Here is a 72,089-nt window from a genome sequence, read left to right on the forward strand (position 1 = left end):
GATCACACACACATAGCTCCCTTATTTGTTAAATATGGCAATTCCCCAAACATCAGCTTAGACTTGATGAAGGGTAGAAATGAATGTGTTTAATCATGGCCAAATGGCACGCTTATATAGAAAGCAAGGCTGCGGTAAAACACGCCCAGAACAATCCCACAAAATTCCATGGCAGAGTGACTCTGCATAAAAACAAAATATCGAAAAGAAAAAAAAAAAAGGAACCCCCCACAAATGATATATTGTTAACTAGCCCTGATCTGAGCACTTCAAATTGCGCTCTGATCCATTCAGTGTAGGGGGAAACACCACCGTGTAGAAGTTCTGACCGGCTGCACACATGGTCCTATGCCCAAAACAGTTCCAGGGCGTTTGGTGCTTTTGAAGGTCAACTTCAAGGAGCTCCTGCAGCCGCAATACAGGGTGCTTCAGCTGGCTCCTAGTCTCAGGCACCTAGTGAAAGCTGGTAATGGAGGCTGGGGAGATTTAACTCCCAAACAGGGTCTTTGTATGTTGCCCATAGTCTTTGGGCAGGAGGCTAGCTAGCAGGCTCCTCCAGGAGTTTGTGACAAACGCCCAGGGAAAGGAGCATTTGTCACAATCGTCACTTGAACATCTGTCCATAGAGAAGATTAAACATTCAACGTAAATACGTGGGGCTGGGGGAGGAGATGTAATGTTCTGTATAATGAACACTTTGATCACACTCAGTGAGTTAGCCAAGCTTGTGATACAGATTAACAACTTATTACCCAATCATAGCCTCTGCTCCCAGTGTATTGGGCTGAGGAGCAATATTTTCACATAGAGACAGAACCACCACCTTCTCAGCGTCTGTCAGAGTCATACTGCACTTTGAGGGATCCTGACCCAGTCAGAAGGAGATGGAAAAGAGAGTCCTTTCCAATGAAACCATTATCACTTTTTGTTCTTGGATGTTTAAAATGGTCTTCTTACAAATATTTGTTAGTTTGCTCACCCAATGTGTAAAGCCATGGACTGTGTTTGAACTTTAAAAATGATAGTTAAGCATGGGTTAAAAAAACCTCTGTCACCTAACTGAATCTAGCACTGATGTCCCTCAGCACTGGTTCAGGCTTTGCTTCCGCTTCTCCCCTGCCGATGTTAGGCAGCAGGGGGAACCTTACGTGTGGTGAGCTCAGGGCCGGCGCCACCTGTAAGGCGACCTAGGCAGCCGCCTAGGGCGCAATTACCAGGGGGCGCCGGATCCCTGCACCCGGTGTCGCTCCTCATGCTGCGCCGCCTGAGCGCTCTTGCAAGCCTCAGGCGGCGCAGCACTGCAGCATGGAGGGCGGCCGGGTTTGAGTGACCGGCAGGAGGGAAGCGCAGAGCGCTCCCTCCTGCCGGTCTCTCCATGTAGCGTGGCCGGGCGCCGCGGAACGCGGGACAGGAACCTTTGTTTCCTGTACCCGGCCGCCGGCGGAATGACAGGAAGTGCTCACTCAGTGAGCGCTTCCCTTCAGTCCGCCGGCGGCCGGGTACAGGAAACAAAGGTTCCTTTCCCGCGTTCCGCGCCGCCCGGCCACGCTACAAAGGCAGGAGGGGAGGGTAAGGACCACTAGGGGTGGGAGGGAGGGGGGGAAAAGGACCACTAGGGGTGGGAGGGAGGGGGGGGAAAGGACCACTAGGGGTGGGAGGGGGGGAAAAGGACCACTAGGGGTGGGAGGGGGGGAAAAGGACCACTAGGGGTGGGAGGGGGGGGGGAAAGGACCACTAGGGGTGGGAGGGGGGGGAAGGACCACTAGGGGTGGGAGGGAGGGGGGGGGGGAAGGACCACTAGGGGTGGGGAGATAAGGACCACTAGGGGTTGGGGGGAGGGGGGGAAAAGGACCACTAGGGGTGGGAGGGAGGGGGGGGAAAGGACCACTAGGGGTGGGAGGGAGGGGGGGGAAAGGACCACCAGGGGTGGGGGGGGGGAGATAAGGGCCACTAGGGGTGGGGGGGCTATAAGGACCACTAAGGGTGGGGGGAGGGGGGGAAAGGGCCACTAGGGGTGGGATGGAGGGGGATAAGGGCCACTAGGGGTGGGAGGGAGGGGAATAAGGACCACTAGGGGTGGGAGGGAGGGGGGGATAAGGACCACTAGGGGTGGGAGGGAGGGGGGGATAAGGACCACTAGGGGTGGGAGGGAGGGGGGGATAAGGACCACTAGGGGTGGGAGGGAGGGGGGGATAAGGACCACTAGGGGTGGGAGGGAGGGGGGGATAAGGACCACTAGGGGGGAGAGAGGGGGTATAAGGACCACTAGGGGGGAGAGAGGGGGTATAAGGACCACTAGGGGAGGAGGGGAGATAAGGACCACTAGGGGGGAGAGAGGGGGTATAAGGACCACTAGGGGGGAGAGAGGGGGTATAAGGACCACTAGGGGAGGAGGGGAGATAAGGACCACTAGGGGGGAGAGAGGGGGTATAAGGACCACTAGGGGAGGAGGGGGATAAGGACCACTAAGGGGGGGGGGATAAGGACCACTAAGGGGGGGGGATAAGGACCACTAGGGGTGGGAGGGAAGGGGATAAGGACCACTAGGAGTGGGAGTGAGGGGGGATAAGGACCACTAGGGGTGGGAGTGAGGGGGGGATAAGGACCACTAGGGGTGGGAGGGAGGGTGGTATAAGGACAACTAGGGGGGAGAGAGGGGGTATAAGGACCACTAGGGGAGGAGGGGAGATAAGGACCACTAGGGGGGAGAGAGGGGGTATTAGGACCACTAGGGGAGGAGGGGAGATAAGGACCACTAGGGGGGAGAGAGGGGGTATAAGGACCACTAGGGGAGGAGGGGGGATAAGGACCACTAAGGGGGGGGGGGGGGGTAAGGACCACTAGGGGAGGAAGGTAAGGACCACTAGGGAGGGGAAGGTAAGGACCACTAGGGGAGGGGGGTGAGGAAGGACCACTAGGGGAGGGGGGTGAGGAAGGACCACTAGGGGAGGGGAAGGTAAGGACCACTAGGGGAGGGAAAGGTAAGGACCACAAGGGGAGCGGAGGGGGGAGTAAGGACCACTAGGGGAGGGGGTGAAGGAACACAGGGGGAACGGGGGTGGGGAGGTAAGGACCACTGAGGGAGGAGGAGGGGAGGTCCACTAGGGGTTTGGGAGAGGGAGGACCACTAAGGGGGGAAAGACCACCAAAGGAGGGTAAGGAGGGAGGACCACTAAGGAGAGGGGAGGAGGGTAAGGACCACTAAGGGGGAGAGGGAGAGGATAATGACCACTGAGGGGGGGGGAGATTACCACTAAGGGGGTGGGGTGGAGTAGGGGAAGGTCTACTAAGGGGTTTGGGAGAGGGAGGATTACTAAGGGGTTTGGGAGAGGGAGGACCACTAAGGGGGGGGGGGAGCTGGGAGTGAGAAGACCACCAAGGGGGAACTGCAGAGAGACAGGGGGCCAAGGGAGAGCACTAAGGGACAGAAGGGGAGAACATGGAGGGACAGAAGGGAAGGGGAAATCAATAATTGACCGGAGGGGAGAGCACTATGAATTTTAAAAATAAATAAATAAAGCGCTGCTCCCCTCTCAGTCCTTATCCTACCCCACAAACCCTCTCTTTTACACTACACACATACACAATGCATCCCCCCCACATACACACACACACAGAAACATACAATGCATTCCTACTCACACACAGACACACCCGAAACACACAATGCATCCCTTACGTTCACACAAACACTCATTCTCTTAGACACAGAAACTACATTACATACACAGGAACAAACTTTGCACCCCTTACACACACACACACAGAAACATACAATGCATTCCTTATACGCAAACACACACTGCATCCTCTATAAACACACTACATCCCTTACACAAATTGCACACATAAAACATCCCCAACTCATGGATGGGCCATGTAGGTGGATTTATGGGTGGGCATTGTAGGCATACTCACGGTCAAGCTCTGGGGGCCCAGACCTTGAGCTGTGTAAGGGGCCCTAAAAAATGTTGCTGCTTCCTGTTCGTTAATTGTTGTGAGCACTGTTAAAAAGAGTCTCCAGAGAGCCTCTTCTACACCAGACCTGTGGAGCCAGACTGAGCCCATCATCAGCCTCTTGTCCTCATCTGGTGGTAAGTAGGCAATCCAATATATTATTAGTGGCACTAATTTCTAATTTACCTCACATTAAATGGATACTATAGTTACCAGAAGCACTACAGCATAATGTAGTGGTTCTGGTGTCTATAACCTGTACCTGTAGGCTTTTTAATGTAAACACACTGTCTTTTCAGATAAAAGACACTTTGTGAAGACTGCCGTTGGCCCATATGGCATAGCATATGGGCGGGGCATTGTGATGTCACATGGGGGGTGAGGGGGGGGCGGCCAAATTTTTTTTGCCTAGGGCGGCAAAAATCCTTGCACCGGCCCTGGGTGAGCTTTGCGATTGCATTAGGACTTCCATACAATGCTTTTCTACCGTGCTTTGGGTGATGCTGGTTGTCCACTTTCAGGCAAAAGTCTCCTAACTACCCGTAAGTACCTCTAGTAGTTGTCTGGTCAAGAGCCAGTAGAGGTGGAGTTAACGCTCCAAGGCAATAATTGCAGTTGCAGGGTTAAGGGACCTGGGACTATGCACCCAGACCACTTAAAAGAGCTGAAGTGGTCTAGGTGCCTATAGTGTCCCTTTAATTGAAGATGTTGATCTGTCATACGTTCTGATACAAGGAGATCTGGCAGAGGCAGCGGCCTAATGGCAGCCTGTTGTGTCGTCGGTCAGTGACAGAGGGCCTGACGGCTTGCTCAGTATGCCACAGGGTGCGAGGCCCCTCCTGTCTGCCTGGCCAGCCATCAGACACTGGTCTGCAGCCCATGTGTCTTGCAAGAACGGGCCAATTAGAGCATTGCCACGGGTTACCAGGGCAACGCTCTGACGTGTCTTGCGAGATACATGGTCTGCGGAGCTGCAGACCAGATGTAATGGCCACCAGGGAATAAAAGATACTATGTCAGCTATCTGACATATACCTACTCTATACACTCTTAACTCTGGACTTGACCTTTTGTTGTAGCCTAATAAAGTCAGTAGTCAGTGGTTTTTCTCAGAGTTGTATAGGTAATAGGGATTATTAACCTTCATAGAGGAGAGCCATTAAGGCAAGTTTTCACGGATGTTTTCACTTTTTTACTTTTGTACATATTGATTATTTGATTATCTGTACATATTTAACTACTCATATCCAGTATATACTCAGCCAGTCTGGTTTATCCCAGCACTTTGAGTATTTTGTTTGTTCTCTAGTCAGTAGGGGTTATGCCCCAGGACACCACTGGAGTGTCCATCAAGGTGCTCGACCACCAGTGAGACGGTTCCTACGTTCTGGACCCATCCTCATAGGTGGACTCGACTTTCTTGTTACACTAATTGATTACCCGGTTTCAATACCTAGCACCTTTAAGCGCAGCTATAGTATGGCTGGATTTCTATCTGATAAAGCCACGAGAGAAGCATGGTACACAGATATTGACACAGTGTTCTCCGAAGGACACCTGAATGACACGGTCACATATACTAATATCAACTCAGCATTCAATCACCTTACATATTTGTTTAAACAACAGATTAAGGCCGGCTGGGAAGTCGCCTCTTTGGAAAAATACCTGAGTAAGGAATTAATACCAAGGGGTCTTAGGGTTCAAAATATCCCTGGGCCACATATTGAAGGGACTGAATTTATTAAAGAATGGGAAGAAGCAGCCAATACGTGTTCTCGTAAGTTCATGGACATCCTATGTAGATCTGAAAAACAAAGACTTGATAAAATCAATAAAGAGGTGGATGAGGAGGTAGAAAAAATTGAAACTTTCAAAGCCGAGAGTAACTTTGAACAACTAGAAATTAAATTGAAAAACCAGCTGGAAAGATTCCAATCTACCATAAAAACCCGAAAACACTCAAAATTTATAAGGGATACTAAAGACTTTCAAACAGGCAACATCTACCAGAGGTCTAAACAAAACAGAAGGGTGGAATTTGACCAATTCTCCACTTCGGAGTACGATACAAGTGGCTCTGAACCAGAAACTAGCTCAGATAGTTCTGCCGCCCCTCTTGAATCTAATCCCAAAAGTATCTTAAAGAAAGGGATTAATTTTTTAGGCAGGGCGAACCAGGACGCAAGACCGCAGAGAAACACAAGAAGCAAATCCACTCGAGGCTTCCAACGGAGGAAAGCGTATTGACCCAAGAAAGCCAAATCATCAACTTATCCTCATACCATCTTACCACCTCGGAAACTCAGCTACTAAAAAAAGGTTTGTCATTTGTCCCAACACCCAAATTTGATAAATTTAGCTGGACCAAAGACATACACTTGTTTGCCAGGAAACTGGCTCTACATAAGTACCACTGTATTAAGAGAACCAAGCAAGCAACAAGACTGGGTCTAGAGGATAGAGATATGCACTTGCTAGACAGTCTGGTGGAACTACTCAACAGCAATGATCCTTACAGCATACAATCAGCACCTTTTACCAACCTAAAATCGAAGAGTAAATTTACACCGTACATACAGGAATATAAATATATAGACCTGTTTGTAGAACTGTCCTGCAAGGAAATAGAGGCATTAGGGTTTGACTCCCAGACCAGGTTCCAGCCTAGTAACCTAAGTGCACCTGAAACCAGAGCACTAGCTAAACTAAAAAGGAACGAAACAATTATTATCAAACCATCTGATAAAGGCGGTAACCTGGTGATACTGGATAGAACCCAATATGTTCAGATGGTACACAGAATACTGGATGATAGGAATACATATACAGCACTCCCTGCTGACCCCACAAAGAGATTCTACTTGGAACTAAAGGTTATTTTGGACCAGGCCCTTCAAAATGAATTAGTAAGCATGGAAGAATATAAATTTATGCTCAACAAAAAAACCAACCATAGCCACTTTCTATTCATTGCCTAAGATCCACAAACAGCAAAAAACATTAACCGGAAGACCTATAGTATCAGGCAATAATAACCTCACCCAAAACTGCAGTGTATATGTAGAACAAATTCTGGGTGATTTAGTCAAAACCCTCCCTTCATACCTGAGGGATACGAAACAAACCCTAAAAGCATTAAGTGACCTGATACTACCCAAAGGGGCGAAACTATGCAGCCTAGACGTGGAAGGGCTGTATAGCTCTATTCCTCATGAAATAGGCCTTAACAACACACAATGGTTCCTACAAACACGAGATATATCCTTAAATGACCATAACCACTTTGTGCTACAACTTTTACAGTTTATCCTAACGCACAACTACTTCCTCTTTGAGGGTACCCACTACCACCAGGTGAGAGGGACTGCCATGGGGACAACTTGTGCCCCCTCCTATGCAAACCTCCACCTGGGATGGTGGGAACACAACGTTGTCTTTGGTCCACAATTTGTTAACTACCATGGTTACATCAAAATGTGGAAACGTTATATAGACGACGTATTAATTGTCTGGACAGGCACAGATGAGTCCTTTGAAGAATTTGTGAAGGAACTGAACATCAATAACTTGAACCTCAAACTGACACATGAGATGGGCGGTAACCAAATTAATTTTTTGGATCTGACCTTACAAACCTCAGGAGCTGAACACCACATCTCCACCACCCTTTTCAAGAAGCCTACAGCCACTAATAACTTCTTAAACTGGCAAAGCCATCATCCCAGTACCTTAAAGAAAGGCATACCAGTAGGCCAATACCTGCGCGTCAGACGGAATTGCTCTACTCTTGAGGAATTCAAAAGCAAAGCAAAATCCCTAAGATCCCAGTTTAAAGCAAAGGGATATTCGAATAGATGTCTCAAATCTGCATATAGGAGAGCTCTTATGACTGAACGAGAATTACTCCTTGAAGACAATCCTAGGAAGGATAAATCACAGAATATAATAAGGTGCATTGGCACCTTTGACTCTGGTTGGGACCCAGTAAAACAGATCTTAGACAGATACTGGCCCCTCATTTATCAAGACCAACACCTTAAAGAAGTTCTGACGTCACATGTATCACTGACAGCCAGAAGAGGTCGCAATCTGAAAGATCTACTAGTACCTAGCCATCTTTCACTACCTAAACCTGCCAATACATGGCTCAAAACCCCGGCCATTGGTACCTTCCAGTGTGGTCGCTGCAAAGCGTGTAAATTTATTCGCAAAAATTCCAAAACCTTTTTGAACTCCGCTAACACCCAGACACACACAGTCAACACCTTTTTCAACTGCCAAACGTCAGGCTTGATATACCTTCTGACGTGCAGTTGTGACCTGAAGTATGTAGGAAAAACTTTCAGACCTTTTAAGAAAAGAATCCTCGAACATGTGAACTCTGTGAACCCCTCCAGACAAATAGACACAGCCATTTCTAGACACCTTAAACTAAGACACGGCGGCTCAGCACATGGTTTACGTTTCAACGGTATTGAAAAGATGAAACTTGGCCCTAGGAAAGGTGACATAGACAGTAAACTTCTCCAAAGGGAGAGTTACTGGATCTTTACACTGAAGACCTTGTCCCCAAATGGCCTTAATGAAGGCTTTTCATATACCCCCTTCATTTGAATACCCTCCATCCATTTTCTCTGAGTCAACGCCAAATCTAAAACTCAATGGCTTATATCCTCTCTCTATGATAGCCGATACATACGTTTTAGCTCGCTTCATCAAACATCTAACATTACCAAAAGCGTAATATGTATATATTGTAAATATTTGTAAATATTTGTAATACCAAAATATTTTCACAATTTCTTCATTTTTTCATCATTTTTCGAGATTATTATTTATTTATTCGTCTAAGTCTATCATGAACACCATAACTTAAGCCCTGCTGTTTAGCAACCCGATATCCTGCTATCTGAGACTGCCCGAACACAGGAATGTATGTATATTTGTATATAAAAAGCTGACATCATAAATTAAACCAAGAGACAGGGGAGTATATTACTCTCACGAACTGAGAAAGTTTAATTGACAGTAATTAGGACTGTAATTGTATCCTCACCCCCGTCCGTTTAAATGTCAGGATATACACACATTTCAAACACGTATGGGGACATCACTATCTGAGCATTTATTGAGATGTAGGAATAATATACAATCCACGTAGGACCCAATATTGGTCCACACAGTAAAAATTCTGCACAGGCACAAGCTGATAATATATTATATTAAATACTATTTACAGTATGCTTTCAGCACCTGCAGCCGAACAACATAATATACATCCAATTCAGCTCGCCATGTGGAACCTTGTCCCACACGGAGGTGCCCCAGCCTCTGATTTCTATTATAGCAGCATACATAGCTCCCTCGATCCTCCTCCGGCAACGAGCCGGTTAAATTTCGGATAGAGATATGTCAGATTCTAAGACATATGATAGGCTGAGCCAGAACAGCCTATTTACATATGCCCACGTGGGACTCGACACACAGTATTAACACGGCGAATTCTGTTAAATGCTACATCGGAACAGGCTCTTCTGATCTAACACACACAGAATGTAGCCATACAAGTTGCAACAGTCTCCTGAGTCTCTGCTAGAGCTAGCCAAGTAGTGCTCGTAATCTATTTTCGGCACACTTGTTTACCTAATAGTCTCAGGAGAACGTCAGAATACAGGGCAATCATTGGCTGGCTTAGTCCAGATAATTAGAATATGCCTAATGGGTATTTTTGGCGCCAGATATCGGCTTTCTGATAGGACATCTCTGAAGTTTTTTGGTTTTGATCACATACAAAAGGAGACTAGGAACAGTCTCCCACTAGCCCCTGACGAAGGTGCATCTAAGTAAGCACCGAAACGCGCGTCGGGCTCTATGGGCTCTTTTTTCACTTTATTTTCACTTAGGACTATCTATCACCATGTGTAGGCAACCAACATTCTAAGTATGGTTCTACACATGGAGTCACTTTAATCTGTGTCTTTTCACCTCTCTCTCTGGTCACTACGTTTAAGTCTATTGAGATTTATTTCCTACAGACTGGACAGGGGTCTACATTGGATATACTGCAACCATTATTGTTTGGAGTTACAGTTTACCTGGCATTAGACTTTGAGGGATATTCTTATTCCCTGCCAAATGCTAGATCTATCTAATCAATATACCCAGGACAATGGCTGCACACTGCCTGTATACACTGTAACCATTATTTGTTTGGTGTTACAGTTATCTAGTACCAAAGTTTTTTTTCTGGGGGTTATATCGTATTCCCTCCTAATACTAGATTCATCTACCAATCTATACAGGATAATAGCTATACATTGCCCGTATGCCGTGGTGTTGGTTTTTGACTCCCTGATAATAACTGTCTATACACAGACCTTTTCAGGCAAAGAGTCCTAAATTATTCACGTGGCACATAGGAACAATTAAGGTTCCTTGTAGTGACCTATTCCCTAGATACTATGTCAGCTATCTGACATATACCTACTCTATACACTCTTAACTCTGGACTTGACCTTTTGTTGTAGCCTAATAAAGTCAGTAGTCAGTGGTTTTTCTCAGAGTTGTATAGGTAATAGGGATTATTAACCTTCATAGAGGAGAGCCATTAAGGCAAGTTTTCACGGATGTTTTCACTTTTTTACTTTTGTACATATTGATTATTTGATTATCTGTACATATTTAACTACTCATATCCAGTATATACTCAGCCAGTCTGGTTTATCCCAGCACTTTGAGTATTTTGTTTGTTCTCTAGTCAGTAGGGGTTATGCCCCAGGACACCACTGGAGTGTCCATCAAGGTGCTCGACCACCAGTGAGACGGTTCCTACGTTCTGGACCCATCCTCATAGGTGGACTCGACTTTCTTGTTACACTATTTAGTACCCATCCCCTCACACTGTTGTCACCCCCTTCATGCATCCACACTCCCATTAACCACTCCTAATCCTGTTAATCTCACCCCCTTCAAACTCACCGGCCCTCACTCTGCCACACTCACCCTGTCACATTAACCCCCCTTAATCCTGTCACACTCATCCCACCTACCACACCACAATTGCCCTGTCACACAACCCCAACCTGTCCATTTACCCCCTTAACCCAGTCTCACTCTCCCTGTCACCCCTTTACTCACCTTGTCACAGTCACTAGCTGAAGACAGGTTAGGAAACATCTCTTTGCCATAAACACATTCACACGGATACTCTGTCAGACACACAGGTAAACAGTGCATCAGTGTGTATATGTGACAGTGTGCATGTATTGCAACTCCATTCTTTTCACTTTGGTGCTAGTGGGGCCTCATGTTTGAGTTTTGACAAAGGCCTCATAGAGTCTAGACCCGCCTCTGATCTGGTTGGGGATTTCTTTTGTAAGCTGAGGAGCAGGTGGGACAGGAATATATATATATTATATATTTAGGTAGGCTGGGTGCACAAGATCAACCTTTGTATTAACTGTCATCTGTTTGAGATGGCAGAACCCCAATGAACGCTGTACAAGAACCATTGCAATAAGCTCGATTTATTATTGAGGGTGTCCCTCTAAGGATCGCTTCATAGAGGGAAACATTAGTGACAGTTTGAAGAGAACATAAAGCCAGTCCTTCAGCATTTAAGCTCTTTATTTGTGTAACAGGACCAGATACAGACATTTACACAGACTAACTGCCTCACAGCAAGGCATTATGGTTGAAGAAGCCAGATCATGTCCTAGTCACTGAGAAGACACATTCTGCCACAGCCAGTTCCCAGAGCCCTCATCCTGATAGAATACCAGAAACCGCGCCAAGGAAATCATTCCATGCGCAGTTCATTAGCGTGGTGAACTCCGTTGGAAAGTGAACAGCAAGAACGATTTGAATGCAGTGAGACATTAACTGTAGGGAAAGGACAGGTTATGCATTAGAATGTTTGCTCCTTGATGTGATGTCAGCAATTTTTGAAGGAATATACGGTAAATAAATCTAGAATTCAACAGTCAGCAGCAGAGTTCCAGAAAACTTGCTACAATGTCTCACATTCCCCTTAGATAAAAACAAACAAAAAAAAAACAAAACACGAGAGCGGAAAGAGAGACATTACAGCTTGGAGGCTGCAGTTACAGGAGGTTAAGGGTTCTCACCTTGTAGTAGTTAGGGTCCACAGCAATTTTATTAACATGCTGGTCTGTGAGGCTCGCCATAGAGTCCTTCATGGTATCATAGTTTTTGATGGCATCTCCAAGGGCATTCATGATTTTTCCTCCATGAGCAAGCATATCGGGGGAGTTGGTCGTCAAGTCAAACTTGCTGAAATAGGCTGCAGTGTCTGGGTAAAGTTTAAGAAGCCTAGGATTTAAAAAAAAAAAAAAAAGTGTTGGTACATACAAACTATAAGTTGCAATTAGCATAGATACCATACATTAGCAGGACTAGTTAGGGTTACCCCGATACCAAAAGGTGTTATTTAGCACTCTTAGCAGTGCCTAGTCCATCACAGATCTGACAGCACTCTCCACCAGCATGATTTCCCCCAAAATTTGAATACTCAAAGCCAAAACCTAGCAGTTTAATACATCCATGTAGATTAATGTTAATTTAACACCACGCTAACCCTGGACACTTTATACCACAAAAACCATAATCCGAGTTTATTTAGGAAGGCCACGGCAATACAGGGGTTTAAAAGCACAATGTATCAAATTTAGAGAGATTTTGTTAGTTGCATAAATGGTTAGGGACTCGCCTTAAATAGCCCAGCAAAGACTTCTCTTATGCGGTGTATAGCCTGTACATTAACACAAAGCACTCATCTGCACCCCCCGCCACAGAACTCAAAGGGTTAAACACTTGAATTCTCTTACTCCCACTCAACCTCCTCTGAAATCAGCAACAAGGGATAACCTACTGCAGACATTTGGCTTTCTCCATAGGAAGGCATGACTCAAAGCTTTCCTATGGAGAGTTTGAAGACACTGGATGTCCTTATGCAACGCACAAGGCTGTCCAGCATCATTTTACAGATTTAAACTAAACAAAACCAAAAATCCAGAAAGGACCACTAGAGGCAGTCTTACTGTGCAATATAAGCATTGCAGTTTCTCTAAAAGAGCAACATTCTACATTGTAGGGTTAGGGGGACTGGGACAGTGCATGCAGATCAAGTTGTCTGGATGTCCATAGTGTCCCTTTAACTGCTCAGCAACATTGAGAAGTCCCAGAACTCTCTACAAGGATCTCAGGACCAAGAGTTAATATGGCCTTCATACAGAATACCAGTCAGCATATTGGAGAGGTGGGATTCAAATAGCAAAAATCCAATGCACTAAATGACATCTAGAAATTAGTACTGCACTATAATCCTGCATCCATCGAGAATGGGGTGCAGGGCTGCAACTCCCATCACAGCATTTTAAATGTAGAATTCTCGTAAAAATTACAGGGATAAGGTTATTGAATCAAGGCACTGGCTGTTTATTGAGAGATCTACTTAATACAGGATAGGGTTTTCATGTTCTGTAGAAGAAATACTTCAATCATACTCAGTAAGTTAGACGAGCTTGTGATACATTTACCATTTATTACCTGTCCATAGCCTCCGCTCCCAGTGTTTCAGCCTTAGGAGCAATCTTCTCCCATAGAGACAGAACCAGCGCCTTCTCAGCGTCTGTCAGAGTCATACTGCACTGTGAGAGATCCTGACCCAGTGAGAAGGAGGCTGGAATAGGGAGCCCTTTCCAATGGACCTGTTATAAGGGATCCCAATCAGCTGTGTCCATTAGCAGAACCTGTGTGATGATTTATGTAGATATGGAACCCTTACCAGCAGCCTGTGGCTCTAACAGCTGGGATCCATCTTATTATATCAGGATTTAGGAACCTAAATCCTCAGCTACAACACCCTAAAAAGGACACTACAGGCACCCTGATAACTTCAGCAGATTGAAGTGGTCTGAGTGCAGTCTTCCATGACCCTTAACCCTACAGTGGTAATTATTGCAGTTCCTGTCAGATAGCCACTAGAGGGACTTCCGGGTGCTTAAATGACTTTTGGTTGTCTAAATTACGCTGAACGTCCTCACGCTACCAGCGTTACCGGAATAATGCTTTCCTATGAGGAAATCCTAGTGCGAGTACAGTCATTGCCGTGCATGCGCATTTGGTCTACCTCGCTGGGGACAAAGGGACATCGGCGCTGGATTCAGGTAAGTGACTTAAAGGGTTTTGACCCCTTCGGCTCCATGGGAGAGAGAGGGGTGAGGGGGCAAGGGAAAGGGGCACTGTAGGAACCAATATTGACAGCAAAACAAATCCCTTTAATGCTTTGCCATCAATTCATAAAATGTGAATTTCTACAACTGAATAAATGAAATATTCTGCATTACAGTGCTATTTACTAAAGTGAGATTTGTCAGACATTCAAAGTGAATTTCAAATTTAAGGCCAAAGTAGCCAAACTGGGGACATTCTCCAAGTCAGCTATGCTTCCAGGTCTTCGGCTAGTTTGGCCTTAAAGATGAAATTCATTCTGAATTTACTTTGACATTCCTGACAATTCAAACTTTAGTGAATTAGGATCAATAAATGTGTTCGTGGACACGTATCACCCCACGCTGGGTTATTCACGAAGTTTGAAATATCAGGAATCTAATCAGGGCTATTCACTAAACTCCTAATTTTCACACATGTAAATGAAATGGAAAAACTGAGGCGAAAACAGCTGATCAGGAAAAGTTCTCCAACTAAGTCCTCGACACAACCTGACTATTTCTGCCTCAGATTCCCCAATTGGATTAAAATTCAGATTGCAGTGAATAACCCCGTTATCAATTCAAAAATAACTTCCAATATGAGGCTGCAATAGCTTAATTGGAAAACAATCTTCCTGTCAGCAACTATTTAATATCTGCTATTTTGACTTAGAATGTTTAATTTACTTTGATTTGTCAGGAATTCACAGTTTAGTTAACAACGCTAATAACATATTGCCTTCCTTATATATAATATTGCAGTATAGTGTAGTATTGTATATAATATATTGTAGTGTAGTGTAATATAGTATTGTATATCACATACTATTGCAGTATTGTGTATAATATCATATTGTAGTATAGTATTGTACGGTATATATTATAGTATTGTATATAATGTAATATTGTAGTATAGTATTGTATATATTATATTATAGTATTGTATATAATATAATATTGTAGTATAGTTTAGTATTGTGTATAATATAATATTGTAGTATAGTGTAGTATTGTATGTAGTATAATATTACAGTATAGTGTAGTATTGTATATCATGTAATATTGTAGTACAGTAAAGTAATATTCAGGGCACTTCCTTTAAGTTACCTCCTTGATTAACAAATCATTATGGAGTTTACAGGAAACCGGGTGGCACTTTTCATAAAATGCCCAACTACACAAAGAATGGATGGTTTGTCCAGGAAAACATGGTCGATCTGGCATTCTGATTTAGGTTGATCTGAGTGAGCTTAGGATGTCAGCCTTTCTGTAATTATACCATACCCAGTTCTATAAACAGCTGTTGGCTTGAACTAAAAGTAATATCAGTATGAAGACTAGTCTTGATACTCTTTTAAAACACCTTTAGCGACCCCCGGTTGGTATTTGGATTGACTATATCATTATTGGGGAGGAAGACAAGAAGACAGTTACAAAACTAAAAGACAAGTGAATAAAAATAGGTGAATGGTTGAAATGGAATCGCTATGCAGATGATGCGTGTTACAAAAACCTTATTGAACTATGTGCCTTTAAATGTTAGTTTCACTTGTCTGACTTATTTGCAGTCGTTGGTATGGTTCAGCACGAATCCTTTGTGTAAACGTATAGGTGGCCGCCATTTCAGGACTTTGCACGTGTTCGCGGCCATCTTACGCACGACCAGCGGTGTTTGCCAGCAATCGTCTGGAACTAAAAACGGAGACGCACCCAGGCGAACACCGCTGAGACCTCCAGGATAGTATAACTTCGTGCTGGACCTACCGAGCAGCTCACCGTTCGGTAGGACGATTAACCTTCGCAGGGGGAGTACAGCGACCCCCAGGATACCTATGGATGGCAATGGGTTCGTGGAGTTTCACCGTACGAACGGAGACCGACCGCAAGGCCTAAACGTGTGGAACCATCTTCGGCCAGGAAGTCTGTGCGGTCGGTCAAAACTTTGAAAACCCATAACTCTCGAACCCTTCATCCGAACGGGTTGGTTTTCGGATATGTTGCTCCCCTGAACAAGATCTGTACAGCGGTGTAGGATTTAAAGGGGTACCCCATGGTTTTGGGGTACATCCAGAACTTGGTTAGAAATATGTACTGCATAATTATGTTAACTGTTTATCTGAGGGGAGGAGATGTGTGGGAGGTATCCAATATGTGATTGGTGATTTTATGCCTCCCCCTGGGAGTATCCTTTTTGTATGTAACCACAATAAAAAGCAGGCTGGTCAGCCCAGTCCTCAGTTCTTACTTGACCCTCAAATCGCAGCCTCGACTCGTTTTGTTGGGCAGAAAGGTATCCTAGCTATACTATAGCTAGTGGGATTGTTCTACACTTACAGGACTCTTATGGAATATTAAGGAAAGCCTCTCTCTCCTCTTCAGCAAATAGGAATCCAGACGACTAAGCGGTCCAGCTCTCAGCAAGCCTAAGGGTAACCGTAACATTTGGTGGCAGCGGTGGGATTATCCTGGATTTCCTAGGAGAGGTACGGAACGGATGGAGAGCACCTACACAAAATTGAAGCGTACCACCCTAAAAGATTTACTGGAAAGCAGAGGAGGGTACGCCAGCAACCGGCCAAGGAGAGAACTGATCGCAGAACTGACCGAACTGGATCAAAGCTTCACAATGGCGGAAGCACCAACCACGAATGGTGATGAAAAGGCAAGGATTGTTCGGGAGAGGCTCTCCCTATACGGGCCAAACCCACCTATAGAACTAGTACAGCAGTTGATGGCGGAGGCAGACGAGGATATACGAAAGGCCCGAGCCCACGCACTTGACCTAGTAAACGCACAACGCAATGCTGAAGCCCCGCAGGTAATCGTTCCTGTCGAAAACGCTGGGAAGCCCAAGATACCCTTTGCGGCATTTAGATCCTTCCTAGAGAGCGAGACGGGAATTGATGAATACTTGGCGGACTTCGAAAGGCAATGCGCCCTGCACCAGATTCCCATCAGAGAGTGGCCCACGATCCTGTCTGGGAAACTATCCGGGCGAGCCCTGGAAGCTTTTCGTACCTTGGGTACTGAGGAAGTGACACAGTATGAGCGAGTTAAAGAGACACTGCTAAGACGGTACGCTGTAACTCCAGACACGTATCGCCGGCAGTTTCGAGGCACGAAAAAGAAGCCTAACGATACCCATATGGAATGGGCGCACCGAATGCGGAGAGCGGCAAATCACTGGATGAGCGGGAGTAAAGCTGTGACTGGTGAGGAAATCTTACAATTGTTTCTCTTAGAACATTTTTATAATGGCATGGAACAGCAGGGGAAGGAGTGGCTGCGAGACAGGCGACCTTCCACCCTAGAAGAAGCAGCCAAATTAGCGGATGAACATTATGACTCACGTCTTCACGAGCCAACGAGCTACCGGGCTCCAGCACGGGTTGAGCCCAGAGAGGTTTACCGTGCACCTCCTCGTATGGAGTTCCGAGCCCCGGTACCCGCAGGGCCCACCCGACACTCAGGGCCACCCAATAACAACTCTGATCGTCCCAGACCAACTTGCCACCGGTGCAAGCAACCAGGGCATTTCATGGCTAACTGCCCTCTTAACACGCACCAGACACCCAGGAATTACAATTACCCCTCGGGGCCATACCGTTCTGCCCGCGCCCTCTGTGTTAACCAAGAGGCCTCGATGGAGGAATATTTGGGGCCGCTTCACGAGGCAGACCCTGTATATGCTGCTTCAGATAACCGCCAACACCATCGGCAGAAGGTATGGCTCGAAGGGCGATCTACCGAGGGGTTAAGGGACACAGGGGCTACCATCACACTGGTGCAGAGTCATTTGGTGCCAGAACACAAGCGGTCAGGACAGACCGTGGCCGTTAGAGTGGCGGGGGGGGATGTGTACAAAATTCCGACCGCTAAAGTACACCTTGATTGGGGAGCGGGAAAGGGGGCTGTGAACGTGGGCATAATGGATAATTTACCTGCGGAAGTACTACTGGGCAACGATTTGGGCCCCATGACTTCTGCCTATGCTCCAGCGTACAACAACGAGGCGAACCCAGTGACTACCCGAGCACAAGCCCGGACGGACCGAGGACCCTCACCAGTGCGGGAGACCCAGGTAAGACCGACCCCGACTGTTCCTGACATGTTAGGTCCCATACCCTGGGACACCCCAGATACTTTCGAGACCGAGTCTAGGAATGATCCGACTTTACAAAAATACCGGGAACGAGCAGAGACCGGGGGGAGCGGGGCAGATAACGAAACTTTTCTATGGGAAAAAGGCAAACTATACCGCTTGACGGAGAAAAAGGGGCAACGTAGGCGACAGCTGGTAGTGCCCCACAAATACCGTCGAGAAATCCTCAAGATAGGACACGACATCCCCTTGGCAGGTCATCTAGCTGTGACCCGTACGCTACACCGCATTACCCACACATTCTTTTGGCCAGGAGTACACGCTGATGTTAGGACTTATTGTAATACTTGCGATGTGTGTCAACGAGTAGGAAGGCGAGGCGATCACCCTAAAGCCCATCTAGTCAATATGCCCATCGTAGAGGAACCCTTTAGCAGAGTTGCTATTGACATAGTAGGACCATTGGCCACCCCTAGTCCCTCCGGTAAGCGCTACATCCTTACCGTAGTAGACTACGCTACCAGGTACCCCGAGGCTGTCGCCCTGTCCAACATCCAAGCGGATACGGTAGCGAATGCACTGGTACAAGTGTTCTCCCGGGTAGGATTTCCAAAGGAAATCCTGTCTGACCGAGGCACCCAATTCACAGCCGAATTGACCCAACAACTCTGGCAGGTCTGCAAAATTAAATCCCTTCTGAGCTCCCCCTACCATCCCCAGACGAACGGACTTTGTGAGAGGTTCAACGGAACCCTCAAACAAATGCTCAAAACGTTCACTCAAGAATACCGAGATTGGGAACGCTTCCTGCCGCACCTCCTGTTTGCCTATCGGGAGGTGCCCCAGGAAACGACAGGGTTCTCTCCCTTTGAGTTGCTCTACGGAAGAAAGGTACGGGGCCCCCTAAACCTGATCCGGGAGCACTGGGAGGGAGAGACAGAAACTGACGGTGTCCCCATTGTGCCATACGTGCTGGAACTCAGAGACCGAATGGAGCAGCTAGCCAGATCCGTGCAGGCTAACCTCCAGTCGGCCCAGAGAAGACAGAAGGTATGGTACGATCGGGGGGCCCGAAGGAGAATCTTTACCATAGGACAAAAGGTGTTGGTACTTAAGCCGGTAAAGACAGACAAATTGCAAGCATCATGGCAGGGCCCCTACCAGATTGTAGAGAAACGGGGCGATACAACTTATGTCATAGCCAGTTGCCACGACAACAACCTTAGGAGGACGTTCCATGTAAACATGCTCAAAGAATACTTGGAGCGACCCGAGAACGTGACAGCCGTATGTTGTCCTCCCCAGGAAGACCCCGACAGTCTACCCATCCCCGACCTATTAGAAAAGAGTCCCCCCACAGGGATAGTATCCCAGGTTCAGATAGGAGACCGACTTAACCCCACTGAAAGGGAGCAGCTCAATACACTCCTCCAGGCCAAACACCTCACCTTCTCCCAGAAGCCAGGGTACACTACCCTAACTACCCACCAGGTCGACACCCCCGGGCAAACACCCTTACGCCAGCCCCCGTATCGCATCCCCGAGGCAGTTAGAACAGGAATGAAGCAGGAGATAGATGAGATGCTCCAACTCGGGGTGATTGAGCCCTCCGATAGTCCCTGGGCCTCCCCGGTTGTCCTGGTACCCAAGAAAGATGGGACGACCCGGTTCTGTGTAGATTACCGGAGGCTCAATGAAAAAACAGTGACGGACGCGTACCCGATGCCCAGGGTAGACGAGCTACTCGATCGTATAGCCAGGGGAAATTACCTGACCACTATCGACCTCTGCAAGGGTTACTGGCAGATTCCCCTGGCCCCGGAGGCTATCCCCAAGTCGGCATTCGTCACCCCATTCGGCTTATACCAGTTTAAGGTAATGCCGTTTGGGATGAAGAATGCCCCAGCTACATTCCAGCGCTTGGTGGATAGGCTCCTGGATGGCTTCCAGAGTTTTGCCTGTGCATACCTGGACGACATAGCGATTCACAGTGAGTCCTGGGAGGACCACTTAGCTCATATAGGAATGGTTCTGGATCAGATCCGGGCTGCTGGCCTGACTCTGAAACCAGAAAAATGTCACTTTGGGATGGCCGAGGTACAGTACCTGGGTCACCGGGTGGGGTGCGGAAAACAGCGACCAGAGCCAGCCAAGATAGAAGCTGTTGCCAATTGGCCCACCCCCATCACTAAAACCCAGGTTCTGGCCTTTCTGGGCACGGCAGGGTACTACAGACGATTTGTACCCGACTACAGCACACTTGCCAAACCCCTGACTGACTTGACCAAGAAAAACTTACCTCGACAGGTCCTGTGGTCTCCCCACTGTGAAAAGGCTTTCCAGGCCCTCAAAAACGCTTTGGTTAATGCTCCTGTCTTGGCGGCTCCAGCTCTTAATAAACGTTTTATCGTCCATACAGACGCTTCCATGTTCGGGCTGGGAGCCGTCCTCAGCCAAGTAGGTGAAGATGGAGGGGAGCATCCAGTTGCCTACATCAGCCGGAAGCTCCTACCCCGCGAAGTCAGCTATGCAGCGGTCGAAAAGGAGTGTTTGGCCTTGGTGTGGGCATTAAAGAAATTGACTCCCTATTTATATGGACAAGAGTTCACTCTGGTCACCGACCATAACCCGTTGGTGTGGCTAAACCGGGTCTCTGGAGATAACGGCAGGTTATTACGTTGGAGTTTATCATTGCAACCCTTCAATTTTACCATTACCTACCGACCCGGGAAACAGAATGGCAACGCGGACGGGTTGTCCAGACAAACGGACCTCAGCCCAGCATAACCAGCGGTCTGGACAGCCTTAGTCTGCCCCGAAAAGGGGTCAGACGGTGTCTGCCAGAGTGTTCCACAAAAAGGGAGCACTGTTACAAAAACCTTATTGAACTATGTGCCTTTAAATGTTAGTTTCACTTGTCTGACTTATTTGCAGTCGTTGGTATGGTTCAGCACGAATCCTTTGTGTAAACGTATAGGTGGCCGCCATTTCAGGACTTTGCACGTGTTCGCGGCCATCTTACGCACGACCAGCGGTGTTTGCCAGCAATCGTCTGGAACTAAAAACGGAGACGCACCCAGGCGAACACCGCTGAGACCTCCAGGATAGTATAACTTCGTGCTGGACCTACCGAGCAGCTCACCGTTCGGTAGGACGATTAACCTTCGCAGGGGGAGTACAGCGACCCCCAGGATACCTATGGATGGCAATGGGTTCGTGGAGTTTCACCGTACGAACGGAGACCGACCGCAAGGCCTAAACGTGTGGAACCATCTTCGGCCAGGAAGTCTGTGCGGTCGGTCAAAACTTTGAAAACCCATAACTCTCGAACCCTTCATCCGAACGGGTTGGTTTTCGGATATGTTGCTCCCCTGAACAAGATCTGTACAGCGGTGTAGGATTTAAAGGGGTACCCCATGGTTTTGGGGTACATCCAGAACTTGGTTAGAAATATGTACTGCATAATTATGTTAACTGTTTATCTGAGGGGAGGAGATGTGTGGGAGGTATCCAATATGTGATTGGTGATTTTATGCCTCCCCCTGGGAGTATCCTTTTTGTATGTAACCACAATAAAAAGCAGGCTGGTCAGCCCAGTCCTCAGTTCTTACTTGACCCTCAAATCGCAGCCTCGACTCGTTTTGTTGGGCAGAAAGGTATCCTAGCTATACTATAGCTAGTGGGATTGTTCTACACTTACAGGACTCTTATGGAATATTAAGGAAAGCCTCTCTCTCCTCTTCAGCAAATAGGAATCCAGACGACTAAGCGGTCCAGCTCTCAGCAAGCCTAAGGGTAACCGTAACAATGCGATTGTTAGAACAGTCAGGATGTGCACTCGAGAGGATACAGGAATTTGACACGAGGCACTTTGTATTCCATTAATAATCTAGTAAAACAGACTTAATTTGCTACATGTTTAGTCTGTTCTACTAGAATTATGCCAAACAGTATATTGAGGGTATTGTTGACTATCTACAGAAGAAAAAAAAAAAAAAAACAATAGTGTAACACAGCAAAAGTATAATGTTAATGTGCCAGATTGAATTGCACTCACAAGATGGAGATGTATAAGATTGCCTTAAATTGCCTACCCTTAGATCAGGGGTGGGGATCCTTCAGCCTTCCAGATGTTGTGGACTACATCTCCCTTAATGCTTTGCTAACATTATGGTTGTAAGAGCATTATAGGAGATGTAGTCCAAAACATCTGGAGGGCAGAAGGTTCCCCCTTAGATGGTTGGGGAATATATCCAAGACTCCCTCTCCACTGTTGATGTCATCACTACATAATGGAATGTTGGAGTCAGGAAATTGTAAAAAATATAATTTGCTTTATTGTAAAGGAATAAAAAACAAAATAAAACACATTCCAGGTCCTACGCGTTCCTCAGGGACCCAATTATAAAACAAATGCAAATTTAAAAAAAATCCTTCATAAGGACTAAAGCAGCATATAACCTCCCTCCTCCCCGAGTCCTTCTTTATATATGGTCTTCCTCCTGTCTCATTGGTAGTCCAGTGGGTGTTTCCAGCGATATCCAGCTGTTCTGAAAGGTCTAGAATTTAATTTCCCGGGTAAGCAATGATCATGTGACGCCACTTCTGGAAGTTGCATCCACATGACGTGTGCATTCCAACGGACGGCGGCCGTGCGTTCCACGTTCGGTTTACAAGTGGTGATTGGATATTGGAAAATGCTAGAGTTCGATCTCAGACACGAGATACTATAGGAGCCAGCAAGGCTCAAAAAAGGACATAAATCACCAAACAGCCATTTCTAGCTGAATAGACGATAAGATTCTATCAGATTAAATTTAACCAAGGCATGTGTTCAGCAGTATGTCTTCTGTATTGAAATTGAATTGATAAAAAAAAAATTGTATAGATGTTCTTTCAAAAATCTAAGTATTCTATGATTATTATTATTATTATAAGGGGTTACGTTTATGAATTTAATTTTATATATGTTTGTTCATATCCGGCTACTCCCTCTTATTCCATTTTAATTATCCCCAGGCCCAAAACATACTGACACACCACAGTCTTGGTGACAATATAAATATATATAATTATAGAGAGCCTCATACCATATTTGTAATGTTTGTATGAGTCACTTAATTGGAAAGATAAGAATATAAATATAGACTCCTCACTGTAGGACATTTGTCACATGTAGAATAGAATTCTTAAAAACAAAGAGCTCTGTACCCGATCTCATGTCACAAATATTAGAGAATAATAACATAACTATATTCCCCTTTGCTAAATAAAGAAATAAACAATATAAGGACAATAAACATGTGCTTATGTCTACAGTGAGCCTTCTGTTCCATATATACTGATGCTGAAACACTCTCCGTGAAAGGGCATTTACATGTCTTATTTCTCCAGCTATAACCTCTAATGAAGCCGGATACTGGATGGTCAACTGCACGGAAAGTTATCATCCCATTATCTACTAATCATATAGACCCCTTAAACCTGTACCTACAAGCTTGTCGAAAATGGCGGTTACATGGGGTTATGTTATGCAAAACAAGCAGTTATGGGTTCAGATAACTAATCTTAATCTCGTCTCTCAGCGTTACCCACGAGCCTTAACGGCCACTGTACACACTACGTCTTATGGTGTTTGTCTGGAGTGTCACATCCCAATTGGCTATGTTGTACGGCTGTTTCAGGATATATTCTGTATCTGTTCATATACCTTCAAAATGTTTACACAAACCTTCTATATAAAACAGTTGAAGAAAAGTAGTTCACAATTGCACAATATATTCAAAACGTATCCTTTATTCTATTTCTAATAAAGTGAATACCCCTCTCTACGTGACATTACCTTACTGGGCTTTGCACATACTCTCCGACAGTCCACACCGTTGCCAAGTCTTCTGTGTGCCATTGTTTCCAAATCAAAATACTTCAACAATAACAATACTCCATAACCATCCAAACGTGTATGTATTTCACAAAATGTGTAATTTTGCATTTATTTATAAAGGAATTTCTGTGACCCACCAATATCATGTTCTCTGTAAAATACTTTACCTGTTGTGTGCTACCCACAGACATGTAGTTTAAAAAAAAGTATAAAGGTAGTCATTCTGTACCCAGGAGATATAGCTGAGCGCAGGTTTAGTGATTACTGTACACATCAAATTTACAAAATACATTATTATCTTAAATTGCAACATGCATGGAGAAAAACTACAAAAGAAAATTGGGGAAAGAAGAAAATGTACAATAAGGGTCATTAAAATGAAGAGGGGAAAAAAAACACACAAAAAACACAACCCCCTTAATACTAGCAAATTAGTCATTTATGAATTTTGAAAACTGAAACAGGCAGATATCTAGTTTAGCTTCTAACGTAATACGTAACAAATGTATACATAAACAGCGTTTTTGTTTTGTTTTTAAAATAAAAGTTACAATTGTCAAGAATGCAATGTGAATTCCAGGTTAAACTCAAAGTCGCTGAAAGATTAACTTGGAGAATGTTTCTAATCTGAATAGTTTTCCTTAAAAGGGACACTATACAACCAGCCTTATGAAGCCATTTTTGTGTTTAGCTCATGCCGCCCAACTCTCACTGCTAAATGCTCTACCATTTAGGAGTTAAAGGGACACTATAGTCACCAGAACTATAACTTTTTGTCATTCTGATGAGTATAGTCAGTTCCTGATGGCTTTTTAATGTAAACACAGCTTTTTCAAAGAAAAGGCAGTGTTTACGTTACTGCCTAGGAACAATTCTATGGCCACTCGTCAGACAGCCACTCGAGGTGCTTCCTCATGCAGTGCTGCATTGATGGTTAGCTCTAAACTTTCCCTATAGAGATGCAGTAATTCAATGCATATCTGAGGATGGTGTTTGCTTCCACTCCCCTGCCTCCTTGACTGAGATCATTAGAATGTATGATCTAATCCAATTCTTTCTTTTGGGGGGGAAAATGTCAGTTAAGGCGGCTGATCGGGGCAAAAGTAAATTACATAAATGGTTATTCTAGAACTATAGTGTCAGGAATACATGTTTGTGTTCTTGACATTATAGTGCCCCTTTAAATCACTTTTGTTTCTGTCCATGCAACCCTAGCCTCACCTCCCCTGGCTGAGGCACAGCCTGAAAGAGAATAAAATGGTTTAATTTTCAGACATAACTTGCTTAAAGTTTTTTTTTTTTTTTTTTTTTTTAAATTGAACCTTATTTACATTAAAGCTCCTGTATGGTCTAGCAAGCAGGAGATGCATTCTAAATTAAACAAAACTTGCAGTTAAAGGGATCCTATAGTGCCAGGAAAACAAAGATGTTTTCCTGGCACTCTATGGTTAATAGGTCCCCCCCCTCTTCCTCTCCCACATATCGAATCCAGCATCGATGTCCCTCGGTGCTGGGTCAGGCTCTGCCCATGCTCCTCCCCCGCTGACAGGGGATACCTACTGCGCATTCATGGAAAAGGCCTTGCGCGCACATTAGACCTCATCACTCCTGGACGGCCGCAATGACCACAGTACACATCAGCCCCAATACATACAGTGAAAACCAAAGAAAGTTACCTGAGCACTCTCCTTAATCTCTATGTATATTTAAACAAATGGTGGTCATTTAGTTAGTCCAATGGCCATTGGAGGGAATGCCCACCTGCCAACGTCAAGGCAGACCCCCTTTGGTCGGTCCTACACTGACCTTTCACCTTGCTTTCTTGAACCTCTGGCAAAGATAAGGGAGTCAGTGCCTTGACATTGGCAGGTGGGCATTCCCTCCAATGGCCATTGGAGTAACTAAATGACCTCCATTTGTTTAAATATACATAGAGATTAAGGAGAGTGCTCAGGTAACTTTCTTTGGTTTTTACTGTATGTATTGGGGCTGATGTGTACTGTGGTCATTGCGGCCGCCCAGGAGTGATTTTTTTTTTTGTATGCACTTTAAAACAGTTGACATAAGTTACATGCACTTTGTCACCATGCTTAGACAACACCATCACCCCTATTTCCCAGGTTTTTTTTTTTTTTTTAAATAAACCTTTCCTATTCGGACCTTAGACAGCGGGTGGTACCTAGAAAAACAAAATGTTTTAAGATTGCCTCACTAAATGATGGCACTCAGATCTAATATGCTATTGGAAACAAAGTCTAAATTGGTCTCTCGGCATCTTAATATGGCACTGCAGTTAGCATTAGAAGATGGTTAAAGATGCTTACGACATACGCATTCACTGGAGTGTGTTGCATATTTAAGTGCATAAGAATAGGCAGTGCCCTAGAAATCAGTGAGGCCTTCAATCTGTTAAGTGGATGCCCTACAATTATTTTTTATTTTATAAAAACAGGAATGGGCCATCTTAATATTCTACATTTATGCCTAGCACATGAGCGAGCATCAAGTTTTTTTTTTTTGAGAGTTTAGAATTTACTATTTTTATTATAAACACACAGTAGATTCACATATCAACCCTGATTGTTGAATTCACATCACTCTAGGATCCAAGTATTTTAGCTAACCCCAACCTTCTGCTAATGGAGAACTGGTAGCAGCAGATTGCAGTCTAATTTAAGCAGTGGAGTTATTTTGTCACCATATTACAATATAATTTTCCTAAAATAGTAAATTAAGCTTGCTTTCCAAGAAAACTACATGGATTGAAGCTGGGCAACTAGGAAGGCTATATAACAAAGGAGGTGACCGCCAATAGGTGGCAGTGGCGTCTCTAGGATTCATTTTTAAGGGGGGCACATGGAGGGCCAGGGACAAACGTAGGGGGGCACATTTAACCCCGCCCTCACTGCAGTTTGACCCTGCCCCATGTTAAGCCCCAACCCCAACACAATGTGTTTTTTTTTTTTAATAATCCCTGGTGGAGGATTCATTATTTTCCACCAGGGATTATTAAAAAAAAACACACATTTCCCTTGATGCAGTGCCATAGTTGCCAACATTTGAAAAAAAAAAAATTCCAAGGACATTTTGCAGCACAGCTATCAATTACTGTCTGTGCTCCCTGTATAATACAGGGGTGTGTGTATAATATCCTGGGGCAGTCAGTGCTCCCTGTATAGTGTTGCTCTCTGTATAATACAGGGTTGTGTGTATAATATCCTGGGGCAGTCAGTGCTCCCTGTATAGTGCTGCACTCTGTATAATACAGGTCTGTTTGTGTATAAAATCCCAAGACAGAGCAGCACTATACAAGAAGCACTGACTGTCCTGGGATATTATACAGACACAGATCTGTATTATACAGACAGTTGAGCATATACCCCATGTCCCAATCTCTAGTATACTAGTACCGGTCAACAGCAGCTCCCAGACGCGTGTAACAGGGCTAAACTGTGCGGCAGCTCACACAGATGATTCAGCGGTAAGCGCACTTGCTGGCAGAGCCAAACTGGGAATCCAAAGCAGCCCTGAAAAAATTCTATCCAGAGTGCGCTGGATCTTGTGTATGGTTTAATATATATTTTACAGAAGGCTCACTAAGAGGTTAAGACACACACACACACACACACACACACACACTTACTAATGACAAGCTCATTGACACATGCTCACTAACACACAAGCAGTACCATTTTAACAGCGTTAAGGGCCCCTGAGCCCTTCCTACACAACAACTCACAGGAATTTTACTTATTGATAGACTGCCGAGTCTACACACACACACACACACACACAAGCATATCAAGGCTACCTGTTGCTGGGGGTCAGGCAGCCATATTCTGACCTTTCCAGCAGCAACATGGTCTGCTGCTTAATGGCGGGGCTTATGTGCAGAGCTTTGTTGGGGGGCGGGGCCTGTGCCAGGGAGCCTGTCAGTGCTCCCTGCACCCACAGACAGCACTCCGCACCTTCCAGCTCCTCTGTCCTGCATTCCCTCCCTCTGGCTGTAACACACTGTTACAGTCCGAGGGAATAGAATGTAAACACATGGCCAGCAAGTTGCTGGCATTTGGGGGCACAGCTTGATGTAGGGGGCCATGCCCCCCCTAGCGATGCAACTGATAGGTGGAAATCCTACTCAAATAAGCTTGGATGAAATGTTACCTTGAGGTATTAAGAGAACTAGAAAGGTATACCTCACGATTGCCCTAGTAATTTAACCGAGACTTCATAAGCCTAAATCGTATTCCTAGAACCGAGAGAGCCTACAAGAATTCCGAGAGTCTATATGCTGCTCTGTTGAAGTAGTGGTCAAAGCTTTAAATTTGTGACCAAACTTTTCAGTCAGTCGATTTCTCTTCCCATTGCTTAATCCATGCTTTTTGAAATAAAGTCAGAGTAGGGACTACCTTGTTACATGGATGAAAGAAAAATACACAAAACAGAGGGCAGGTCTCAAGTCAAGCTCCACTTCTGTTGAAGTCCAAGTTTCCTACCCATTGCCCCACTCAACAGTCTTCCATTTTTACAGATACCCAGTATAACTGGCTTCATTCGGATCAGTAGTGAGTTAGAATGAGCTTGTGCCAGACAGGTATGAAGTTACTGCCAGGCTATAGAACAGGGGTCCTCAAACTCCAGCCCCCATATGTTGCTGAACTACAACCCCCATGATTCTTTGAATTACATAAATAGCCAGAGAATCATGGGAGTTGTGGTTTAGCAACATCTGGGGGGCCGCAATTTGAGGACCCCTGCTATAGAAGATGGTGCTGGTAAGAAGATCCAGCAGCACAAAAGCAGATTTAATAGTAAAATGGGGCCACGTACCAAATACATTTGAGGTTACTGCGAAAATAGCTCACTCCACAGTAAGTCTGTGATAGAAGTACTTTAAGGAGGCATCTAGACAAAAACACACCACATAGGCCTTCAGAATTCAGTCTCATTTTATTTGCAATTCTGGTGAGAAGTAACCATTTGCTAGATATTAATTCATTGCAAGTTATACTGGATCTTAGCATTACAGCAGATTACTTGTTCTTAGTCCTCACTTCTCCTCACTCCCAGCCAAGACACGACAAACCTCATCAAGGAATGGTTTCCACACGGCCGCCATCTTGTCATTAAATTCCTCTGGAAAGTGTTTGCTCAGAACGGCTATAATACACCCACACATGAGCTGTAGAGAAATGACATTGTTACATCATATTTAATGACACTATTTCAATGACAATAAACAGATGTTTTGGATTGTTAGAACCCACTATACATAGACCAACGGTTATTAGACAGTTTTGAAATGTGCTTAATTTATTTTCATCTGATCCAGGCAAAGCCAGTTCCTTATGGTGGATCACTTCATATTAGAGATATTAAATGGAATGTGGTTCCAACCAACTGACATTTGTTCACAAGTCTATACGGATGCCATTGTTGGCAACAGTTTTATTAGCATTTTGCTGTAAATTGAAGCTTTGAGCAGAACATGGTCCAAGCCCATTTTGTGGTATTCAAGGGACACTATTGCCCTAGTTACAGTTTAGGAGACTGGGTCCCCACTGCAATGGGTTTCTCTCTTACAGTGCTGTCTTTTTCCCCCAGACATAGAAATGGATGACCGGTCATTACAATCCTGTCCCAGAGCAAAGCTGGGAGGCCATGTGCATGTACAGCAAGCCACCACATTTTTTCCATGAGACCATCTGGCAGTAAGAGGAGTTTTACGGTGTCATCTCATGGGAAGTACCCGAGACAACCACAAAGCATTTACACCCCACAATGAAGAGCCTGTTCTGTAGATTGAAGCTTCCAGCTGCAGAGACATGGCCTCCAGACTGCTCCATTAAAGGATGTGGTATCCGTATAGGTGCCTAAGGTGTACCCTCTAAATGTGAGCCAGTTACTGTAAACAATGTTTCTCAATCTGAGATTTTTCCTGGCTACATTCCAAGATCTGCTTATACAGTGTGCACTGGGTGTTGCCAGCTACATTGACTATAGAAAATGTGTGCATCTTCACCTGTCTATGCACTGCCCCCCCATCTTTAAGGTCTGATAACATCCAGATATGTTGGAGACACACCCATCATTTCGTTATGGAAATAACCAATTCAGAACAGATTGCCAATAGGCAGACATCATTTCACCAATTCTTACCTCGTAGAGATCCCGTGTCACATGGATTGTATTCACGTGTAAGTCAGTGAGGGTTGTCATGGATTCCTTTAGTTTGTCGTAGTTTTTGATGGCATCACCAATAGCATGCATTATCTTCCCTCCATGAGCAAGCATATCGGGAGAGTTTTTGGATATATCAAACTTCTCAAAGTATTTAGCAGCTTCTTTGGAGGAAGTGGTAAGGCTAAGGGAGGAAAGAAAGCCAGGCAACATGAACACTATATCCTACCACTGTCCAAAACAGACATTTAACATTACAAGTTAAGAGAGGAGTCAGCCAAGTTGGGTATTCGGTTAAAAACCCTACAAGATCAAATTCATTTTAGGAAGCTGTAAAAGGATTTCTAAATACAAAGTGTTGCACTTCAGACAGGAAGCGTGATGCTTCTAAACTAAATGGAAGTCGCCACATTGGAAGCAGAGTACCATGACAGACAAGTGTATGGCTCTGGGCTATGATGAACAGGGTTACCCCCAGATGACAGTTGAGAATCGGACTTTTAAAGGCTAAGCCACTGCTGAAGTGTATAGTTTTAGGTCACTGTTGAGTAGATGTACCTCCAATGAAAACAAGCATGCAGTGAGTTATGCATTTTTGCTCTTTGGTAGATTTCTAAACAGCTTGCAATAGCTGCAGCCTTTGCAAGCTGCCCTGTCAGTCCTTAAGTAGACAGCTCCCTAATGGGAACCAAGTAAGGAACTACTAAAATCCCCCCCCCTTGCGAACCCTATACAAGGTTTTAGGAGTTTGAACAAAGTGCCCATGGAAAAAATCCTTTTCGTTATTTGTACAATTTGTTCATTACTGCATTCTGCAGTTTGTTATCTGGACCAATAGTCAATTTCTCATCTGAATTGCAAGTCATCCAAAACAAAGAGGCTCACGTCTAGTATCCATTATAAGCTAGGACCAGGAGCATTCAGTTGGATTTTATTCCCAGTGTACATCTTCAACATGTATTCCTAACACTATATAGTGCTACCCCTATTTAGGAGTCATTGTCTCCTCCCTTGCTGCAGCCACCCCCACCTTACCTGCTAATATCAAGATTGATATCGTATCCAATCCTTCCCCATAGGGAAGCATTGGAAGGTTAGTGCGCATGCACAGCAAGTCACAACTCTGCACCAGTAAAATGCGCTCTACAAGCAGCATTTGATTTAAAGGGACACTGCAGTCACCAAAACAACTTCAGCTTATTGAAGCAGTGTTGGTGTATAGATCATAAAACTGAAGTCCAGATTGAGAAGTTTATCAAAGAGCTACAGTGAATATATATATATATATATATATATATATATATATATATATATATATATATATATATATATATATATATATATATATATATATATATATATATATCAGAATGAGTAAACTCCATCTTTTTCAGATATCTGGAGCAACATGGCATCTTCCCTACCCTAGCAGCATGGCACTCACAGAGGGAATATATCTTTAAGAAGCTGGAAGAGCCAGACTGACAGCCAAGCATACTGCCGTACTGCCCAACATTACAAATAGATGGTTGTTTTTGGTTTATGCAACAAATACAGAAAGGGAGCCATTATTGATTTAATACTAAATGGAAAGTTTTGCCAAAATGTTTGGCAGAAATAAAAACCAAGCAAAATCCATCTCCCCTCCATATACCATTACCTAGCATAGTATACACAATTAAAGATTTACACAGATTCCCCATTTATTACCTGTCCATAGCCTCCGCTCCCAGTGTTTCAGCCTTAGGAGCAATCTTTTCCCATAGAGACAGAACCAGCGCCTTCTCAATGTCTGTCAGAGTCATACTGCACTGTGAGAGCTCCTGACCCAGTGAGAAGGAGAATGGGAGAAGGAGAATGGAATAAGGAGCCCTTTCCAATGGACCTGTTATAAGGGATCCCAATCAGCTGTGTCCATTAGCAGAACCTGTGTGATGATTTATTTAGATATGGAACCCTTACCAGCAGCCTGTGGCTCTAACAGCTGGGATCCATCTTATTATATCAGGATTTAGGAACTCAGCAAGTCAGCTACAAAACCTTAATGCTTTGCCACCAAATCATGAAATGTGAATTTCTACGACAGAATAAATGAAATATTCTGCATTACAGTGTTATTTACTAAAGGGAGATTTGTCAGACATTCAAAGTGAATTTCAAATTTAAGGCCAAAGCTGCCAAACTGGGAACATTCTCCGAGTCAGCTATGCTTCCAGGTCTTCGGCTAGTTTGGCCTTAAAGATGAAATTCATTTGAAATTTACTTTAAAATTCCTGATAATTCAAACTTTAGTGAATAGACTGAATTAGGATTAATAAATGTGTTCATGGACACGTATCACCCCACGCTGGGTTATTAATTACAGTGGTTTGAAGTGGTTATGGTGCCTGGAGTCTCTATGTGCATTTTGCCTTGAAACACTGTCAGAGGTGTAACTCCACCTCCAGTCTTGTCACTAATGCATCACTTGCCAATCCAAAGCCAGAGTTCTGGGCTAGCGATACACCGAATGTCTCATCATTGGCAGGATCTGCGTCTGGCTCTGCGGATGTTGTAAGTTTGCTGCAGAGGAGACCCGGCACTTGTAGAACGGTTTGCCCCATTACCGGGGAACGGTGTCAGATTACCTCTCACATCATAATTACTGCAGCAGGCTATAAGGGTTCTGATACTTGGTGTTACCCATTTATAGAAGTTACATCAGCAAATAAACTGTTCTCTGACTGCCATGAAGGAGTATAGGCAGTGCCCTTCTTTATTTTTCAAGTAAAATTTAAATGAAAAACGTTTTAGGGAATAACAAAGACATCCTTTTCCAATTATACACCAAACACAGTTCTATTTATTCTAATAGCTATTGGCCTGAACTAGGTCGCTCTAGGTAACTAAAAGTAATCTCAGTATGAAGACAAATCTTGATCCTCTTTTAGTGTAGTTCACATAAACAGAGAAATGATCCGGTCACTCCAAAATTAAATAAGGCAATTTTATTGGACCCAAGTGTCCAGCTGGGTCCTGGCCCTTGGTCCGGTTGCACCAAAGATGTGCTTATGGTAGAGTGCAGATCCATTTTTTGTTATTATTAATAAACACCTTTATCGACCCATGGTTAGTATTTGGATTGACTATATCATTATTGGGGAGGAAGAAAAGAAGACAGGTATAAAACTAAGCAACAGGAAATGAAAAATAGGTAAATTATTGAAATGGAATCACTCTGCAGTTGATGCTACAGTCAGAACAGTCAGGATGTGCACTCGAGAGGATACAGGAATAAGGCACAGGAGAAACTTTGTACTCCACCAATACAGTACTAGAACAGGTTGTATTGATCTTTATTTGTATGTGGCATTGTGATGGGTTTTCAGAGTTGCCACCTTTTTTAATAAGAAAACAAGCAACGCATCAGTGACCTTTATCCATATTCTACATAATAGTTATATTTCAGATTATGGGGGAAGACATAGTGTTCGCTCTACTCATATTGATAAGTGCTTTCAATCCAAAACCAGGAGTTGTTAGATGTCTATTGTGACTTGAACATTATTAGCTATATGTTAGGAAACATTTCCAAATATAAAAAATGTAAATTATGTAAAGAAACGTCCAGGTCAGCCAGATCGAGCTTGATATCGTTGGCATACAAACCAAATATACAAACATGGAATTGGTCATTTAATAAGGGTGTTGGGTCCAATCGAAAGTACCAGCGCTTTTTCAAAATAAAGTCGTAAAATAGAAATGTGGCAACCTTAACCGGAACCATCTGGAATTTTAAAGAAACAAGATTTTAAGTCGTGTGTTAGTACGGATGTTGATTGGCGTTAGCAGAGTAACGTGATGGCACTGATAAAGCTTTAGGAAAACATATCTCTACACAACATCTTGCGAGAACCTCCGGTGAATCCTAACAAGAGCCTTCTTGGCATCCAGTAACAATAGGATCTGCAGTTGTTCTAGTGACTATATTATCCCTCTAAATTTGAAATTCACTATGATTTCCCCTTTAAATCTCACTTTAGGGAATAACTGTGTATATCTTCTATTAAGTCCTGTTATAGACCAGGATAACACAGCGGTTTTATTAGGTATGTGTGTATCAACTCTTATAGCCTTTATAAGTACAATGTTCACACCCATTATTGTAACCGTAGCTCACCTGTAGCTGCAGTTTATTTGTTTAGATATAATTTTTTGTAGATTGGAGTTCATTTCACGCCTCTACCTGTGATGAAGTTGCTCATCTGTTTTTGGTCCCAAATCCTTGGACACATACAAGTCCCTTCCTACAGTTCCATGAATTCTATCCCATATATACAGATGATGTAACAATCCATGAAAGGCCCTTAGACGTCTTATTTCTCTAGCTGTAACCTCTAATGAAGTCAGATACTGGATGGCCAACTGCACGGAAAGTTATCATCCCATTATCTACTAATCATATAGACCCCTTAAACCTGTACCTACAAAGCTTGTAGAAAATGGCGGTTACATGGGGTTATGTTATGCAAAACCATCAGTTATGGATTCAGATAACTAATCTTAATCTCGTCTCGCAGCGTTATCCACGAGCCATAACGGCCACTGTACACACTACGTCTTATGGTGTTTGTCTGGAGTGACACATCCCAATTGGCTATGTTGTACGCCTGTTTCAGGATATATTCTGTATCTGTTCATATACCTTCAAAATGTTTACACAAATCTCTATTTTTGCCATTTACATAGCACCAACAGAATCTGTAGCACTTTACAATATTGGGGGGGGGAGGAAAAATAGGAAATTAAATATGAAAATTACAAGAAAACGTACAGGAACGATCAGTTGAAGAGGACCCTGCTCAAATGAGCTTACAATCTATAAGAGGCGGTGAAAAACAATGTGGAGTGAAGCAGAGAATAGAGTGCAAGAGACAGGTATGTGAGGTGGAGGTTACTCTGGGAGGCCAGAAGCTTTTTTTTTTTTTTTTTTTTTTTTAACCCCTTAAGGACCAAACTTCTGGAATAAAAGGAAATCATGACATGTCACACATGTCACGTGTCCTTAAGGGGTTAAAGGCACTAGTTAATGACTGAAAACTAGGGAAGTCTGATGGTGGTAGGCAGGCTTCTATTTAAAACCGTTGAAAGGGAGTTCAGAATTGCATGATATATTCATGACCCACATGTTATTCTAAATTTTAATAAAGTGAATATCCCTCTCTACATGGCCTCAACTTACTGGGCTTTCACCTACTGTCTGACAGTCCACACCGTTGCCATGTCTTCTGTGTGCGCCATTGTTTACAAATCATTAACAATAACCCTCAGTTATCAAATGTGTATTTATTTATAAATTAATTTCTGTGCCCCACCAATATCACGTTCTCTAAAATGCTTTGCCTGTTGTGTGCTACCCACAAACAAAGTCATGTAGTTCTTAATGCCGCTTCAAATGACCGCCTTCTGAAGAGGGTCATTCTGTACCCAGGAGATAGAGCGGAGCTTACGGTTTAGTAATTACAGTACACACCTTAACTCGAGAGAAAAAAAAACCTGTGGTGCATTTATCAAATTGTGTACATTCATCTGATAATGTGAATGTGACACACTAAAATGAAAAGAGGAAAAAAAAAAACAAAAAAACACACACAGATCCCCTTTGACTAGGAAATCAGTAATATCTAATCTGGCTTATAATTTAAGGGATTCTATAAGTGCCAGTAATACAAAGCTGAGCACAAAAAAAATAAAAAAATTATAAAATAACTATACTGCTCCTGACACAAATTGCCCTTTAAATTACTGACTAGTTTATAATTTATACATGCAACTGAAGAAAAAAAAAAAAATTCCCAATAGATTTACTTATAAACCCTGCTTGTTAAATTCCCAAACAGGTCTATAATCCAAGTTAATTTGCTACCAGTATGAGTGTTCTGTTGCTACCATATTGTTTTCTCTTCATTCTGTACTAAAAGGGTGTAATATTATCCTAAATTAGTGAATTAAGCTTGCCGTTCCAGACAATTACAATGACTCAAGTCGGGCAGCTGTCTAATAAGGTGACAGAGCAAAGAGGTGGAGCGGTATTGCTCAAATAAGCTTGGACAAGATGTTTTGGGGGAGGTATGAAGAGAAGAAAACATATGCCCCCAAGGTTTCCCTAGCAATATAACAGACTTAGTAAGCCTAAAACCTACAAATAGTCTGGAAAATATAGCCTGGATGGTTCAGTTTAAGATATTTTACAGAGTGCTCTATTGAAGTGGGGGGTCCAAGCTCAATATTGGCAGCTAAACTTCCCTTGCCTCAGTTGGTTTCTCGACCCATTTCCAAGTCAATTTTTGTTTAGATATGGAAGGCAAAAATAGGAACTACTTTGTCAAGTGGATGGAAAAATACACAACACAGGGCAGAGCTTAAGGCAAAATTCACTTCCATTGTATAAGTCTAGGTTTCCTAGTGTGCTTTACTGCCCATTGTCACCCTCAAGTCAAGCTCGATAGTCTTCGAGCAATTGTTACATGTGCAGGACAGATGAGGTCACTGCCAGGCATGGGCGTCCGCGGGGGGGGGGGGGCAAGAGGGCCCCCCCCGGATTTTTCAGCTTGTGCTGCTATTTTTGGTTTGTGTGAGAATACACTGCAATACCGGCGCCGGCCATTAGGCGCTGTGAATGTTGAAAGGCAGGAAGCTACAGCTTATCCCTGCCTCCCACTCATCACTGAAACCGCAGGGGAGCAGCACAGAGCAGGTAAGTGAGTGATGGGGAGCACTATTAACCGCCTCTCCACCATCCCCCCCCCTTCATTATCACCACCCCCCCCCTCACCACCCCCCCCCCACCATCACCCCCCCTCACCATCACCCCCCCTCAGCATCACCCCTCCTCACACCCTCAGCATCACCCCCCTCACTATTAACCCCCTCACCACCCTCAGCCTTACCCCCCTCACTATTAACCCCCTCACCACCCTCAGCCTTACCCCCCTCACTATTACCCCCTCACTATTTTTTTTTCACTTTTTTGTTAGTGGGGCCTTATGTTTGAGTTTTGCCTAAGGCCTCATAAAGTCTAGAGCCGCCTCTGCAGAATGAGCCTCAGAAGAAGAAAATGAGATTGGAGCACTTCATTCTGGATACCACATCATAAGGCGTTGGTACCTGGGCCTGGCAGGGAAACTCTGGACCTTCTCCTCATCTCCCCAGGTGAAAAAAAAAAATAAAAAAAATTAATAAATTTATATATATATATATACACATACACACACACACACAGTGTTAATGTGTTCACTTTAATTTACTGAGTGTCAGGAAACACAGAGGGCTGCTGGGTAGGGGTGCTTGAGGGTCAGCTGGCTTGAGGGTCAGCTGGCACTCTAAGCCAATCAGTAGCTCCCCATTCATGAAAACTTAAAAATGTTTATGAATCGGGAACTAGCGATTGGCTTAGAGCGTCGGCTGACCATTCTAGCCAATCAGCGGCACCCATGCCTGACGTCAATCTGCACTACCTGACACTCCGTTTAAGAAGCTGAATACCACTGAGCGACCTGGAGCTGGAGGAAGCCTTTGGGGGTAAACCATTTGAGAGTGGTTTCACCCCTTAAAGGAAAGAGAGCGCCTCTCCCCCCCCCCCCCCCCCCAGGCTAAAGAAGATGGTGCAGACAGTAAGGTTAGGAGGAGAATTAATATTAAAATGAGGGCCAGGTAACAAATACAATTGAGGATACTGCAGAAACAAAAATAACCAACTCCATCGCAAGTCTGACAGGAGTACGGAGGAAGCTTTGAAATAAACAACCACAACACAGGCTTTCAGAATCCAGGTTCACTTTATTTCTAATTCTGGCAAGAAGCTGGCATTTGCTAGATATTAAAGTTATACTGGATCTTCGTATTACTTGTTCTTTGTCCTCACTTCTCCTCACTCCCAGCCAGGACACGACAAACCTCATCAAGGAACGGCTTCCACACAGCGGCCATCTTGTCATCAAACTCCTCTGGAAAGTGCTTGCTCAGAACTGCTACAATGCACTGACACATGAGCTGTAGAGAAATGATACAGATAGTGAGAACATAACGTTCCCATGTATCATATTAAAATACAATATTTCAATGACACTGAACAGATTTGGATTTGTTAGAATCAAATATATAGGCCAATTGTTATTGGACAGTTTTAGTTTTAGTTTCAGCTTGTACAGACAATTTAAGCTTCTCATGGTGAATCACTTTGTATGGTGATAAATTAGAAAGGAATCGTATTGGTTTCCACCTTACATTTGTTCACAAATTTACACTGATGCCAATTATTGGCAGCCATTCTCTCAAACTGAGTTTTGCTGTGAATGGAAGGTTGTATCAGAACATGGTCCAAGCCCATGTAGTTTTATTAAAGGAACACTTGTGACCCAGTCACAGTTTAGGAGAATGGGTCTGCAGTGCAAGGGGTTAGAAGGAGATTACTTCCCTTTCTCCATCGCAGTGCTGTCTCCCATGTGCAACTCTGCCTCTTTGGCAGAGTTAGAAATGGATGATCTGTCAATACAATTCTTTCCCAGAGCAAAGCTGGGAGGCTGTGCGCATGTACAGCAGGCCACCACACTGCACCAGTCGCATGTCTCCATGAGATCATCTGACAGAAATAGTGGAGATTTACTTTGCCATCTGATGGCAAGTGCCCGAGTGACAGTCACAAAACATTTACACCCCACAATGAAGAGCCAGCTCAGTAGAACAAGGCTTCCAGCTGCAGAGACATGCTCCATTGAGGATGTGGTATAGGTGCCTAAAGTGCACCTCTAAATGTGAGCCAGTTACTGTAAACAAGGTTTCTCAATCTGAGATTTTTCCTGGCTACATGCCAAGATCTGCTTATACAGTGTGCACTGGGCATTGCCAGCTATATGGACTATAGAAAATTATATGGGTCTTTAAGGGAAAAAGACCTCAGTTAAAAAAAAAAAAACAGCGATCTGTTCAATTTCTAAAATATACCGCTTTTCTTTAAAAAGCCTAAAGGTTATGATTATGGCAATGAAAATATCCAGCAACGTTTTTTTGCCAGGTGGCGATGAGCCCCTACCTAGTCCTTTAGTATTGCAGTATTTACCTCCTGCATGCATCTTAGCCGATCTAAAAGAAAAATCATTACACTGGCCCTGGCGCATCCATAGTGCAGCACAAGCAGTCTTAGCGCGCCAGAGCACAGGGTGAAAGAGTAAATCCCCTGCCTCAGTTTTCAACTCATCTTACTCTCCCTGAAGCCAGTGGAGTCGGCCGGCCTATCCTGATGTCAGGAGGAGGCGGTGTGACTTCCACTGCTCTTCTCCTAGGACCGCTGCAGATCCTGTCCCACCCATCCCTGGTCCAAGGTAAGCCTCTGGGAGGGAACACACTTTTTTTTTATCCTACTACAACCCCTGTCCCCTAGTTGCAACCCATATCACTCAAACCACAGCCCCTTTCCCAAATTGTAGCCATCAACCTACTTCAGCCCATATCCCCCCACCATTTACAGCCCCTAACTTTTCAGTTACAGCCACTACCAGTGCTATTCTGAGATTAGGCTCTGGATCCGCCTCTGCATGCATCTGTAGGACTAAGCTTATGTATGTATGTCTATATGACAGTGTATGAATGTCTGTCTGTATTTGTTTGATTGTGTGTTGAGAGAGACACACACCTATATTGCATGGAAAGACTCAATGCGCTGAGGGGTGAGCGCCACAGAAAGGGGAAGGAAAGACACGCAAAAAGAATGGGGGGGGGGGACACAAAGGGGCTGGGGAAAGATACACAAGAACGTGTCAGACATGGTAAAGGGGGATAAAATACCATAGAGATAAGAAAATCTAAAGGGGGTTACAACACACTTTAAAAGAGGGAGCAGCAAAATGTATATTTGCGAGTGTAGCCAAAAATCCTGGCACCGGCCCTGCCTGGCTTTGAGGTATGAGAAGATTCAAATATGTTGAAGCATTTACTCCCCATTATGGTAGATTTCCCCTCTAACTATTAATACAGTTTTATAGTGCTGTGGGCATGTTAAACAAAAGACCACAGAAGGCTGCGAATTATGGTGTTACTTTTAGGACTAGGAATTATCTTTGCTGTAGAGATTTTGCAGGAGTTTCCATTTCAAAAGACCAAGAATATCTGCTAGAAATAAAGTTTAAAAAACACCACACACAAAAAAACAACCCACACCACAAACCATTTTACATTAATAACCAATTCAGAACAGATTGCCAATAGGCAGACACCATTTCACCAATTTTTACCTCGTAGAGATCCTGTGTCACATGGATTGTATTCACGTGTAAGTCAGTGAGGGTTGTCATGGATTCCTTTAGTTTGTCGTAGTTTTTGATGGCATCACCAATAGCATTCATTATCTTTCCTCCATGAGCAAGCATATCGGGAGAGTTTTTGGATATATCAAACTTCTCAAAGTATTTAGCAGCTTCTTTGGAGGAAGTGGTAAGGCTAAGGGAGGAAAGAAAGCCAGGCAACATGAACACTATATCCTACCACTGTCCAAAACAGACATCTAACATTACAAGTTAAGAGAGGAGTCAGCCAAGTTGGGTATTCGGTTAAAAACCCTACAAAATCAAATAAAGTTTTAGGAAGCTGTGAGATTGCAGTTTAAAACCAGGATGGTTGCTAAATACAAATAAAATACATAGTTTCAGCCACATCCTCTATAGCATTTCAATGCAGCCTGTGATAATACTTCTGCACCAGTTACAATGTTGTATTGAGATATTTAACTTTACAATCAGGTCAATTGGAATTATATAAAAATGATAGTTAAACAGGAATGGTCACTTCAAAATTTTTACCAGAGGACATTAGCATTGAGAAAGGGCTGCTGCTCGAAACGTTTCCTGCATTAACTTTGTCCTCAAACAAGTTGTGTTAGCACCTGGGTGTGCACACCTATACTGGATGCGCAGGACTCGTGTTTGTTTTTTTGGTAATATTTTTACCAAGTTGAAGGTCCTCACTGAACCAAGAGTTGTTTTACACTTGCCTACTGTTTATATTAACCATTAGGTCAGTTTACATTTTAAAATTTAATAGTCAAGTTAAGGCGTTATTTTATGGAGTTGTAACTTAAAGGGAGCCTGTAAAATGAAATCTAGTATCAGAACTCTGACACACACACACACACACGCGCTAAAGAAATGGAAGTCACCATATTGGAAGCAGAGTGTCATGACAGTGTATGGCTTTGGGCTATGATGAACAGGGTTACCACCAGATGACAGTTGAGAATCGGACTTTAAAAGGCTAAACAACTGCTGAAATGTATAGTTTTAAGTCACTGTTTAGTAGATGTACCTCCAATGAAAACATGCACATTTCTAAACACAGCTTGCAATAGCTGCAGTTCTGTAGTCTGCCCTTTTAGTCATTTAGTAGATAGCCCCCTAATATGGATTGCCATGTTTATGGGAACCAAGTAAGGAACTACTAAGTCGCTCCCTCACCAACAGCAATCCCATACAAGTGGACCGGTTTTATGAATTTGAATAGACCAATTGTGCATGGAAGCTTTAATTCATTGCAAAATTAGTAGGTTAGTGCAGTTTGCTACCTGGACTAATAGCCAGTTTCTCATCTGAATTGCAATTCATCCAAAACAAAAAAGGCACAAGTCTAGTATCTATCAGAATCCATCAATGGAAAGTTAGATATAAACGAGGAGAAGTCACAGTTGGCTTTTAGTCCCAGTGTACAATTTTAACATGTATTCCTAACACTTGACATTTGCACAGACGTTATTCGGCATGTGCTAAAACCTTATATTAAATAAGACACGGACACAGTTAATTCTGTTGGAGTACAAAGTCCACAGCTTTTATTAATTAGATTATAATAAATTAACATAATTAACATAATTTAGGGTCATTGTCCAACTATACATTAAGTTACTATACCCCCCACACAGTACCCCTGACAATGACCCTACCAATTGAACAATAAATAACCAAATAACAATTCACTTGAAACACGGCCTACCAAAGAGGCCCACATCATACTGTTAACTGTAGGGGTGTACCTCAGACACCCCTACACCCCCAGGTTCGTCGCCACCCCAGAGCTAGAACCAACCAGTCCTTAATTCCATCAGGCCTACACCTCGGCCTGCCCAGTTCAAACTCCACGCCAAATTCCAATTCTCACTACGCCCTGTTCCGCCGCTGTGACTAAACGGAACTGCTAAAAAATAGGGAGGGTGGGTGGGACAATTTACAGGTAAGAGAGGCTCTGGTTAAAATGGCCCCTATTCTAACATGGCTGCTCTTTATACTCCCTATCTCCACCCCCAAGCTCCATTACCCTAACCCAACCCCCAAACACTAGCACCTGCCCACTCCCTGGCTCTGTCAAGGCCCACTCCTCCCACTGCGTTGTTCCATGGGCTTCATGACATTTGCACAGACGTTAATCGGCATGTGCTAAAACCTTATATTAAAACATTTGCACAGACGTTATTCGGCATGTGCTAAAACCTTATATTAAATAAGACACGGACACAGTTAATTCTGTTGGAGTACAAAGTCCACAGCTTTTATTAATTAAATTATAATAAATTCACATAATTAACATAATTTAGGGTCATTGTCCAACTATACATTAAGTTTCTATACCCCCCACACAGTACCCCTGACAATGACCCTACCAATTGAACAATAAATAACCAAATAACAATTCACTTGAAACACGGCCTACCAAAGAGGCCCACATCATACTGTTAACTGTAGGGGTGTACCTCAGACACCCCTACACCCCTACGCCACCGAAGAGCTAGAACCAACCAGTCCTTAATTCCATCAGGCCTACACCTTGGCCTGTCCAGTTCAAACTCCACGCCAAATTCCAATTCTCACTACGCCCTGTTCCGCCACAGCACATAGCTTGACCTCCTTAAGCGCCCGTGCGACCCCCACCAGACCTAAACAGGGCCTGTTCTATACCTTCGTGAAAACCTAGGTTCAACAAGTCATTCCCAACGTCTGACAGGTGGATACCATCCCTCCTAAAATACCCTGGTAACATGCCCTCCAACTCCCTGTGATGCACCACTACGCGCCCTGAAGTCTAATAAAAACTGCCATAATCTTGTTAACTTTACCTCTAGATCGAGCTATTGCAGCCGGGTCCCTGGCGTGTCTCCACGTAAAGCGAGGAACCATCTCGGACCAAACAACCACCACGCCAGGAACCAGCTCCCGCAGCCGATCAACATCCCTTTTCATCCTCCGCACTAGCTCTCTTTGGGGAATCCCACCTAAGTCGTTCCCCCCTCCGTGAGCCAATACCACATCCGGGACCGACCCTCCAGCCACTTTTCTAAACAAGATACTGCATAAACTCTGCCAACTAGCGCCCCTAAAACCAAACCAAGATAGCGCCACTCGCTCCAATGGAAAGCCCAGCTGTGATCCGCTTCTGCGAACTGCGGCTCTCTTCTCCGCCCAGTGAACATACGAGTGGCCCAGCAACCAAACTTCCAAACCTGAAAAGAGACAAAATTAGTTGGATAAAAGAGACAACGTCCCCTTCCCAAATTCCTTGAACCATTTATTTACACCAACCTATCCAGCCTTACGTACGAGCATAATCGCATGGATTCCCACCTCCCGATCCGTTTGATCCGCTCGTCTCCCAAACCTAAACGTGCTGCCTCCGTTGCTGCTCCTATGCGAAACGAGTGCGTCCCAAATTGGTTTGGCTCTAGGCCCAGCTTCTGCAACCCCATACGAAAGACTTGCAGAAACTGAAATCGTGACAACGCCGAGCGATCGGCGTGCAAGAAGAAACAACCCTTTCCTTTTGGCCGAACATCCCAGTACCTCGTGCCGCAGGCTACCGGGCAAGCCCCTGATCCCGGTAACTCATACAACACCACCGAACATCCTGTGCCGAACACGTCCGTTTTAGACCGACGCAGCCAGATCTGCACCCTGTCACTACATATGTCCACGTCCTCAAGCATTAATCCGCCGTTCCCTAACCTGTTGGCACTCACCAGCTCACCGATGCGGAAAGCCCCAAAAAACGCCCAGACAAATGCTCCATAAAATAGTGTTACTTCGAAAGGGGAATCACACAGCTCTAGCAACACCCCCAATAGCCCTTGTAAAACCGAGAACGACACCGGACGCCTCGAGTCCACAAGCTTCTTTCCCCTCTTAAAACCCTTCATCGCCTGGCGTATCACAAAATTCTTCGTAATGTCCTCCCACCCGTTGAACTTAAACAAAAACGCCAAGGCAGACATGTACCTGTCCACCATGGCCTGCTTTGCGAACAAACGACACAGCACCCATAAAAGCACGTCCACCCGCTGACCCTGCGAACCTTCGCCCCCTACCTGTTGCACTGTCTCCTCCCATTCCTTCCAAACCTTGACGTAACCCGACCAAGTGCTCGGCGCCAGAGAATTCTTTATATACTCCCCAAGCATGCGGTCCCGAGCTGCCACATCTCGACCGGGCAAGCCTGCCCCTGCTCCTGAGCGTCCGGCGCCGTTCCCACTGAAAACGAGAAAGCGCATCAGCCACCACGTTCAACATACCTGGGATGTGTTTAGCCCTAAACACCAAGTTGAAAGACATGCAGATAAGGACAAAACGCCTCAGCAAACATAACACCGGGGGTGATGACGCCGACAAACTGTTGATCGCCTGTACCATCGCCATGTTATCTGAGTGGAAAACAATTTGTTTGTTCGCTAACACCGGCCCCCACAATCCTACCGCCACTACCACCGGGAATAGTTCCAGAAACGCTAGGTTTCTTATTAGCGGGCTTCGTTTCCAAGCCTCAGGCCACGGCTCGGCGCACCAGTGACCCCCCAAATAAGCCCCAAAACCCATGCTTCCGGAAGCGTCGGTATACAGCCCCACCGCTTCCCCTGCCGCCGCCGGTTCTCTGAAAATCACCTTCCCATTAAAATCCCGTAGGAACCGGTCCCACACCATTAAATCCGCCTTCATATCCGCCGAAACTCTGATGTAATGAGATGGCAACCGCACTCTGCTCGTAGCTCGCGCCAGGCGCCTACAAAAAACCCTCCCCATGGGTATGTCCCGGCACGCGAAATTAAGACTCCCCACCAACGATTGGAGCCCCCGGAATGTCACCTTTTTAGCCCTCCCTACTGTGGCTACCAACTCCCTCAACCGCACCAATTTGTCCCACGGCAACCGACATTCCCCTTTTTCGGAGTCGATTTCTAAACCCAAAAAATGAAGGCATGTCGTGGGCCCCACCGTCTTGTCCTCCGCCAGGGGAACCCCGAATTTGTGCGCCACCCACTGAAACACGTCTAACACCTGCCTACATCGGTCCGACTCACGCGGGCCCACGCAGAGAAAATCGTCAAGGTAGTGCACCACAGCGCCCCCTGCCAATTCTTTCCGCACCACCCACTCCAAGAAGGTACTAAACTTCTCAAAATAGGCGCACGAGATCGAACACCCCATTGGTAGACACAGGTCCACGAAAATTTCCCCTTTGAAACAGCACCCGAGCAGATGATGGCAGTCTGGGTGTATCGGAAGCAGCCGGAAAGCTGCTTCCACATCTACCTCCGCCATCAGCGCCCCACGACCCAGCCTCCGGACCAACTCGACCGCCTTGTTAAATGACGTATAGGAGACGGAGCTGAGGGCCGCGTCGATGTCATCATTTACCGATGCCCCTTTCGGGTACGATAAATGATGTATCAACCTGAACTTGCCTACCTCTTTCTTGGGGACCACACCAAGTGGGGATATCCGCAAGTCATGCAATGGCGGCGACAAGAACGGTCCCGCCATCCTCCCCAATTGCACTTCCTTGCCTAGCTTATCCCTCACAACCTCAGGGTGCTCCCGAACAGACTTGAGATTCCCACATATCGCACCCGGTCCCCTGACTACATAGGGAATAAAAAATCCCTCTCGAAATCCCTGCCACAAGAAAACTGCATCCGCCCCATTAGCGTATTGCCTTAGCCAAGGCAACATCACCTCTATTTTCACCGGAGACACCCCCAGCTGGGACCCTCCTCCCCCGCCAGTCTTGCCTTTTTTGAAACAACGGCTGACACCGTGAGTCCCCCCGCAGCCGGAACATTCGTGTCGGAACCTGCAAGTATTTCCCCATTTGCAATGTCCCTCGTTGAACATCCAGCAGAAACCTCTCTTTTGCCCAGCCGACACGGCTCCTGTGGCCGTGCCGGCTGCCCCAGGAGAGGGCGCCGCCTTCTGTGCCATCATAAGGCGCATCCATAATGGCAGGTCCATTTGGTCCCACCGCATGCTCGCATTCGCTGCTAGCCGTTGACGAAACTGTTCGTCATACCTCCACCAGGCTAGACCTCCGTAGGTTCGGTACGCGTCCCCTATCCTATCTAAATGACAGAAGAGTTCGGAACAACGCCCCGGAGTCTTCTCCCCTATAATGCTAGCCAGAATGCAGAAGGCCCTCAACCAATTCCCGAAAGTCTTTGGTATCTTGCGATACCTCTGCCTTTTCTCCTCCTCCTCTTTTTTGGCATCCTTTTTATCCTCCTCCTTCAAGTCCAAGAACTCCTCTAGGGGGAGGAGGGAAAATATCTCCACAAACTCACCTTTCCATTTCTTGTCCTTCACCTCCACTTTTAAATGGCATCCAAGGGGGCCCGCGAAGGACACGTGCACGTTTTTCCGCGCCGCATCCGGGATATCCCCGCACCCTACCTCTCGCTCCGTGCCCCCATCCGCTAACCCCGACGACTCAGCTGCAGCGCCGGCCTAGCCTCCGCCGGACACAGACAATCGTGCCCCCCCAGAGCCCGGCCGCCTGGTCCCGACTACTCTCCTGTGCCCACACCTTCCCGAAATGTGGAGGCGACCCCTCCTTCCCAGACCAAGACTCTAAAATTGTTCTTAAATCACTTAACAACTGATCAGGGTGTCGTGTGTGTGGGAACTCACCTCTCGAACCTCTGGCCGCAGCTGGCTGCAGAGGCGCCGTCCTTCCGTCTACCTTTCCAGGCACCGGAGCGTCCCGTTGCCGCCGACTCCCATCCGCCTGGACTCGCCTCGAGACTGTAGGTGTATTGCTCCGTGACCTGTAGGGAGAAGAAATCCTGGGTAGTCTGTTCTGAGCTGTCCCTACCCGCCTTTCCTCCCTACGTTCCTCACAGCCATCCCTTGTAGCACTCTGTCTCGCAAGAAAGACTGCCCTCGCGAGGTGCTCTCCTCCTCTGTTCGCTGAACCTCCCTTCTGGTGAACCAGATCCGCTACGCTGCATCCTCTTTTCTCTATCTCTGGAATTGTGCCTCATACAACAGGATCTTTCTACGCTGCACCTGCTCCGCGCTGGGGTCCCTTCCCTGCTGCCTGAACTCCCTGCTCTGCTCCTCGTGCCGCTGCGCCTGACGCTAGAGAAACGCTGTTCTTCCCTCCACCTGCTCCTTGCGGCCTCCATGTCATGAAGCTGCCCCTGAGAGCGGCCGGAAGGGCCCTCTCGCCTAACGCTGACATCCTTAACTGCCTCAAATGGAGGGGCTCTCTGCGTCCTGTCACTGCTGAGCCTGGCCTCTCTTCAGCCGTCCGCCCTGTCCCTGCTTCATTATCACTGACCTGGCAGATTGCCGTGTGCCCAGACCCACTTGCCTCCTGTGAGGTCTGCCTGTCCCTGCAGCTGTCTCCTTGTCCTGCCCCAGCCTGGGACTTTCCTGCCATGATTTCGCCGTCCCAGCCCCCCCTGCCGCCTGAGGGGCCGTTATAATCCCACCTTCCTCATTACTCCCCTGTCCCCCAGCACTGTCAATAGAGGCTGACTCACCGGGACGTGTCTGCTTCGAGCTGCCGCTCACATGGCCTCCCCCTGACCTGGCCTCTGTCCCGGCCGCCTTCCGAGATCCGTTTTGCCTGCCAGTCGCGGAACCGCGGGGCGTAGATCTTTCCGCCACTCTGCGCTTCACGGCTGTCCTACCAGACCGCTGCCGCGCCCGCCAGAACGAGCCGTGCGCCTGGCTGGCTCTGCTAACAGGGCCTCACCAGAACCGCCGGTCACCTCATGTCCCGCTGAAGGGTGACCTCGTCCTCCTCGCCAGTCGACGGGCCGGTACCGCGGGAGCAGGCCTGGCAGCCCCCAGCTGCTGATGGAGCCATTCCAGTCCTCTTTCCTTCACAGCCGCCCGAATTCCAGCCAGGATCTCTTCTAACGACGCCATAATCCTGCAGAAACGAGAAAGAAAAAGAACCTCGCCGACCTGCAACAATTTACAGGTAAGAGAGGCTCTGGTTAAAATGGCCCCTATTCTAACATGGCTGCTCTTTATACTCCCTATCTCCACCCCCAAGCTCCATTACCCTAACCCAACCCCCAAACACTAGCACCTGCCCACTCCTTGGCTCTGTCAAGGCCCACTCCTCCCACTGCGTTGTTCCATGGGCTTCAATAGTGTTAACCCCATCTATTTAGGAGTCACTATCTCCTCCCTTGCTGCAGTCACCCCCACCTTCCTAGCCAAGATCAAGATTGATATCTTACCTAGTCCAATGCTTCCCCAAAGGGCCGGAATCCTGTACCACTGAAATGCTCTCTATAATCAGCATTTGATTTAAAGAGACTGTCACCACAACTTTAGCCTAATGCCATAATTTTGGTATATAGCTCATGTCCCTGCAGTCTCACTGCTCAATTCTCTCCCCGACATTTCACATGGACAGAGGACGGTACTTAGGAGTTTGACTTCTGCAACTAAAATCTAATGCAAAAAGAGGGCTGCTATTCAATAAGCACTAAATGGGAAGTTTTGCAAAAATGTTTGGCAGAAATAAAATAAAAATCCATGTCCTCTGTATATATAGCAGATTACTTACAATTAAAGCACAGATCTCCCATTTATTACCTGTCCATAGCCTCCGCTCCCAGTGTTTCAGCCTTAGGAGCAATCTTTTCCCATAGAGACAGAACCAGCGCCTTCTCAGTGTCTGTCAGAGTCATACTGCACTGTGAGAGATCCTGACCCAGTGAGGAGGAGACTGGAATAGAGAGCCCTTTCCAATGGACCTGTTATAAGGGATCCCAATCAGCTGTGTCCATTAGCAGAACCTGTGTGATGATTTATGTAGATATGGAACCCTTACCAGCAGCCTGTGGCTCTAACAGCTGGGATCCATCTTATTATATCAGGATTTAGGAGCCCAGATCTACAAAACCTTAAAGGGAATCTCCAGTGCCAGGAAAACAATCCGTTTTCCTGGCACTGCAGGTCCCCTCTCCCTCCCACCCCGCAATCCCCGGTTACTGAAGGGGTGAAAACCCCTTCAGTCACTTACCTGAGGCAGCGACGATGTCCCTCGTCACTGTCTCCTCCTCCGTGCCGCTGCTCCTCTGCATTGCGTCGGTCAGTGGGCGAGACTGATCCCGCCCACCGGCCGAGGAAACCTAATGCGCATTAGCGCTCCCCATAGGAGAGCATTGAAAAATAATAAGGACCCTGCTCAAATGAGCTTACAGTTTATGAAAGGTGGGGTATAAAACACATAAGGACAGGAAATAGCAAAATAGCAATCAAATAAGGTGGGAGTGAAGCCGAGCTGGAGGAGAGAGTAGAGTGCTGCCCTTTAGGAGAGAGCAAGAGACAGGTATATGAGGTAGAGGTTAGTCTGGGAGGCCATAAGCTTTCCTAAACTAGAGTAGAGAGTATGATGGGGAAGACAGGCTATTCCATAGGAAGGGCGCCGCCCATGAGAAGTCCTGCAAGCGCGAGTTGGCCGTACGGGTGCGAGCAGCGGACAGGAGAAGGTCACGGGCAGAGCGGAGAGACCGAGAAGGAGCATACCTATGGATCTGTAAGGAGATATAAGAGGTTCTAGAATTGTTCAGTGATTTATGGGTATGGGTTAGCACTTTGAATTGAATCATATAGGATACAGGAAGCCAATGTAAGAACTGACAGAGGGGTGGGGTGTGAGAGGACCGACTAGAGAGGAAAATCAGCCTAGCGGCAGCATTCATTACAGCCTGTAACGGGGCAGTATGGCTATTGGGAAGACCAATTAGGAGAGAGTTACAATAATCCATGCAAGAGATTACTAGAGCATTAACAAGCACTTTAGTAGCATCTTGTGTAAGAAAGGAGTGGATGCGGGCAATGTTTTTAAGGTGGAATTGGCAGGATTTGACAACAGACTGGATGTGAGACTCAAAGGTGAGGCCAGAATCAAAAGTAACACCAAGACAACAAGCTTGTAAGGATGGGCTGATATGGGTAACACCAATTTGAAGGGAGAGTGAGAGAGGAGGATTAATATTAAGGAGGAGGAAAGACAAGAAGTTATGTTCTGGAAATATTGAGTTTTAGAAAGTGGGAGAACATCCAATCAGAGATAGAAAAAAGGCAAGAGGTGACATGTTGCAGGACATCAAGGCAGAGGTCCGGAGAGGAGAGATATATCTGGGTGTCATCAGCGTACAGGTGGTATATGAATCCAAATGATGTAATAAGTTTGCTAAGAGAGGCAGTGTAAAGAAAAAATAGAATGGGACCAGGGACAGAGCCGTGGGGGACTCCAACCGAGACAGGACGAAGGGTGGCGGTATGGTTAGAAAAGGAGACACTGAATGAGCGTTGGGTGAGATAGGAGGAAAACCATGAGAGGACAGAGTCACAGAGAAGGAGAACATGATCAACTTTGTCTAAGGCAGCAGAGAGGCCAAGAAGAATTAGTATGGAGTGGTGACCTTTGGATTTAGCTGTGATCATGTCGTTAGTAACTTTAATAAGGGCAGTCTCAGTAGAGTGAAGTGGGATGAAGCCGGACTGAAGAGGGTCAAGGAGAGAGTTGGAGTTGAGGAAGCAAGACACACAGGTAAAGACTAGTCTTTCAAGAAGCTTTGGGGAAAAAGGGAGCAGGGATATAGGACGATGGTTAGAAGGGGAGGATGGGTCAAGACTTGTTTTTTTTAAGATGGGAACTACAGTAGCATGTTTAAGGACAACAGGGACAGTGCCAGAAGAAAGAGAGCAGTTGAAGATGTGTGTTTAGGAGGGCACAAGACAAGAGGAGAGAGATCCTGATAAGGTGAGACGAGACAGGATCAAGTGGGCAAGTGGTGGGGCGAGAGGAAAGGATAAGTGCCGCCACCTCTTGTTCAGGAGCCAGGGAGAAGGTCAAAAGAGTTGGAGAGTCATGATCCATGTGTGGTTGAGAAAGTGAGAAGCAAGGTGGTGAGAATTCTTTCCTTAGCTTTGCAATCTTGTCAGTGAAGTAGCATGCAAGACTATCGGCAGCAATGTTAGTTTGGGGGGTGGCCGTAGAAGGGCAAAGAAGAGAGTTAAAGGTGTCAAAGAGACAATTGGGATTGTGAGAGCATGAGCTAATAAGAGAATAAAAGTATGACTGTTTGGCAAGGGCTGCGCTCTATGAACGCAAGATGAATTTGTAGTGTAGAAAGTCTGACTCTGTTTGAGACTTCCTCCAGCAGAACGGGATTGTATAGTATTGTATATAATATACTAGTTTAGTATGGTTTAGTATAGTATTGTGTATAATATAATATGGTAGTATAGTATTGTATATAGTATAATAGTGTAGTATGGTTTAGTATAGTATTGTGTATACTATTATAGTATAGTGTAGTAAAGTATTGTAAATAATACAATATTGTAGTATAGAGTAGCATAGTATTGTATATAATATTGTAGCATAGTATTGTATACAATGCCGGATTAACATAGGGTCTGATGGAAGGTTGTGGAGAGGTTGTAACAAGCCTCCCCACATTCACATACCTTTTCCCTGGTGGTCCAGTGGGATCGCTATCCTTTGTTTGAGTTCTCGCAAGCCCCGGTCAGAGCGTTGCTGTGGTAACCCAGGGCAATGCTTTGTGAGACCTACATTACTTGGTCTGCAACTCACACCCGGCGGCATCAGAGACTGAGGACCCGACAGGTCAGTCTGCCTTAATGACTAGAGAGCCACGTTTGCTGTATGTATGTGTATGTATATATATATATATATATATATATATATATATATATGCAGCAAAGGCAGCCCTGTCGGCAAAATGCCACCCCTGTTAAAGTGTGCCTGGAGCCATGGCCCCAGTAAGTCCTATAGATGGGCTAGCCCTGTTTTCAACTATAAATAATGTAAATTATGTAAAGAAATGTCCAGGTCAGTCAGATCCAGCGTGATATCGGCATACAAACCAAATGTACAAGCATGGCATTAGCAATATAAAAGTGTTGGATCAAATGGAAAGTACCAGTGGTTCTAAAATCAAGTCATAAAGTAAAGTAAAAATGAGGTGACCTTCACAGGATCCATCTGGAAATTTAAAGAAACAAGATTTTAAGCCATGTGTTAGTATGGATGTTGATATCTTACTGGGCTTTGTGCCTACTGTCCGACAGTCCACACTGTTTCCACTTTTTCGGTGCTATTCCATATCGATAACAATGACAGTCAATTACTAGTCACATGTGTATGTATTTCACAACATGCGTAACGTGGCATTTTTTTTAAAATAATTTCTGTGAACCACCAACATCAGGTTCTCAGTAAAATATTTTACCTATTGTGTGCTATCCACAAAGACATGTAGCCTTTAATACTGTGTTGAGAGGGAAAAAAGTTTAGTTGGACAACTATATACCATGTGACCCCAAAGGGAGGACCCATATGAACATTTATAAAGCAGAAGATTCCTGAGGCTACTCTACAGCTACTGAGGAAGCACATACAAGAGTGAAACGCGTTTAGCTGGATTTTGTACTTTTATACTTTGACTTTTTTCACAGGTCAAGCATTGTTTTTTATTTCTATATACCAATAAATTACTATTTATATTTATTAATATTAGTCCAAAAAGTCCTTTCTAGCCTTCAGGAACCTCATGTGGGGAATGCTATCCCAACAAAATTAGCATACTGCAAATCAAACTTAGAGCCAGGAATTCAAGGCTCTGCGTTGAGCACAACGACTATAACCTATATTATATCCATTTTCCATATAGTACTACACATCTGGTTTATTTCTTCTTTGCTCTATATCCCCAGTGGAATACCGTTTGGAACAAAGGGGTGTGTTTTCTTAAAAACAAAAATGACTCACTTACGGAGCCAATACCATATAGGCTCCAGCCCATGTGAGTGGTTCTAGCCGTTTGTTACCATCACTAACCTTTATTCTGTGAACCATCTGCACTATATTTTCTTCTTTTTGCTGTTTTGTATGTACATTCGGATATACATTTTCAAGATTGTCACCGCATTGGAGGGGTGAGTGTACCCCCTTACCATTTATAGCGCTCCGCCTGTTGGTATATAGTTTATACCTCTCTTTTTTGAATATTTGTCCCGGATTTAGGGATTAACCTGCTGTGTCTAATGTGTTTTTTTTGGTGGTGGGGAGGGTACAAAATCTTTAGGCACAACAGGGTAATCCCTAAATCCTGGGCTGGTAGGGGGTGCTTGAGAACTGGGTTGAGAACCCCATGCACTACTAGACCAATAGTAATATATAAAAGAGCAGATAATTTAAAGAATAAAATTGGTCCCTAGTGTATTGCCAGATAAGAATAATTGTACTTTAAATCAAACTCATTTTAACGAAATAATTAAATTTTTTTCCCTTGTGGTAAGTGTTCCATGTGTATTTTTGGAAAAAAGATCTATACACTCTTACAGGTACAATTACCAACCATATGATATTAAAGGTACACTCCAGGCACCCAGACCACTTCTGTCCATTGGAGTGGTCTGGGTGCCAACTCCCACTACCCTTATCCCTGCAACTGTAAATATTGCAGTTTTTTTTTTTTTTAATAAACTGCAATAGTTACCTTGCAGGGTTAACTCCACCGCTAGTGGCCATCTAGACAGCCACAAGAGGGCACTTCCTGGTCCATAGCACAGAAAAACTGAGGACCTCCAGGGTCACTCAATTCCCTATAGGAAAGCATTGAAATGCATTCCTATGGAGAGCTCTAATGCGCATGCAGTGGCCGGGATCAGTCTCAGCCACTGGCTGACATAATGAAGAGGAGGAGCGGCGGCGACCTGAATCCACCGCCAAGGGACATCGGCAGGGTCTCAGCGACTGAAGGGGTTTTTACCCCTTCAGCAACCAGGGATGGGAGGGAGAGGGGACCTGCAGTGAAAACAGGCTATTTTGTAACCATTTCTCAGGTTGAATTTAATCTTTATTATTCACAGATTTGGTGAAAAAAAAAAATATATATCACATTTAGCCTTTTTGGATCTCTTGATCTTGTATTTCTTACCTACAGAGTATACAGATCAGGAGCATGGGGTTCACAATCGGTTTGTCATGTTTGTTACATTATGCCCTGATGTACCAATTATGTATAGAAAGGCTAAAAACCTGTTTTTTTTATATGGAATAACCAATAATAAAAAATAAAGTTACAATTGTCATGAATACAACCTGAATTCCAAATCAAACTCAAAGTAGCCTAAAGACTAGTTTACTTTGAGAATGTTTCCAGTCTGAATAGTTTTCATTTAAAGGGACACTAGTCACCAAACAGCTTGTATGCCCCTTTGAATTACTTTTGTCTTCGTCCAAGCAGCACTTACCCTGGCTGTGACTGACAGTCTAGAGAAAAAAAAAAATATATAAATAAAAAGTAAATTTTCATATGTAACTTGCTTTAGCATTGTACCATCTTTAATTACACACAGGGTTTCTGCAGTGTCTAGAAGGCTAGTAACAGCATAAGAAACAATTCTAGATTAAAAACCGTATTTTCAATAAAATTGAAGTGTAAACATTAGATGACACTTTACAGGAAGTCTTTAGGAAGGCTGTGTAAGTCACACGGAGACGAGGTGTGACTAGGGCTGCATAAACAAAGTGCTTTAACTCCTAAATGGCAGAGAATTGAGCAGGACATGACCTATACACTAAAACCATCAAGCTTAAAAATAAAAAAATTCTGACCTATAGTGACACCAATTTTCTAATATCTGTATTAGATTGCCAACATTTTTCACACTAGTAAACAGTAGGACAGAGTTGTATGGAGGAGACAGGTGGACACCGTTTGGTGTTCATACAGTCGGCAGATATAAAGTTTGACTTTGCTGTATTCCAGAAATATAGCCAAGTAGTTTATCATAATTAAATGAAACATTGCAGTGATTCTGTATCAGAATCAAGGAAGTACATACAAGGGGAGCAAAAGTAGGAAGATGAAATGTCAAAGCACGGCTAGACAAACACCCTATGGTAAAATCTATACGTGTGAACATTTTGGTTTCTGTAATTACCATTACACCTAAAGGGAAAATAATGCAAACATTTAAGCCTGCCTGTTGTGACAAGCAACTAGAAAGATTAGAATTTTAGACATTTAAGTAGAGTCAGCAAAATCCATTTAACCCCTTGAGAATAAAGGTAACATTGTGACCAAAAACCATGACATGGCACGTTTGTTCGTGTCTTTTTTTTACCCTTAGATTAAATATAGGGTTTTATCATCAGATGTATGGCTAGCACACTAGCTGTGAATAGCATTCAGTTGGGGGTGATATATATATATTCTATCCCACACAACACACGCAGGGCAGAGCTTAAGTCAAGCTCCACTTCTGTTGTGAAGTCTAGGTTTCCCAGTGTGCTTTACTGCCCATTGCCCCACTCAAGCAATGCTCGATAGTCTTCCAGCAATTGTTTAGTAGAGTTAGAATGAGCATGTGCAAGACAGATAAGATGTCACTGCCACGCTATAAAGATTGTGCAGATACTAAGATTAGGAGGAGATTTAGTAGTGAACTTAGGGCCAGGTAACAAATGCATCGTAGGACACTGCAGAATACCAAAAATAACCAACTCAACCGCAAGTTTGACAGAAGAACTTTAAGGAAGCTTTGAAATAAACAACCACAACACAGGCCTTCATAATCCAGGTTCATTTTATTTCTAATTCTGGCAAGAAGCTGGCATTTGCTAGATATTATTAAAGTTATACTGGATCTTCGTATTACAGCAGATTACTTGTTCTTTGTCCTCACTTCTCCTCACTCCCAGCCAGGACACGACAAACCTCATCAAGGAATGGTTTCCACACGGCCGCCATCTTGTCATTAAATTCCTCTGGAAAGTGCTTGCTCAGAACTGCTATAATACACCCACACATGAGCTGTAGAGAAATTACATATGGTTACATTATGTGCTCACTATTTGTATCATATTTAATGACACTATACAGATATTTTGGATTGTTAGAACCCACAATATATTTAAAAAAAAAAAATGACATTTATGACTTGTGCACAAGTATAGTATCATCTGATACAGGCAAAACCAGTTCCTCATGGTGGATCACTTCATATTGGAGAGATTAAATGGAATGTGGTTCCAACTGACATTGGATCACAAGTCTATACTGATGCCAATTCTTGGCAGCCATTTTATTAGTGTTTTGCTGTGAATGGAAGGTTGGAGCAGAACATGGTCCAAGCCTATTTTATGGAATTCAAGGGACACTATTGCCCTAGTTACAGTTTAAGAGACTGGATCCTCACATGCAAGGGATTTCTCTCAGACATAGAAATGGATGATAAGTCAATTAAATTCTTTCCCAGAGCAAAGCTGGGAGGCGGTGCGCATGTACAGCAAACCACCACACTGCACCAGTCACATTTTTTTCCATGAGACAGTTTTACCGTGTCATCTCATGGGAAGTGCCAGAGAGCCACACAGAGCATTTAAACTCCCCAATGAAGAGCCTGTTCTGTAGAACGAAGCTTCCAACTGCAGAGACATGGCACCCAGACTGCTCCATTGAGAGGATGTGGTATAGGTGCCTATAGTGTACTTTTACATTTCTTGATTAGAGACACCCATCATTTCTTTATGTAAATAACCAATTCAAGACAGACTGCCAATAGGCTGACCATTTCACCAATTCTTACCTCGTAGAGATCCCGTGTCACATGGATTGTATTCACGTGCAAGTCAGTGAGGGTTGTCATGGATTCCTTTAGTTTGTCGTAGTTTTTGATGGCATCACCAATTGCATTCATTATCTTCCCTCCATGAGCAAGCATATCGGGAGAGTTTTTGGATAAATCAAACTTCTCAAAGTATTTAGCAGCTTCTTTGGAGGAAGTGGTAAGGCTAGGGGAGGAAAAAGCCCAGGCAACATTAACACTAATGGAAAGTTAGATATAAACTAGGACCAGTCACAGTTAGCTTTTATTCCAAGTGTACAATTTTTTACATGTATTCCTCACACTATAGTGTTACCCCCCATCTATTTAGGAGTCATTGTCTCCTCCCGTGCTGCATCCACACCAACCTTCCTAGCCAAGACCATCAAGATTGACATCTTATCTAATGCCTTCCCTTTAGGGAAGCATTAGGAGGCAAGTGTGCATGCACAGGAAGTCACCACTCCACACCAGGGACATTGGTATTAGCATTTGATTTAAAGATACATTGTCACCAAAACCACTCTAGCTTTATAAAGCAATTTTGGTAGGTATATATATTATACCACTGCAGTCTCACTGCCATTTACAAGTTAAATCACTGTTTATAGAGCCCTAGTCACACCGTCTTTGTAACCTCTTCCAGTAAAGAGTCATCTTATGTTTAGACTTCCTTTATTTAAGTTTAGAATGGCTTATCTCCTGCTTGGTCAACAGCGTGCTAGACCATGCAAGAGCCTCCTGTATAGAAGTTAGGTTCACTTCACATAGCAGGAGATTTTAAAGAGAGAGTTACATCTGATAGAAAATGCAACAATTCTGTTTTCATGCAGGCTGTGTCAGTCACAGCCAGGGGAGGTGTGGCTATGGCTGCATAAAACAAACCAGTGATTTAACTCATAAATGGCAGAGAATTGAGCAATGAGACTGCAGGGGCATGACTTATGCACAACTTTATTAAAGGACCACTCTAGGCACCCAGACCACTTCAGCTTAATTAAGTGGTCTGGGTGCCAGGTCCAGCTAGGGTTAACCCATTTTTTTTATAAACATAGCAGTTTTAGAGAAACTGCCATGTTTATAAATGGGTTAAGCCTTCCCCCAAAGCCTCTAGTGGCTGTCTCATTGACAGCCGCTTCCGTGATTCTCACTGTGAAAAATCACAGTGAGAGCACGCAAGCGTCCATAGGAAAGCATTGATAATGCTTTCCTTTGCGACCGGCTGAATGCGCACGCAGCTCTTGCCGCGCATGCGCATTCAGCCGACGGGGCGGAACGGAGGAGGATCGGAGGCAGAGAGCTCCCCACCCAGCGCTGGAAAAAGGCAAGTTTTACCACTTTTCCCCTTTCCAGAGCCGGGCGGGAGGGGGACCCTGAGGGTGGGGGCACCCTCAGGGCACTATAGTGCCAGGAAAACGAGTATGTTTTCCTGGCACTATAGTGGTCCTTTAAGCTAAAAGTTGTTTAGGCACCTTTTGTCCCTTTATTAAGGGTCTGCTTGTAATTTAGAGGAAGCACCTCTAGTGGTGGTCCAGAAAAGAGCCATGAGATGGGTTTAACCCTGCAGTCATAACATGGCTGTATCTGCTAAACAGCAAATTTAAATGGGCACTGCACCCATATTCCTTCACGGATATGAAGTGATCAGGGCCTTTAGTTTCCTTTTAAGGAGCTACTAGATTGATGAGGCTGTGGTGGTAATTTTAGGGGTGGATTTCACTGTTTTGGAACCATTGTAGCCCCAGCTACTAGGCTCTCTGAATAATCTAGCATTTAATTTACATAAACATAACTTGAAGCAAACTGAAGTCAAGTTAAGAAGGTTAGCAAAGAGAGCTAGGGTCACAGATTGGGTTTTTTGTATTTCTCATAGTATAATGAATAGCAGCATCGCACTCACAGAGGGGATACATCTTTAAGAAGCTGGGAGAGCCAGCGTGACAGCCAAGCAAATTTTTATAAAAAAAAATAAAAAAATTATATATATATATATATATATATATATATATATATATATATATATATATATATATATACACACATATATACACACACACACACACACACTATACCTAGCATAGTATACACAACTAAAGCACAGATTCCCCATTTATTACCTGTCCATAGCCTCCGCTCCCAGTGTTTCAGCCTTAGGAGCAATCTTCTCCCATAGAGACAGAACCAGCGCCTTCTCAATGTCTGTCAGAGTCATACTGCACTGTGAGAGCTCCTGACCCAGTGAGAAGGAGAATGGAATAGGGAGCCCTTTCCAATGGACCTGTTATAAGGGATCCCAATCAGCTGTGTCCATTAGCAGAACCTGTGTGATGATTTATGTAGATATGGAACCCTTACCAGCAGCCTGTGGCTCTAACAGCTGGGATCCATCTTATTAAATCAGGATTTAGGAACTCAGCAAGTCAGCTACAAAACCTTAATGCTTTGCCACCAAATCATGAAATGTGAATTTCTACAACTGAATAAATGAAATATTCTGCATTACAGTGTTATTTACTAAAGGGAGATTTGTCAGACATTCAAAGTGAATTTCAAATTTAAGGCCAAATCAGCCAAACTGGGAACATTCTCCGAGTCAGCTATGCTTCCAGGTCTTCGGCTAGTTTGGCCTTAAAGATGAAATTCATTTTAAATTTACTTTAAAATTCCTGATAATTCAAACTTTAGTGAATAGACTGAATTAGGATTAATAAATGTGTTTGTGGACACGTATCACCCCCACGCTGGGTTATTCACTAAGTTTGAATTGTCAGGAATTTAATCAGGGCTATTCACTAAACTCCTAAAGGCGAAAACAGCTGATCGGGAAAAGTTCTCCAACTAAGTCCTCGACACAACCTGACTATTTCTGCCTCAGATTCCCCAATTGGATTAAAATTCAGATTCCAGTGAATAACCCTGTTATCAATTCAAAAATAACTTCCAATATGAGGCTGTAATAGCTTAATTGGAAAACAATCTTCCTGTCAGCAACTATTTCATTTCCGTTATTTTAACCTAGAATTTTAAATTTACTTTGAATTCCAGACAATTCACAATTTAGTAAACAACCCTAACAAAATACTGCCTTCATCGTTTAGATTATTGTAATATAGTATAGTATAGTATTGTGTATAATATTGTAGTATAGTGCACTATAGTATTGTATATAATATTATATTGCTGTATAGTCTAGTGTAGTACAGTATTGTGTTTAATATAATATTGTAGTATAGTATTGTATATAATATTATATTGCTGTATAGTCTAGTGTAGTATAGTAGTGTTTAATATAATATTGTAGTATAGTAGTGTATATAATATATAACTAGCCCATCCCCCCCACCCCCACCCACAATGCCCCATCCATATGATCTGGCATACAATAAAAAGCCTGCAGGGACAGGCTATAGACTGTCAGGGTACCTGTAGTATCTACCTCGGAGAAGGTTAGACATTTAGACGGCCGTCCTCTCAGGGGGGCTGACTCACCCGATCCTCGCAGTCCTCCCGGCCGTTTACACGCCGGCCGTGATAGCTCCGCCTCCTTTTATGATGCGGCGCTCAGTAGCCGACGTCATGACGGCAATCACGTTCCGACCTGTCAATCAAATCCCGAGCAACGAATCAGGGCTCGTCGGGGGCGGAGTCATCAATTAAAGAGCCAAGGTATAAAATAGGGTTGTGTGTAATGGCTCATTGCCCTGTCGTGGTTCTAGCTAGTCTGGTCACTCAGTGCTCTTATTTCTATTTGTCTTTTTGGTTCTGACTCGGCTTTGTGTTTTCGACCCTGCTTACCTCTTATCCTTTGGACTCGGCTTGTCTCTCGCCTACCTGCTCTCTCGTTCCCTCGACCTCGGCTTGTCTCTGACCATTCTTTGCTTACTCCTTACGTTAGTCTGGCCATTCTAAGGTCCGGTATACGTACCTAGCTCCTGTTTGTATTCTGCGTGTTGGATCCCTGTCCCGATCCTGACATAGACACCAGAACCACTTCATTAAGCTACAGTGGTTCTGGGGACTATAGTGTCCCTTTAATGTGAGGTAAATTAGAGATTAGTGTCACTAATACTATACTAGATTGCCTACTTACAACCAGATGAAGATGGTGATGGGCTCTGGCTGCAGTCTGGCTCCACTGGGCTGGTGTAGCACAGGGTCTCTGGCGGCTGTTTCTAACTGTGCTCACAAAAGTCAATGTTCTGGGGGATCTTGAAGCAGCTCAATTTTTTGGGGCCCCTTGCACAGCTCAAGGTCTGGGCCCACAGGGCCTGATGGTGCCTATGCCCATAAGGCCCAGGGCCGGATTAAACATAGGGGCTGATGGAGCTGCAGCTCCAGGCCCATGCCCATGGAATAGGCCCATGACTGGTATTTTAAGGCACAGTCGTTATCTGAGGCTGCCTGCCCGTGACTGTATTGCAGTAATACCGGCAGTACAAATGCAAATATTTTTCTCAGTATAAACAGAGATTACTCTGCAATACCAGCACCGGCCAGTAGGGGTCACTGTATGGAGAGAGGCAGGGATAGGAAGTTACAGCATCTCCCTGCCTCTCTCTACTCACTGATCCACGGGGGAGCAGCTACACAGCACAGAGAGTCCAGACAGCAGCTCCCAGCTTGCAGAGACAGACTACAGCTCAGATATGTGAAGGATGGGGGGAAAGGCAGCAGGGAGACATCGGGACACTGAGACACGTGGGGACGCTGAGACACATGGGGACGCTGTGAGACATAGGTAGACACATTGGGACATGGAGACACTAGGGACACAGTGTCCCCATGTCTCCCAGACAGTGTCCCCTAGTCTCCCAGTGTCTGTACCCCATGTCTCTCAGTGTCCCCATGTCTCTCAGGGTCCCCATGTCTCTCAGGGTCCCCATGTCTCTCAGTGTCCACATGTCTCTCAGTGTCCACATGTCTCTCAGTGTCCCCATGTCTCTCAGTGTCCCCATGTCTCTCAGTGTCCCCATGTCTCTCAGTGTCCCCATGTCTCTCAGTGTCCCCATGTCTCTCAGTGTCCCCATGTCTCTCAGTGTCCCCATGTCTCTCAGTGTCCACATGTCTCTCAGTGTCCACATGTCTCCCACTGTCCACATGTCTCCCACTGTCCACATGTCTCCCACTGTCCACATGTCTCCCACTGTCCACATGTCTCCCACTGTCCACATGTCTCCCACTGTCCACATGTCTCCCACTGTCCACATGTGTGGCGAAACCGACCTCGCCACGTGTCCTTGGAGGGGGCTGCTTGCCCGCCTCTTGCCTTTGGACTATGGACCAGACTTTATGTGAATGTGTTAACCCAGATAGCTATGCCATGGAGCCCATTTGTGTAGTTAAAGACTTCGGCTCCGTGGCGAGTGAACTGTGTGAGTAGGATCTGCGTGCTATTCGGTAGTTTTGTGCGCGCAGATCCCAGCTATCTGGGGATAGGTGAAATGTCTGTGTGTTATGTGTAAAAGGTGAATTTATGTATTTTAAAGTGTTTTACTGTCTTTGTGTCCCCATGTGCTCAATGGAGTCTGTCTCTGTGCTGGGAGGTAATTGGATTGCTTCTCCAGCACAGAGAAGGCTCTGTAAAACCGGTCTGAGCTGGAGCTAGGGGTTTTAAAAGATACTTTACTAACTTTTGAACCCCTGGTCTGATCCATGCCATTTTTAAATATGTTGTTCCCCTGAATGGATTGATTGTGGATATGTAATTTTGTGTGAATGTGATGTATGGTTTTGAAGTTATAAATATTGTGTAAAAAGTATATTTTAAACTGTATGAATAATGGGATTATGTATCACACTAAGGGGAGGGGATGTGTGGGAGGAAACATCTATGTCATTGGTTATTTTATGCCTCCCCCTGGGTGTGGCCTGTATGTGTACTCTTGTAATAAAAGCCAGGCTGGATGTGCCAGTCCAGAGATTCTGCTTGACCCTCAAACCGATGTGTCGTCTCGTTTTTGGGGGAATTGGATTGTATGCTGACTGCCAGGAGTGTAAGCGGATTGTATGCTTTTCCTGTTCGGCTGATTCCAGGGTTCGTGTGTTTCCAGTTCGGGAGTTGGAAGATTTGTACAGTTTGCAGTTTGGAAGATTGATGCTTGCAGTAGCTGCTGGTCTATGGAAAAGGGGGATATCGCCTAAACTGGGTTTTATCCTCTTGTAAGTGAAACGGTCCGTTACAACATGTCTCCCAGTGTCCACATGTCTCCCAGTGTCCACATGTCTCCCAGTGTCCACATGTCTCCCAGCCAGTGTCCCTAGTGTCTCCGTTTCCCCTATGTCTCCCAGTGTCTGTGTCCCTAGTGTCTCCATGTCTCCCAGTGTCCCTATGTCTATGTCCACAAGTTCCCCCATGTCTCCCAATGTCCCCAAGTGTCTGTGTCTCCATGCCTCCCAGCCAGTGTCCCTAGTGTCTTAGTTTCCCCAATGTCTGTGTCCCCATGTCTCCCAGTGTCTGTGTCCCTAGAGTCTGTGACCTCGTTTCTCCCAGTATTCCCAAATGTCTGTGTCCCCATGTATCCCAGTGTCCCCATGTTTGTATCCACAAGTGACCCCATGTCTCCCAGCATCCCCAAGTGTCTCACTGTGTCCCCATGTCTCTCAGTGCCCCCTAGTATCCTAGTGACACGGGACACACTGAGACATGGGGACACTGGGAGAAATGGGGACACAGACACTGGGAGACTAAGGGACAGGGCGACATGGGGACACCAACATTGTGATACATAGGGACACTGATGCCAGACTGGCCTTCCAATTCTTTGGACAGACATGCCCCTTTTTTGGGCATGTTCGTCGCTTTTGTCAGTTCTGGTCATGTGATTCGCGTCATTGGCCCACCCTTTTACCCCACCCATTGACTTCCTGCTTCGCTGGACACTGCTTTTAGGGGGTATGGATTTACTTGAAAGAGGAAAGCATACAATAGATAAAGAGATTAGGATAGAGTATGTGTTTTCTTATAGCTGCCTCCAGGGCCGGTGCAAGGATTTTGGGGTACATAGGTGAAGATGCACTTTTCCGTCCCGCACCCCCTCTAAAATTAACATCTTCACCTATGAGCCTCCTAACCAGCCCCTTAGTGTTCCTCTCCCCTCCCCTCCCCCCCTCTTTTCCCTGTCCCTTGGTGTTTCTCTCCCTTCCCCTCTCTGTCCCTTGGTGTACCCCCCACCCTCTTAGCGGTCACACTCCCCTTCCTGGTGTGCCTCCTACCTGTCTTGTAGCGTTGCGGAGCAGATCCTCTACAGGAGCTTCGGTTTTCTGTACCTGGCTGGACTGACAGGAAGTGCTCTCTCAGTGAGCACTTCCTGTCAGTCTGGCCGGGTACAGGAAACAGAAGCTCCTGTACTGCGCTCCGCTCCGCCACGCTACACTCAGTGGTGTATACACACTAACAGCCACACACACTCAATGACAAACACACTGAGGTCACTGACAGACACAGACTCACTGATCTGACACACACTCAATCACAAACATACTCTCACTGATTTGACAGACACTCACAAACACATTCACACTGACAAAACACTCATACACTGACAGACACACATTCATACAATCATTCACAGACACAAACACACTCACAAACACATACACACTCACAGACAAACACATACACACACTCACAGACAAACACATACACACACACAAACACATACACACACAGACAAACACAGACAAATTATTAATAATATCCACCCAGCCTCCCTACCTGGAGAGCTGGCGTGGATCCGTCCCTGGGGTTCAGTGGGGCTGCTGGGCAGCGGGCGGCAGTGTTCTAATGAGAGGCGGCGAGGGAGCTCTAACCTGTCTGCTATGCTCCCTCGCGGGCTGTCTACTGATGCCGGGAGCCGGAATATGACGTCATATTCCGGCTCCCGCAGAATCAGCAGACAGCGCGCGAGGGAGCAGAGTAGACAGGTTAGAGCTCCCTCGCCGCCTTTCATTAGAACACTGTCGCCCGCCGGGGGTCCAGGAGGTGACCTGGCAGGAGGGAGCGCTTCCCTCCAACCGGTCACTGAAATCTGGCACCCCCAGAGCCGGTGCGCCCTAAGGCGGCCGCCTGTGCCGCCTTATGGACGCGCCGGCCCTGGCTGCATCCTTTGAGTTTCCCTCCAACACCAACTCTATCAGATACATGATGCTTGAGAGGTATGACTGTTTTAGTGTTTTTGGTCGATAAGATTCTGTAATTAGGCCCCATCATAATTGTCAGCACCAGGCCCACTGGGCTCTTAATCTGGCCCTGATAAGGCCCACCCATAAGTCTACCTACATGTTACACCCATGAGTTTACTCACAGGGAGTGGAGTGTGTAGGGCAAGCATGTGAAACTCAAAGAATGGCACGGGCCACATAAACAAGGTTTAAGTTTATGTGGGACCCCCTAAAAAATACCTTACATTTTCATAGGAACGCAAGTTTATTTTAAAAAATACAGTATAAAAAAAAACTAGCACCCCCTCTACTAAACCACAGCTCCCCCTCTACTGAATCCCACCCCCCTACCACCCCATGCCAAACTGTTCCTCCTGCTGACACACACATACACACTGACAGACACACACACTGACAGACACTCACACATTCTTTTCTTTATTGCTCCCTACCTTTTGGAGCTGATGTGGAGCATCTCCCTGGGGTCCTTCTATCTGCTCCTCACTGCTTCCGCGTGCAGTTTAGTGATGCCGGGTGCTGGAATATCACGTCATATTCCAACGTCCGGCTTCACTTCAGACGGCGCACCTGAGAGAGCAGTGAGGAGCAGTAACATTAGGCTCCCTCGCTGCATCCACCGTCCCTTCCTCCCTGGCTGGGTAAGATTTAGCAGAGTAGGCACCTGCAATGTGGGGGAAGCAGGTGCCTACTCTGCTTTAACACCAGCCTGTGATTCTGTGTTTGTATTTGTAAGGGATGCAAGGTGTCTGTATGTAAAGGATGCAGTGTGTCTGTCTGTAAAGGGTGCATTGAGTGTGCAAGAGATGCATTGTATTTCAGTGTTTGTTTCTGTGTGTGTAAGGGATGCATTGTGTGTTTCTGTGTATGTGTGCCAGGGGTTCATTGTCTTTGTGTGTAAGGGTTGCATTGTGTGTGTGTGATGGGTGCATTGTGTGTTTCTCTGTGTGTAAGGGAAGCATGGTGTGTTGCTGTGTGTGTAAAGGGATGCATTGTGTGTGTAGTGGGAAATAGAGAGTTTGTGGGGTAGGATAGGGGCTGAGTCGTACCAGCCCCTTTGTGCTTCTTTTTCCCCTCTTCCTCAGCCTCTCTCCCCTCCTGTCCCTTATTTCTCTCCCCTGCCTCACTGTCCTTTAGTAATCTCCCCTGCCCCCAATCCCTTAGAGCTCACCCCTCCCATTCCTTTAGAGCTCTCTCCTGTCCATTATTGGTCTCTCTCCCCCACCTCGTCCCTTATTGGTCTCTCCTCTCTCATGCCCCCTCCCTAGTGATCTCCCTCCCCCTTTCCCGTAGTGCTCTCCCCTCCTGTCTCTTAGAGTTCTCCCATCCTGTCCCTTAGTGCTTTCCCCTCCCGTTCTCCCATCCTGTCCCTTAGTGCTTTCCCCCTTGTCCCTTGGTGCTTCCCCCGTCCCTTAGTACTCTCTCCTACACTCTGTCCCTTAGAGCTCTCCCCTGCTCCCTGTCCTTTAGAGCTCTCCCTTCCGTCCTTTAGAGCTCTCCCCTGTCCCTTAGTAGTCTCTCCTCTCCCCCTGTCCCTTAGTAGTCTCTCCTCTCCCCCTGTCCCTTAGTAGTCTCTCCTCTCCCCCTGTCCCTTAGTAGTCTCTCCTCTCCCCCTGTCCCTTAGTAGTCTCTCCTCTCCCCCTGTCCCTTAGTGGTCTCTCCTCTCCCCCTGTCCCTTAGTGGTCTCTCCTCTCCCCCTGTCCCTTAGTGGTCTCTCCTCTCCCCCTGTCCCTTAGTGGTCTCTCCTCTCCCCCTGTCCCTTAGTGGTCTCTCCTCTCCCCCTGTCCCTTAGTGGTCTCTCCTCTCCCCCTGTCCCTTAGTGGTCTCTCCTCACCCCCTGTCCCTTAGTGGTCTCTACTCACCCCCTGTCCCTTAGTGGTCTCTACTCACCCCCTCCCCCTTAGTGGTCTCTACTCACCCCCTCCCCCTTAGTGGTCTCTACTCACCCCCTCCCCCTTAGTGGTCTCTACTCACCCCCTCCCCCTTAGTGGTCTCTACTCACCCCCTCCCCCTTAGTGGTCTCTACTCACCCCCCCCCCCCATAGTGGTCTCTCCTCCACCCACCCACCTCCCTTAGTGGTCTCTCCTCCCCCCCACCCATAGGGGTCTCTCCTCCACCCCCACCTCCCTTAGTGGTGTCTCGTCACCCCCTACCTCCCTTAGTGGTCTCTCCTCACCCCCCTCCCATAGTGGTCTCTCCTCACCCCCCCTCCCATAATGGTCTCTCCTCACCCCCCTCCCATAGTGGTCTCTCCTCACCCCCCTCCCATAGTGGTCTCTCCTCACCCCCCTCCCATAGTGGTCTCTCCTCACCCCCCTCCCATAGTGGTCTCTCCTCACCCCCCTCCCATAGTGGTCTCTCCTCACCCCCCTCCCATAGTGGTCTCTCCTCACCCCCCTCCCATAGTGGTCTCTCCTCACCCCCCTCCCATAGTGGTCTCTCCTCACCCCCCTCCCATAGTGGTCTCTCCTCACCCCCCTCCCATAGTGGTCTCTCCTCACCCCCCTCCCATAGTGGTCTCTCCTCACCCCCCTCCCATAGTGGTCTCTCCTCGCCCCCCTCCCATAGTGGTCTCTCCTCGCCCCCCTCCCATAGTGGTCTCTCCTCACCCCCCTCCCATAGTGGTCTCTCCTCACCCCCGTCCCATAGTGGTCTCTCCTCACCCCCGTCCCATAGTGGTCTCTCCTCACCCCCGTCCCATAGTGGTCTCTCCTCACCCCCGTCCCATAGTGGTCTCTCCTCACCCCCGTCCCATAGTGGTCTCTCCTCACCCCCGTCCCATAGTGGTCTCTCCTCACCCCCCTCCCATAGTGGTCTCTCCTCACCCCCCTCCCATAGTGGTCTCTCCTCACCCCCCTCCCATAGTGGTCTCTCCTCACCCCCCTCCCATAGTGGTCTCTCCTCACCCCACTCCCATAGTGGTCTCTCCTCACCCCACTCCCATAGTGGTCTCTCTTCACCCCCCCACCTCCCTAAGTGGTCTCCTTGAACCCCCCCCCCTTAGTGGTCTCTCCTCAACCCCCCTCCCTCCCTCCCTTCATGGTCTCCCCCTGTTCTCCTCACCCCCCCTACCCTCCACCTATGTATATAACTTGCAGCTATTAGTGGGAACTATGGAGCATCTTACAAAGGACACGTTCCCAGGGAGGTCATTTCTCTCCTAGAACCTTCAGATTCCAAACACTGTAGAGCAGTGCTTTTCTGCTGCCCATCAATATGGATCAGTGAGATGGGTAAAGGGAAATGGTGCATCTGGCAATCTCAGTTGCATATTGGTCGTAGAGTGACTCACTGGAGAGGGAAACAAGGTTTTAAATTTATGAAAACATTAAATTTAAAACTTCTGGCACCTATTTCTACCAGCCTGTGTCCCTTTACTTGTCCCCACTCCATCCCAACACTTAAAGAGTTACTCCAAGTTCTGTGACCACCATGACAGTGATTTGGTTATAGAAACATAGAATGTGACGGCAGATAAGAACCATTCGGCCCATCTAGTCTGCCCAATTTTCTAAATGCTTTCATTAGTCTCTGGCCTTATCTTATAGTTAGGATAGCCTTATGCCTATCCCATGCATGCTTAAACTCCTTCACTGTGTTAACCTCTACCACTTCAGCTGGAAGGCTATTGCATGCATCCACTACCCTCTCAGTAAAGTAATACTTCCTGATATTATTTATAAACCTTTGCCCCTCTAATTTAAGACTATGTCATCTTATTGTGGTAGTTTCTTCTTTTAAATAGTCTCTATTATGTATTTTAAATGTTTCTATCATATCCCCCCTGTCTCATCTTTCCTCCAAGCTATACATGTTAAGTTCCTTTAAACTTTACTTGTAAGTCGTATCCTGCAATCCTTGAACCAGTTTAGTAGCTCTTCTCTGAACTCTCTTTAAGGTATCAATATCCTTTTGGAGATACGGTCTCCAGTACTGCGTACAATACCCCAAGTGAGGTCTCACCAGTGTTCTGTACAATGGCATCAGGGCCGGACTGGCCCACCGGGATACCGGGAAATTTCGGCACCTGGGGCCGGGGTGACCTGCGGCCGCAGGGAGAACTTGAAAGGCGGCCGCAGGGGAAGCTCTTCATGTGGCCGCTGGGGGAGCAGGCTGTTCTGTCTCTGCTCTCCCTCCCTGACATCATATTCCGGCTCCGGTCTCATTAAGCTGCGCGCGAGGGAGGGAGAGCAGAGATAGAACAGCCTGCTCCCCCAGCGGCCTCATGAAGAGCTTCCCCTGCGGCCGCCTTTCAAGTTCTCCCTGCGGCCGCCAGCACAGCTATCAGTCTGCCCACCCACAGGTACCAAAAAGTATGTATGTCAGTGGGAGTGTGTGTGTGTGTGTCATGCTGTGTGTGTCTGTCTGTCATGCTGTGTGTGTGTGTGTCTGTCTGTATCATGCTGTGTGTGTGTGTGTGTGTGTGTCTGTCTGTGTGTGTCTGCATCATGCTGTGTGTCTGCCTGCGTCATGCTGTGTGTCTGTCTGCGTCATGCTGTGTGTCTGTCTGCGTCATGCTGTGTGTCTGTCTGCGTCATGCTGTGTGTCTGTCTGCGTCATGCTGTGTGTCTGTCTGCGTCATGCTGTGTGTCTGTCTGCGTCATGCTGTGTGTGTGTGTGTGTCTGTATGTGTGTCTGTTTCATGATGTGTGTGTGTGTCATGCTGTGTGTGTCTGTGTGTGTCTGTTTGTGTCATGCTGTGTGTGTGTGCCTGTATGTGTCATGCTGTGTGTTTGTGTGTCTGTCTGTCTGTGTCGTGTGTGTCTGTATCATGGTGTGTGTGTGTCTGTCATGCTGTGTATGTGTGTCTGTCTGTGTCATGCGGTGTGTGTGTCTGTGCCATGCGCTGTGTGTGTCTGTCTGTGTCATGATGTGTGTGTGTCTGTCTGTGTCATGATGTGTGTGTGTGTGTGTCTGTGTCATGCTGTGTGTGTGTGTGTCTGTCTGTGTCGTGTGTGTCTGTCTGTGTCGTGTGTGTCTGTCTGTGTCGTGTATCTGTGTGTCTGTGTCATGCTGTGTGTGTCTGTGTCATGCTGTGTGTGTCTGTCTGTGTCATGATGTGTGTGTCTGTCTGCGTCATGATGTGTGTGTCTGTCTGCGTCATGCTGTGTGTGTCTGTCTGCGTCATGCTGTGTGTCTGTCTGAGTCATGCTGTGTGTGTGTGTGTCTGTCTGTGTGTCTGTTTCATGATGTGTGTGTGTGTCATGCTGTGTGTGTCTGTCTGTGTGTGTCTGTGTGTGTCTGTCTGCATCATGCTGTGTGTCTGTCTGAGTCATGCTGTGTGTGTGTGTGTCTGTCTGTGTGTCTGTTTCATGATGTGTGTGTGTGTCATGCTGTGTGTGTCTGTCTGTGTGTGTCTGTGTGTGTCTGTTTGTGTCATGCTGTGTGTGTGCCTGTCTGTGTCATGCTGTGTGTTTGTGTGTCTGTCTGTCTGTGTCGTGTGTGTCTGTATCATGGTGTGTGTGTGTCTGTCATGCTGTGTATGTGTGTCTGTCTGTGTCATGCGGTGTGTGTGTCTGTGCCATGCGCTGTGTGTGTCTGTCTGTGTCATGATGTGTGTGTGTGTGTCTGTGTCATGCTGTGTGTGTGTGTGTGTCTGTCTGTCTATCTCGTGTGTGTCTGTGTCGTGTGTATCTGTGTCATGCTGTGTGTGTCTGTCTGTGTCATGCTGTGTGTGTCTGTCTGTGTCATGCTGTGTGTGTGTGTGTGTGTCTGTCTGTGTCATGATGTGTGTGTCTGTCTGTGTCATGCTGTGTGTGTCTGTCTGTGTCATGCTGTGTCTGTGTGTGTCTGTCTGTGTCATGATGTGTGTGTCTGTCTGTGTCATGATGTGTGTGTCTGTCTGTGTCATGATGTGTGTGTCTGTCTGTGTCATGATGTGTGTGTCTGTCTGTGTCGTGTGTGTCTGTATCATGGTGTGTGTGTCTGTCTGTCTCGTGTGTGTCTGTGTCGTGTGTATCTGTGTGTCTGTGTCATGCTGTGTGTGTCTGTCTGTGTCATGCTGTGTGTGTCTGTCTGTGTCATGCTGTGTGTGTCTGTCTGTGTCATGCTGTGTGTGTGTGTCTTTCTGTGTCATGATGTGTGTGTGTGTCTTTCTGTGTCATGCTGTGTGTGTGTGTCTGTCTGTGTCATGCTGTGTGTGTCTGTCTGTGTCATGCTGTGTGTGTGTGTCTTTCTGTGTCATGATGTGTGTGTGTGTCTGTCTGTGTCATGCTGTGTCTGTGTGTCTGTCTGTGTCATGCTGTGTCTGTGTGTGTCTGTCTGTGTCTGTGTGTGTCATGCGCTGTGTGTGTCTGTCTGTGTCGTGTGTGTCTGTCTGTCTGTGTCGTGTGTGTCTGTCTCATGCTGTGTGTCTGTCTGTGTTACGCTGTGTGTCTGTCTGTGTTACGCTGTGTGTCTGTCTGTGTCATCTGTGTCACGGTGTGTCTGTGTCATCTGTGTCACGGTGTGTCTGTGTCATGGTGTGTGTGTGTGTCATGGTGTGTGTGTGTGATGGTGTGTGTGTGTGTGTGTCATGGTGTGTGTCATGGTGTGTGTGTGTGTGTCATGGTGTGTGTGTGTGTGTCATGGTGTGTGTGTGTGTCAGTCGTGGTGTGTGTGT

The 72,089-nt window shown here is 45.6% G+C and overlaps 3 protein-coding genes across 5 annotated transcripts in view; all 3 read right to left on the reverse strand.

Moving 5' to 3' along the window:
* Positions 1-11,621: 11,621 nt before the first annotated feature.
* LOC134586036 (hemoglobin subunit alpha-3-like) lies at positions 11,622-13,653 on the reverse strand. The gene is made up of 3 exons (XM_063441540.1): positions 13,528-13,653; positions 12,087-12,291; positions 11,622-11,841 (listed from the first exon to the last, which is right to left on the reverse strand). Exons 1-3 carry the CDS (start codon positions 13,620-13,622, stop codon positions 11,722-11,724), a joined length of 420 nt encoding a protein of 139 aa, XP_063297610.1. The 5' UTR covers positions 13,623-13,653; the 3' UTR covers positions 11,622-11,721.
* A 15,463-nt stretch (positions 13,654-29,116) lies between these two features.
* On the reverse strand, positions 29,117-49,371 carry LOC134586037 (hemoglobin subunit alpha-3-like). Of its 2 annotated transcripts, none has more exons than XM_063441542.1 (3): positions 49,252-49,371; positions 40,627-40,831; positions 29,117-29,360 (listed from the first exon to the last, which is right to left on the reverse strand). In XM_063441542.1, exons 1-3 carry the CDS (start codon positions 49,344-49,346, stop codon positions 29,229-29,231), a joined length of 432 nt encoding a protein of 143 aa, XP_063297612.1. In that variant the 5' UTR covers positions 49,347-49,371; the 3' UTR covers positions 29,117-29,228. The 2 variants fall into 2 exon arrangements, with proteins under 2 accessions (XP_063297612.1, XP_063297611.1); XM_063441541.1 differs by lacking the exons at positions 40,627-40,831; positions 49,252-49,371 and adding exons at positions 30,338-30,542; positions 32,069-32,186.
* A 6,979-nt stretch (positions 49,372-56,350) lies between these two features.
* Positions 56,351-72,089, reverse strand: part of LOC134586038 (hemoglobin subunit alpha-3-like) — an 18,044-nt gene continuing 2,305 nt past the window's right edge. Inside the window, exons 1-3 of one of the 2 annotated variants that reach the window (XM_063441544.1) lie at positions 59,427-59,542; positions 57,292-57,496; positions 56,351-56,516 (exon numbers count right to left, since the gene is read on the reverse strand). In XM_063441544.1, the coding sequence (XP_063297614.1) occupies positions 56,385-56,516; positions 57,292-57,496; positions 59,427-59,521 (432 nt within the window). In that variant the 5' untranslated portion in view covers positions 59,522-59,542 and the 3' untranslated portion in view covers positions 56,351-56,384. Of the gene's footprint in view, positions 56,517-57,291; positions 57,497-59,426; positions 59,543-72,089 lie in introns of those variants that run through there. The other variant, XM_063441545.1, reaches the window with a different exon arrangement.

Source organism: Pelobates fuscus, chromosome 2 (assembly GCF_036172605.1).
Source record: "Pelobates fuscus isolate aPelFus1 chromosome 2, aPelFus1.pri, whole genome shotgun sequence".
Classification (NCBI taxonomy): Eukaryota; Metazoa; Chordata; class Amphibia; order Anura; family Pelobatidae; genus Pelobates; species Pelobates fuscus.

What these genes read in the sequence shown, in the direction of transcription:
- LOC134586036 (XM_063441540.1), bottom strand. Translation starts at nt 13,622, where the DNA reads ATGACTCTGACAGACGCTGAGAAGGCGCTGGTTCTGTCTCTATGGGAG. An exon ending in GGAGCGGAGGCTATGGACAG is followed by an intron (nt 12,292 to 13,527) that starts GTAATAAATGGT and finishes TTTAAATCCTAG; the next exon opens with GCTTCTTAAACTTTACCCAG. An exon ending in TGGACCCTAACTACTACAAG is followed by an intron (nt 11,842 to 12,086) that starts GTGAGAACCCTT and finishes CTTTCCCTACAG; the next exon opens with TTAATGTCTCACTGCATTCA.
- LOC134586037 (XM_063441542.1), bottom strand. Translation starts at nt 49,346, where the DNA reads ATGACTCTGACAGACACTGAGAAGGCGCTGGTTCTGTCTCTATGGGAA. An exon ending in GGAGCGGAGGCTATGGACAG is followed by an intron (nt 40,832 to 49,251) that starts GTAATAAATGGG and finishes TTCCTCCCTTAG; the next exon opens with CCTTACCACTTCCTCCAAAG. An exon ending in TGACACAGGATCTCTACGAG is followed by an intron (nt 29,361 to 40,626) that starts GTAAAAATTGGT and finishes ATTTCTCTACAG; the next exon opens with CTCATGTGTGGGTGTATTAT.